Source organism: Solanum lycopersicum, chromosome 1, assembly GCF_036512215.1.
Source record: "Solanum lycopersicum chromosome 1, SLM_r2.1".
NCBI lineage: Eukaryota > Viridiplantae > Streptophyta > Magnoliopsida > Solanales > Solanaceae > Solanum > Solanum lycopersicum.
In genome coordinates, this window is record NC_090800.1 from 51,229,423 (window position 1) to 51,291,799 (window position 62,377).

The following is a 62,377-nucleotide window of genomic DNA, read 5'->3' on the forward strand; positions in this document are numbered from 1 at the left end:
CTCCCTAAGGAAGAACCAATCTAGAAAAGTCTCCTTAAAGATCTCCCAAGTCACTGGACCACCCCTCAATGGCCTATTATCCCTCCATTGCACATACCAAGTTTGAGCCACATCCTTGAGTTGGTATGTGGCGAACTCGACCTTCTAACTTGAAGACACCCCCATAGCATATAGTATCTTGTATACCTCATCGATGAATTTTTGGGGTATTCATCAACCTTAGACCCATAGAAAGTAGGAGGGGTCATTCGAGTGAAGTCCCTTAGACGGGAAGCCATAGTAGTGACATGTTGATGAGGATGGAGCACAATCTCCCGATTGGTATGGGACTTCATAGCTTGGGATTGAACCGTTGCCGCTTATTCTTGAGTAAAAATAGAATGGTCCATTTGATCAAGAATAGCAATCATCTTAGCCTCTGTCATAGGTGGAGGGTTAGCCGGGGCTTGATCAACATTAGCATTTTCCTCAAGTGAGGAACTAGGTCACCATGGAAAGGAGCTCCCGCATTAGCAACTTCCTCCTAAGTATTCGAGCCGCATTCCTTCGAGTGTTTATGCTTCCTATAAGCACAACAATAGGATTAGATGCAAAAGCTCACAATAAGTATATACTCTATTGGCACGATATAAGATTTCCAAGAAACATAGTGATTCCTAAGCATCATATAGGTTCCTACTCATAAGTGTGGCGCACTTCACAATTATGAATACAACCCTACATAGACGGGGTAGAGAGGGAGAGACATAACTCAATTATATTCAACCTGATGCTTTGATACAAAGTTTGTCACATTCGAGTTTACACCCTAGACGTAACCGGCGTCGTCGTCCTTTTCAAGGACTAAGACTAGCCTCTTAGTCTCATGTCATTACATTCATAGCTTTTGAAAAAAATTTAAAATTTCATCATCACTATTTGGAGATTTACATAGACATCTACATACACATAACATATATTCATATTAAGTATACATAGACCCTTCGTATAGGAAGGTTACATAGCCTTCTACTTTTATTGCACATACATATATGTAAAATATAGAAATTGTCTCAACGATTATCACAATATGGGCATAACCCTTACATCAATCCAACAAGACCACATATAGGTCATTCAAAAGTTAGTACTCAATTGAAAGAGGAAAGAAATTAAAGAGTCATTCAGCTAATAACAAGTCCGTAAGCTAGATGATGGCATTGCCTCGAAAGTTGAGGACCTACACCACGTGGATGAAAGGAAGAATCCAAGCCTTCAACAATGTTGCCTTCCAAACTCTTCAACGACTGGAATAATAAATATTTGGGAAAAGAGAAGAAAATGGGGTCAGTACTCCATATGTACTAAGTATGAGATCTTAGGCACATACACAAGCAAAACATGCTAAAAAGGACTTTTTATTAAAGCATGCCAAATTACCCTTTAGGGGCCTAATGCAAAGTCAAATCAATCATATCAACCAACCAAACATACTTACTATCTCACAAGTAATACTTATCCCAACATACTTGAAACCATGATTTACTACAACCCTATCATCAAGGAATAATATCACAAGAATGAAAAAGAGTCAATCATATATTATTAAGAAAGACAACTACTCATGAATCCTTATCAAGTCAACAAGTGCAATGACCAAGCAAAGCCCAATAACCTTGCCCAACCAAGTAAACTCAACAAGAAAACATAATCAATGTCCAACTTTAACAATATAGTACAATACATATATCAAGATGATAATCATCACCATATATAGACATTTACATTGTAGCATCAACATACTATCATTATATACATCATTATCATATTCTTACATGATATGAACCTCCTAAAGATTCCATCAAAGTCAACTAGTGCAAGGCATAGGTAGAGTCTCATACCCCTACCTAGGCTAAGTTAAACCTCCCAAGTCACCTTAGTTAGTTTATGCTTCACTACTTTATTTTACTTTAGGGAACACTTTTCTTAACCGACATAGACCAAATGATCTAAGTGTGAAATCCGTTGTTATTTACCCTTACACCGATTAAATGTGGTCTACCGGCCAAAGTAGAACCAAACATAAATGTAGCCTTCTAGGTGGATCCATTAGCTAGTCTTCCTATGGGGGCAACATAGTTCAAGAACTAAGAGATAGTATATTACCTCTTGATAACACTTGGTAGTTAGGGCCTCCTCTCATGGGAATCCATTGGATGAGTATTTATCTTTAGGAAGTCAACATCTCATATAGAAATATAGGGTAAATCTTACTCTTTGGGAAGTCATCACCTCCCATTGTCAAGTTCACTCGGTGCTAAGCTAAGTCCCTTTATTGAAATGTATTTAAGCCTTTAATTAGAAATCATAGCTTAGTTTAGGTCATAGGGTATATTCCTTGTGTAATCATCATCATCAATAGCTCAACAAGAATTGTATGAGTATAAGTCCTTTCATCACAATTCATATAAGTGAGGTTAACACATTAGCATTTTATAGCATATCAAGGCAAATTGATAGTTTTCACCATCCTTATATCACATACACCTTAATCAACCTCACAACATAGTCAAGACATTTCAATTCAAAATCATACAACCCTATAATCCTAGTATAAGTCATAATCCAATGTAATATCATGACTTAACAATTGGAAATAAAGGTAGAGATTCTAAAACTTACCAAGTTTTCCTCATAGTCTATCATCAAGGTCTTACCATCAACCCATAACTAAACCCAATTTGGGTATTAACATCATCACACAATGATAACCAATAAGATAATAAGGCCAATTGCATCTCTATAACATAACTCAACACTAGATCATAAGTATAGACAAGATACATAGGCTAATTTCACATTACAATTTCATAACCTAAACCACATCTCAAGAACTAGCATGATAGGCCTATAATTCATATTAACTCAATCATAATAAAACCATAGGATAGTAATCAAATCAATAACCAACTCAGTTGAATGATCACAATACAATATAGGTCAAGATCACAACTTAGGGTTAGGGATGAAGGTTCATATTCTTCAATTTAGACCAAACCACTAACAATTACCATAATAGAGTTGAATTACATGTTAATATAATCAATATAACCTAAAAAAATCATTTACAACTCAATTCATAACTTCAATTTCGTAGTTGCATGAAACTCATAAGAAAACTCAACTATTGAAATTTATTTTGAAGGAACCCTTTGAGGAAAGAGTCTTAAAAGTGAATAGAACACATACCTTAACGTTTGGAAACAATTTGATGGTGAATTCGTCCCTTTCCATCCTCCGAACCCTAATCCTTGCTAGTCTTCAATGGTGAGTTCAAGTAGAGAGAGAAAGAAGAGAGAAGAAAGAGAGTTTATTTCAGAGTTGTATTTTTTTTTTTAGAATTTAAGAATACAATGGTACGAGCCTATAGAACAGATCCTGTTCAAGTAAGGTCGTAGAGTTGTCTTTAGATTAATGAGGGTTGGAAGTATTTATATTGGGTCTTCAATCATATTAATTAGACTCCTTTAACCCATAATTAAATCACCTAAACCTCTAACTAATTAAATGAGACTAACTTAAATTAGGTAGAAAACTCAACCCTCACAGACGAAACCTCGATCGATGGGCCGTCTGTGAGTCGACGGTCCCGCACCCCTCTCGTCCTGCACTCCGTCGATGAGTTCAGAGACTGTGCAAGAGAGGGTATTCCATTTATTGTCTAAGTGTGGGACAATGGTGGCATCGATGCCCTATTAATCCACACCTGGGCCGTTTTCTGTCTCGTCAATGCACACTGACAGGCAGTGTTGCATCAAACTACTAGGGTCCTCCTCAAGGGCCCTTGGTTTGTCCTTGGGGATTCATACCCGAACGTTTCAACCATAAAACAACTCTAAAACCTATTAGCTACCTTTCACAAATTTTTGTACCATTCTGACTCCTAAAAGTTAGTCAAATAGGTTAAGACACACTAACACCCCTTTGAGCCAACTTTCCGGATGTCATGGACGTTTTGGTTCTTAAACCTCCTAAATAACCTATGTTCATTAAAAATGGACTTAGAAATAGTACTTAGACCTTATGAAACCTATGTTAATCTTTACGACACGTTTTGAATTTTCACGGTGTTACACCTTATGAGTCTGAAAACAGTTTACACACACTCACATGAATGCAGTTATGCATCCTACTTTCCCTTGAGATAAAGCTGGAGTGTCTTGACACCCAGTGAAGGATTTTTAATAACACATGTTAGGTGGAGTTGGATCAATAATGAAGTCGGAAAGGCACTGCTACCGATAAGTTACCCCTCCCTAGCTCGAGCTTTCCACTCGGGTAAGCCAGTGTTGATACCTATCTTATTAAGGTTTTAACCTAGTAAATCTAGAATATGGTTATCCTAGAAGATTCCGCTTATTTGCATCATTTGCATATAACTTAGTGAGCCTCAAAATAAGAGTTGAGTCCATTCAAGACATATATCCCTCTCTTACTTGACCACTTAGATCATTTTATCTGCTACATAAAAATGCATTTATGTTGAAAGGCTCGATAAGTTGACTCATTTTGGAGTGACTAGTGTAATAAAAAGAGGTTATCTTTTGATTTTTACACAAAAAAGAAGGAGAAAACATAAAAATATTTCTTCTTTTAGGAGTTATTATACCTTTTTTTAAAATGAAATCAAAGATTTTTTCAATCAATTACAATAAAAATTTAAAATTTATGTTTTGTTTTTTAAATTGTAATTAATTATTAAATAAAATTACAGATTACATAATTAATTTAGAATGTATTAAAAATCAAAAAAAAAAGTTACAAAGTAACTGTTGATAAATTGTTTAAACTAATGGGTTTTCAAAAATAATTTGTATAAATTGGTTGTGATTTAGATACTTTGAAATAGTTTAAAAGTTCAACTGATAATTAAAGTCATTTCATCACTAATATCATTATAAGTTGTAACAATAAGAGAAAAATTAATTAAATTAATCACTACAAAAATTGAACTTATAATTGCTATTTAAAAGGAGTAAAAAATGTGATTTACTATTTTGCAGTAACCATATTTAGTGAGTTTGCAAATAAATTTTAATTTTTTATTTTTATGTAATTTTGATACATTTATTAATTCTATATTAATGAGTTTTTAGAATTTGTGTATAATAAGTGAGAATGTAATGGGAAATTTAAAACTCGCTATTAATGATTATGAATTTTTATTTTTCGAAGAAATAAATACATGGTAATACTTAGAATTTTTATTTTTTAAAATTTAAAATAATAATGTATACTTATTATTATTCTTATTACTTTCTTTGTGACAATTTTTAGTTGTTAATCAAAACCAAAACCCCTATTTGACATTCATGTCACCCAGTAATTTCTATGTCTTTAATCCATAATTTCTATTCCTATGACTAACTTGACCACGTTCATACTTCCCAATTGAATCTGAAACATGTATTGCTCTCACATATTATCAACAAGGTTGAAGGGTCCGATAAAGTAATATTTTTATTCATATGGCTAACTTGACCACATTCTTTAAAAAATGTATTTCCACTTGGAAGGAAAGAGATGGGGAGAAGGATAGGTATGTTTCTCCAAAAGAGCGTCGAAAGCCTAAATATTCTAGAGTGGCCGGACTGATATGCTCTCACGTATTGTCAACAAGATTGAAGGGTCCGATAAAGTTTTGAAGGAAATGAAGGAAGATTGATAAACTCTCAACCAGACGGTGACCTCCCATTCCGTCTCTATAAATCAGTTGGAGACCCAAATGAGTTAGATCTCTTCGCATCTTGACCCAAGACAATAAGGTGAGTTGTCTAGTGATACTATGAAAAACCCCAAGAATGAAGTTTGAATGGGTACTTGCGTCGTGCCACGACGTTAACTAAGACGCTTCTTGGGAGGCAACCAAGTTTTTAATGCTTTGTGTTTTTATTTTGAATATTGGGTGACAATTGTGCACGTTGAAATATCGAATGAGTTTGAAATATGCAGGTTGGCGAGCAAAGAGTCCATTCGGCGATCCCAACTTGGACCATAGTCGGACTTAGGGAAACATCAAGTTGGAGTGTGTAAAACTTGGTATATCTATCGATGAGTCGGTGACTCGCTGAATAGGTCGGCGAGCCTAACTTTGTCCGCCATTTTGAACCCCAAAATTGACTAGAGATCCTGTAAAACTCGGCGAGGAAAGTTATCTGTCGATGAATCACCGACTGATTCGACGACGATGACTAACATGTCGAATGGGCCGCAAACAGGCCAAAGGTTTAAAATTTCGAACTCTTTCATATTCCATCGTTTTAGCTTACACAATCGCACCAACACTTTAGATTTTGTATATTTTGCATTTTTATCGCTTTTTTCTCTTTGGTCTTGTGTTCAAAGTTGGATCTCATTGTCGACTAGCGTTTCAAACTATTATTTTGGCTCAAAGGTTGGTTTTCCGAACCCTGAACTCTTGAATAGCGGTTAAACTTGAATTCACTTGAGAAATTTGTATTGATGGATGTTGGGCCTGAAATCTTATTTGTTGTGCTAGCTTGTGTATCGTAGTTTCATAATTGTGCTTAATTGCTTAAAATGTTGATTTCCTGAGTTTGGTGCTTTAAAATTAATTGTAAAGTATTGGGTTGCGGTAAATTGTTGTTGGGTCTAGTGAGGGTAAAGTCTAAGTAACCCCTATTGTGTTAAATGATGTACTTTTCCCAATGATGGAGCGTTTGAAGTCATTCTTAAGGACAAAAGTCGTCAAATGGCCAATTTTGACCAAACCGGGGGAAGTCTAAGTACCTCAGATGCATAGGTTGTATGGGTATGGGATTAATTGAATAAGTGTGTTATTTGATTTTGTTTTGTGAGGGATGTGGACTTGATTTTGGGAAGCGGGGTCAAAAATTGGCATATTGGGTAGTTAGGTGAGCAGAGTCGAGCTCGTCAAACCACTTAACGGTTCGCCAAATTCCCCTTTCATCGCCTTTAGTTTCATGATTTGGCTAGTTTAAATTCTTCATTTTGTGGCGGGAAGCCTAAGCTCTTCGAGTTTACTCGGTGACTCGCCAAAAGTCTCCCCATATCCCCCTTTTGGCGCCCCTAACCCCTAAAAATACTGTTAATTTTGACGGGCTAGTTTGAGCTTGCCAAGTGTTGTCGGTGATTCACCGAAGGTCCTGAATGTCGCCGACCTTCCATTTTTCTAGAAAATGTTTAAGCTAGTTCTCTCAGCAAGCCCGATCTGGATCGCCTAAGAGACTCAGTGATCGGTTCAGCGAGTCTTTCTACAACTTGTTGTCTACATTTTTTTTGAAGTATTTCTAAATTTTTTCGATGTGCTTTGCAAATATAGCTAGACCAGAGATATGTCACCCCATAAGAGAGAAGAGGTAATCATGTTAAATGAGGATGCAACTTTATACAAAGGGCAAGACAACAAAATTAATCTTCCTACCACAGGTGGAAAGGGTAATGAAAAGGGAAAAGCACCTGCTCTTGGGTCACCGTGGGTCAGTTCCGACAGTGAGGGAATTTAAGCCACTCACCTCACCACTTTTAAGAGTGAGGGTGAGCATCAAAACCCTCAGGCTGACATTTCTAATCCTGATGGTGTACAGACCAAAACATAAAGTCAAACCGAATCGATAAACCAAGTCAAATGAGAAAAAGACCAACTTATGATTTGGTTTGATTGTTTTGGCGTTGGAAAAGAAAAATCGTTCATTCTTGATTTGTTTTGATATTAATAAAAAAAATATTCAAAGTGAATCCAACCCAAACCGACATAATACATATACAATTTTAACTTTTTGTGCATAAAAGTATTTATATAATCTATTTCGTAAATAATTTTAAATTATTTTTATTAATTTACAATATGTACAAATTAGATATATATTCATATTTGGGATCATAACTTGTAAGTTATATATATATTTATCCATTAATTGGTGAAATAATCCAAGCCCAATATAAACTAAAAATTTAAACCCTAGAAACTAGTCATATTCTCACTTTTCACTTTTCAATCTTTGAACCTTCCAAAAAGTTGATCAATCTTTGTTCTTCTTATTCTTCTCATTCATATGCTCATCTATTTGGTGATAGTCAGGTATGTTTCCTTTTTCCTTTCTTGCAAATATAAATTTATAAATGAAAATCGTCACTTATTGTGGTTGCTGCTATCACAAGTCTTAATTTTTTGTGTTTTGATTTCATAGATGGAGACTACGGCTGGAGCTGATGTAGAAATGATTATCGACAATCCTCCGGTTGTATCCATACCTCAAAATAAAGGTAAAAGCATTGTTCATCTCTGCACTCCTCCTTAATAGAAAAAAAAGAACAACCGCAATAGATTGCAATCCTACAAATGGTAATACAGGGAGAGAAACATCACAGATTTGGGATCACATTGCTTAATTTATTGCTAAAGGAGGAAAACGAAGAGCAAAATATAACTATTGTGTAAAACACTTTGCTGCTGAGACAACAAATGAAACTTTTCTATTGTGGTCGCATTTAATTGACATACGTCTCAAATCTACCTTTAGATTTGTTTATAGAAGAAAAACAACCTTGAGAACTGTAGCAATCAAAGTAGGGGGGAGCGAGAAAATGGAACAAGTTGTATAAAAAAATTATGTAGAGGATATCAGGAGGGTCATCGCCGAATTTGTCATTATTGATGAAAAACCATTTAAATTTATTGAAGGGGAAGGTTTTCAAAAAATTGACGGCCTAATTTTGAATTACCTCCACGGGTAATTGTGGCTAGACATTTTTTGAAGATCGATCAAGAAGAGAAAGAGAAGCTTAAAAAACTTTCCAAAGAATCAACATATATGTGTTACTAGTGATTTATGGAAATCAATTCAAAATTCGACGTATATGGACGTGACTGTTTATTGGATTGATGATGAATGGAACTTCCATAAAAAAAATTCTTAATTTTTTTCAAACTCCGGATCACAAGGATGAGACTATAGCTAAAGATATTGAAGCATGTTTGTTGGATTGGGAAATCGAAAACTTGTTTACACTGACTTTGGATAATGCATGTGACAATGATGTTGCCATTAAGCATTTGAAGGCACGTATTGATGAATTGGAAAGGGGTCATATACAGAAATGAGTTTTTACATGTTAGATATAATGCTCATAATTTGAACATAATTGTAAAAGAAGGTTTAGATGACAAATTGAGTCAATTTCTTGCATAAAGAATCCAGTTAAATATGTCAAGTGTTCTGCTTCTAGGTTTGTCTCTTTCAAGTCATATGTTGAGAAGACTAAACTATACACTCATGGTCTCTTAAGTCTTGATGTTTAAACTAAATGGAATTCTACATATATGATGTTAGAAATTGCTATAAATTTTGAAAAAGGTCTTTGCAAGAATGTATTTGGATGATCATAACTATTGAAAGTATTGTCTTCAAAGACAATGAAAGGACATCCAACTACAAATGATTGACAGTTTTTGAAAGGTTTTATAAAGTTTCTTAAAATCTTCTATTAGTAATTTGAAATTTTAAGGAGCTTATATGTTACTTCTAATCTATTCTTTCATGATTTTTTTAATGTTCGAATTTCTATACTGAGTAATCTTATGGCGAAGATCTAATTTTGATTGACATGGATTGATGAAGGTTAAGTTTGATATATATTGGGAGAATATTGATAAACCTGAAAATTTGAACATGTTGTTGTTCATTGCTACTGTGTTGCATCCTAGGTATAAGATGTGATGTGTCAATTTCATTCTTAGCAAAGCATATGGCTCCTTAGAGGAAAAATTAAAGGCAAATAATGTGGAAGCTGTGTTAAAATGTTTGTATAATCACTATAATCATTCTTCAACTAAAACTTTTACAGATAACATTGGAGGTGACACTAACATTATGGGTGAAGTTGATGATATATTGCCTTCTCAATGGGAGAAACAATTAGAAGGTGAGGAAAACATTGGTAAAAATCTAAGCTTGATCAATATTTGATGGATAATGTAGAGAAGCCAAATGATTTTAATATCTTGACTTTGTGGAAAAATTCATCGAATATATATCCAACTATATCAAAAATGGCAAGGGATATTGTTTCTTTTCCCGTGTCCATTGTTGCATCTGAATCAATTTTCAATATAGGTGGTTGTATTCTTGATTCATATCAGAGTTCTTTATAACCAAAGACATTAGAAGCACTTATTTGTACTCAACAATGGATAAAATTGCAAGAAGTTACAAAAAGGTACTTTATTAATTTAATTCTTAATTCTCCATTTTTGCCAACTTTATGCTAGTTGAGATCTAACAAAGTTGAGTTGACAAGTGATTCAATATCTAATTACTCCTTGATGTGCTAATAATTCTTTTCCTTTCAAAATGTCCAGGTGCTCCTTTGAGTGTCGATTAGTTCAATGAATAAGATTTTTGCAATTCTTTTGATATATAGGTAATAGAGTTTTACGGTTCTTTATTATCTAACAAAGTTAATTTTATAAGTCTAGTTCCTCGTTCACGTGCTGATAATCTTTTTTTTATAGATTGTATGTCTAGGTGATCGTTTGAGTATATATTAGTTCGGATGAAGAAAACACATGCAAGTCGAACCTTGGTTTTCGGAGTTCGAAAGAGAAGGGGAAGAAGCGGAGTAGAGGAATTGGTCAACTCATCAGGCTCATGACCTGAAGATTGCAGGTTCGAATCCTGTCCCCGCCTAATCAGTGGAACATTGTTCACCGGGATAGAAGGCCGGAGTGGCTTTGCAATTTTTTGTTGGAGTTTTAAGAGGATATTTTACTAACATAATGTGAAGTGTTGTGTTTTTAATTTTCAATGTTAAATAGAGTTATTATTTATAAACTATTAGGAAAATGCACAAGTACCCCCTTAACCTATGCCCGAAATCCAAAAGACACACTTATATTATACTAAGGTCCTATTACCCCCTGAACATGTTTTATAAGTAATTTTCTACCCCTTTTTGGAGCTTGAAAAAAATCAACCAGCATTGGACCCACAAGATAGTGTCACTTAAGCCAAAAAGGGGTAAAAAATTACTTATAAAACAAGTTCAGGGCGGTAATAGACCTTAGTATAATATAAGTGTGTCTTTGGAATTTTGGACATAAATTGAGGGGTACTTATGCATTATCCTTAAACTATCATGTGAGGATCTTGATAATCAAAACTTGTAGAAATAAGATTGAAATGAAATGGTTATTGAGCAGTTGTCAGGATGTTGGGTTATTGAGCAATTGTTAGGTGGTGTTTCTCTTCGTATATTCTTTTATCTCGATGTGTTGTCTTCTGATGTTATCAAATCCTCATTTTGTGGTTGTTTCCTTTAGTTTTCTGTTGGGTTTATGATGTCTTAGTGCGATGGGTATTGTTTCTTAATTGTTCTTAGTCATTTCCTTGAGTTGGCATAATATCGAGTTCAAAACTTTGAAGATTTGTGGTCTATTAATATTTTGTAGCTTTGTGGTCGTTCTTACTGTTCTTAGTCATTTACTTTAGTTCTTAGTTGTTTCCTTAATCGTTATTTCTTTGTTGCTCCTATTCCCGGATCTGCTGCTTGACTTTGTATCGGGTCTAGCCGAAGCTTGTGGGTTTGCAGCCAGTAATGGTATTTCTTGGCTACTCTTTTAAGTTTTGTTTGTTGTTCCCGTCTATGCTATTTGCGTTGTGATTCATGTGTTGCATTTAAGTTTGATATTGTTTAAAGTTATCATTAACGGGTCTAGGCTTCCAAGATCATCTGATATGACTTAGCATTTATAGTTTATCCGCATTCTTATTCCAATAGTTTACTCTTATCTATCTCTTGAATATCTTTTGTGGTCTTATGAACTAATGTGGTTTGCTTTAATCTAATTTTGCCTTCTAAAATGCTTACATTTGCCATTCGAGTTGGTCAGAAATCTTGTTTTTTTATTGTATTACTATTCAAGTCTTAGTTTATGTTTATTGATCTTTGAGATCATTTGAACTGGGACATTTTTGGTGTTGATCTCGCTAAACATTTAGTCCCCTGATGTTAATTCCGTGTATTTTTTTATGATCTACCTAGTGCATCAAAAGAATTAGATAATTAATACCTTTAGTTTATCAAGCCATATTTGTACCAAACTAACAAGATCCTCACAAATATTATGATGTTGAATTGATTTCTCTATGATCTCACCTGGGCTTTGCATTATAAGGACCAAGTTAAATACTAGATCAAACATTTGTATGCTAACTTGAATTCTCTACATAATTTTGATATTGGTGTCCTATGAAAGTCGTCTAGCTTAGAACCAAATTGATCAAACTGCTTCTGCCTACAAATTATCTACACACAACGCTCAACAAAATGAAAGAGTGAGACAACAAATTATCTGCATCATAGGAATATTGGCTTCTCCTATTGTAAAATCTAAAAATTCTTTTAAAACCTATTTTATTTTAAAGTATGTTATGTATTTAAAATTTTCAAAAATATAGTAATATCAACAACTTAAAAAATTTTGACTCTCAATATTTCATACGTGCTCACATAAATGTTGGGACAAAGAGGAATATATATTTGATATTTGCATAAAAAAATATTATACATCATAATAATTAAAAATTCAAAATATTAAATTAAAATGGGTGTTTTTTATATCTTATCTGGAAAATCATGGCAATCTGCAAAGTCACGTATTTAAAAAGTTGCAACTGATTGAAAAATCACAATCCTTTGAAAAATCACAACTTATTGAAAAAGTCACAAACTCTTTGGAGAAAATGACAACACTGAAAAATCACAAACCCTTTGAAAAAAATCACAACTTTTCGAATTAGTCACTACCTAAGTTAGGATTATTATAGTAATTTAACATTCATACTAAAAATTTATATTTTTAAAGTAATATAAAATATAAAATATAGATATAGATCGATTTATATATAAATCCATATTGATTTATAATATCAATACAATATATCTATTCATCTATATCCAAGTTATGGTCAGACAATCGTATCAGACAAACATTATATCAGAGTTGCACCATTGATTTTGTGTCCTTCGCATACTATGGATTTTTGTGTTCAAACTGATGTTTCTATTTTTTCGGCATTTATATTTCGAAATCATGTCAGATCATTCTTTACTGTTCAAGTCATTTCCTAGTTTAAAGGATTTTCCTTGCGAGTATGCAGGCTATACGTGCCCTGTTACAATCAAAGTGGCAAATGTGGACCATAGGAAGATTCTTCAGTGACAAACCAAATAATAAAAGGAATTTGATTGCCCAAAGTATGGCAAAATAAAACACCCAAGCCAAAATCCTGCATAGTAATTTGATGAAGGTCCAAGCGGCTAGGGCAGAGGCTCAAGAGCAAAACAGGCTCTTCATTAGTATGAAACTATTCTATAGCTAATGCATAGGCAATACCATTACACCAATAGATTCTTATAATCTAGCAAGATGCTACAAATTCTTAATAGCAAAAAGAAAGATCTTCTGTTGTTGGACTGTACACTGTTGTGATAAAAATTACAGCACGGATTTAGCAAAAAGTGACAGAATCACCTCACAGAATGCATTTCACCAGCTGGGGAAAAACAAAGGGAGAACAAAACTTCAGCCAACTTCACTATTTCATTTTTCTTGAAATTATTTTTCATGTTTGTTTTTCCTTGGCTCTCCCTTCCCCTGTTACGTCTTTTCTTTTTGTATGTGCTTGGGTAGGCGCAGGGAAGGCTGGTATGTATGTTTAAAGGGATTCACCACTTGCTGATATCACTCTGATTATCTGGTTCGGAACTCATTCCTGAATCTAGTCAGATTGTGGGAGAACTTATCTCTGTTCTTCTGATCCAAGCTTCGAGTTATGTCAGCCATAAGTTTGTCAAAGCACAGTGAAAGACGGTGTTGTTGGTCTGCTGGCTGCAAATAAAAATGGATAAATGGGAGCTGTCAGCACAAGTGAATCGGTCATCAGTCCCGCAAGGATTGCTCCACATGATACAATGATAATTACCAATCCACCTCTTCCGCCTTGTAGCAGGAAGAAAGACATATTCGCAACAGTGATACCAAATAAACCAACAATATAGAAACAGACAAAATAGATTATCCCTAACAAAAATTTGTTGGTCATACCTGTGAAGACAAAATCTGAGCTCTTAAGTTTGAGAACATCTGCAAGGTGCGAGTCATAATCGTATCAGGTATACTAATAACCAACAATTCCTCTCCACTATGAGCACATTTTAGAATCTAAATCATTCTTGCTTTCATAATATAATGCATTCACTAAATAATTTCGTCCTATCGACAAAATCACAAATATCAAGAAATCTGCGGTGCAGGTGGTATATAAATGGTTAGCCCCCTCTATAGATCTTTTGCATCAAAAGTCGAATAATCCACTGGATTAAATTGATTGCTTTAAGAAGGAATATTGGTCATAAGGAAACTCCATTAAACCATGACAACTTTTTAGAAAGAAGCAATGGAGTATGCAGAGGGACAACATCTGGCACAATGGATAGGGAGACTATTTTTGGATCTTTAATTAACATAGAAGTTTTTAAAACTAAGACCACATCTCAACAGCAAATGCAGGACTAAATCTTCTGATTAAATCAACATTCATAAAGTTATGCTTTGTTTTCATAACTACTATAATTTCATGAAATCAAGATTGTAGATACTGTCTCTTTATCTGTGTGCCTGTCATAGTCAAGTTTGCATCTTGTAGTTTTTGAAATAATAAAAAGAAAGGAATCTTAGTGCTACAAAAATCAGTGTCACCTCTTCGCTAATGAGTATCATACTCAGCATCGGTCGACTTAGGCTCCACTGGTTGCCACAATCTTCAAATAAAACAATCTCCAACACAGTCTTCAATATCTATCAGGGAAAAGGATCACGTTGGCATAAGAAATGAATAAGTTCAATTTCACGAGACATTATTTCCTTCTAATTCAGTAGCCTACTACTGTGAGGTAAAAGTTTTAACCAATGCATAATTCTTACCATAAACATTGTACTCCCATAATAAATAAGGCAAGCAAGGGGAGAGTTTCAAAAAAAGTAAAATGGAAAAAGTGTCCACTTTTGATTAGCTAGTTTCCAAGAGGGAGAAGGTCTAATGGCAAGTGATAAGGTAAAGACCATAAATCAGTACAAAGAAGGTACTATGAAGGGAACAAGAAGTGAATTACAAAGTTTGGCAATGTCCTGAACAACATACGGTGTAATCCCACAAATGGGGTCTGGAAAGGTTAAAATGTATGTATATCTTACCCCTACCTTTATAGGGTAAAGAGGTTGTTTCCGATAGACCCTCTGCTCACAAAGATAGTTATTCAAAGAAGGGTTGCAAAAGAAAAATGACAAAGAAATATGAAGATACAGATCAAAATGGAGCAATAGATAGCAAAAAACACATTCGATTTTTTTGATAATGTTAGTTCTCTTGATGGAATACTGAATTTGATACAATATGAAGGATAGCTTGATTATCACCCACAAGTTACATCATATTGATTTATATAAAAATTTACCGAGCAACTGTTTTATCCAAACTAGATCACGAGTTGCTAGAACCATTGCTCGATTTTCTGCGTTTACACTAGATCAAGCGACCACCATATGTTTCTTTGCCCTTTTAGGACACAAAATTACCTCCAACTAAAACATAATATCCAGACATAGAATGTGGTGATCTATCCATTCAACACTTGCATATCCAATGATAACTCATGGCATCGATCCCAGAAGAGTAATCCTTTGTCTGGAACTGACTTGGCATGTACGGATAACTGCATCCTAATGACTACCACAGGGAAAATCCATAAACTGACTAACACTCACGGAAAAAGAAATGTCAGGTCTAGTCACGGTGAGATAACTCAACATATCAACCGACTATCTATATCTTCTACGATCATTGAGCTCCACTATCCTGGCAACAGTTTGGCATTCAGCTCCATAGGCCATCATTTTATGTCTCCTCGAGAATGTCTAAGGCATACTTTCATTGTGAAATAACATTATCAAACTAAGTAACCTCAATACCTAGAAAATACTTTTGTCTATCAAGGCCTTTAGTCTAGAAATGCCAGAAGAGATGTTGCTTTAAATTAGTGATATTGTCATGATCATTACCTGAGCTAACAATATCGTCAAAATATACCAAATAAATAACAGATTTGGAGTAGAATATCAATAAAACAAAGAATGACCAATTTCAATACAATGCATGCTAAACTTTTGAATTACTATGCCGAAACTCCCAAACCAGGATCGAGAAGTGCAATCAACACACCAGACTAGTAAATACACCCTTGAGATAAAAATCTAGGTGATTGCTCCATAAAAACTTCTACTCAAGCTCACCATGGAGAAAAACATTCTTAGTGTCCAACTTTTTGAAACTAAACTTTTTTTTTTGAAACTGAATTCTGAGTGTCCAACTTATAAAGAAGTCAATGCCGGATAACAACCATAGATAGAAAAAGACAAACAAATGGTATCTTAGCAATGGGGGATAAAGTATCAATGCAATTGTGAGATAATAAGACTATAAGAGTTTGAGAGAGAACTCAGCTTGATTATACCTCAAGTTATTGGGGTTTAAATTTCTAAGTTTATATGTCCTTCAAATTAAGGAAATCTGTACAAATTGGTACTTAATTTAATTATAATAGGCGTAAATCAAGCTACCTACTAATTACATATATGCTATAATATTCTCACGATTGTAACACACCCCTTAAGCTTAGTGCATACAGATTATATGTAACAAACTTGCTACATCTATAACTCTTTCTAGGACCAACTAGGGACTTGGTATGTTTGCAAGTTATCACTTGACTGCATGAACCGTGTGACAATGTTTCCTGAGAGTACATTCTTATGACAAAAGGACAATCAATCTCCGTGTTTGATCCTCTCCTGAAACACGGGATTCGATGTAATGTGAAGTGCCACTTTTATATGGCACACACAAGTTCCACTTTTTTAGTCTCTCCAAATTTCAACTCCTTTAGTAGTTTCTTGATATATACATATGAGTTCACATGTTGCCACTACTATAGCCCAATATTCAGCTTCTACACTAGATCTAGAAATCATATTTTATTTCTTAGTTTTCCAGGACACCAAACTTCCCCAACTAGAACACACTCCAGAATTAAATCGTTTATCGGAGGGTGACTCTGCCAAGTCTACAAATGGATTTCCAACAATTTACTCTTTGTCCTAAATCTTAGTAAAATAGTATTTTTCCATAAGTAGATTTTATGTATCGAAGAATGCAAAATATATGCATTCCAATGAATGACACCGGGAGAATGCAAGAAGTGACTTACAACACTAACCAGGAAGATTATTACAACAGTCATTACTTCGGAGTTGGTGGCCCTTGTTTACTTGTGGTGAAAGAGGGCATATGCTAAATTTTGTCACAAGGAAGATCCTGGTACTAGTCATGCTACAACACAGGTATTGAGAAATTTTGGAGGTGCACAAGCTCAGATTCAACCAGCTAGGGAAACTCCACAGTGCCATGTGGTGTCACGAGATCAAATCCAATTAAGTTCAATGAAGATAGAAGAAGTGCGAGATTGGCCTCAACCTAGTACTACTAGAGAGATACCCAACTTCTTGCGACTAGATGCACATTACAGAAGATTAGTGGAGGGTTTCTCACGAAGATAACTGCTGTATTGACACATTTAACTCGAAGGTGTGGTGTTTCAGTACTCAAAACAGATGTTAAGAGGGTTTCCAAAATTAAAGACTCCATTGACTCAGACTCCGATTTTGACCTTACCTACGACGGAGGGTGGTTTCACGATTTATTCTGATGCATCTCAAGTTGGATTGGGTTGTGTCTTGAGGCAGAATAGTAAAGTGGTGGCATATGCTTCTCAACCGCTAAATATTTAAGAGAAAAATTATTCGATACACGACTTGCAATTGGCCGCAATAGTATTTGTACTCGAGATCAGGCGTCACCATCTTTGTGGTGAGTTGTGTGAAACCTATTTTGATACATATTCAAGCATAGAGATGTGAATCTGAGGCAACGACGGTGGTTTGAGCTATTAAAAAATATGATCTTACTATCTTGTCTCACCCCGGAAAGGTGAACGTGGTGGCAGACGCCTTGAGTAGAAAGTCCACAAGTAGTTTGCCGGATTCACCGTTGAAAAGCGATCTATGGTCATGGATTTTCAGACATTGGCCAGTTGGGTAGTTTAAATTGATCATAAACTGGGAAGGTAGGTTACTTGCAGATATGGCGGTACAATCATCCTTAGTTGGAGAAACCAAGACTAGCCAATATGAAGACCCCCATGTTGCTAGATTACGAGATGAAGCGCAAAAGGGAGGTGTTAAGGCATTCACTATGGATAGCGAAGGTATGTTACGTCGACATGGTTAACTGTGTATTCCCACAATGGGTGATGTGAAGCAGCTAATTCTTGTAGAGGCTCATATCCACTGCATTTTCTCTACAGAAACTCCACATTCTCCCACCCACAGTCCCCGAACAAAAAGATGTATACAAGGACACAAAGGAGAAAGAAGATACCTCATGAAATAAAAAGGACAAAACACACAGTAGGGTAGGGGTCATCAACAAGGGCAGAGTTCCCTGCCGAAATACGGGACTGACATGGCTAAACCCAAATCTGTGCCACCTATTCGCTGTTCCTAGAAAAGTTCTAGAAATAATTATTGCTTAAAATAAAAAGAGCAGTTGGAACTTACTTCAAGAAATATGTTTGGACAGTCTGCTAAATGCTGCGCCAGGTTAAGCGCCACAGGGGTGGTAGGTGACTCTCCAGTTGTTATGTGTTCGAAATAAAATGTAGCTAAGTTGTCCACCGCAGATGCACACTAGAATAAAATGATTAGAGTTAGTCTGTTGAGAATAAATTACAAGTCTATCCAAGAAGCCTTGTTGTTGAAATGTGACCATCACAGATTAGGAGTTTTAAGTTGTCAAGAACACACTATTTAGTACTTAATTATATTATGTCTGACTGACATGTGGACCTGATTTTTTATCATGGGCGAAGCATGTAAAAGCATTTTTTTCTTCTTGGGTGGCGACAACATCTGAACCTTTGTCTGCACAGATACCAAGTTGAAATGTGTGACCACCTCAGGTAAAACCTTAAGCTTTTACCACACTTATAATTATTTAGTTATAGTATGTCCCTGACACTTGCGAAAACTAAACAGATACAAAGAAATGACGTTTGACATTTCAAGGGAAGTGGTTGACAAAACACAACCTGTGATTTGATATTTTCATCCAGTACTTTAAGTCCAGACTCAAGAGATCCAGCAATAAATGTAAAGCTACTTGAGTCCAAGTTAAGTATCAACTGGATCTGGTTTTTCATCATGATCTCCAGAAATGAGAAGTAAGCTCCTGAAAGCTGTAAGATAAGACGATTGGAAGTGGTTATGTTTTAATAATGGAAGGAATATAACATGATTATTTACAGAAGGTAAAGGAATATATACACCTCAGAATTCATGCAAGTGTGCCCCACTGGATAGGATGCAATCAGGGATGAAACTACTATTCAAGATAAACAGCTCAAGTAAATTAAGTAAATTTGACAGTACTGCTCGTTCGAAGAGAATTGCAGCAAATATAGCTGAAATGAACAGATTAATTTTTGCCAGAATAACAACAAAAAGGTCCACTTTTCAAATTATGGGGTCACTCCAAAAATGCTACCGCACCCGTGCCGGATCCTTAAAAATGCACTACTTGTGAAGGATCCGATACACACCTGATGATATCGTTGAAGAGTCCGAGCAACAAAGGTTTAAAATATTTGACTCAATTATATCAAGCAAAACAAAATGTAAGCTAGACTGCTAATATGGGAAAGATCATGAGAAGGGAAAAACTTGATTATTCCCTCAAACTACGTTTGGTATTTATAGTACAATTTAAACATGGGCTTTACCGTGATTTACTTTTTTAAAAATTGGCAAGTTAACTTAATAGAAATTCATACACTACATTGTATACCATTTAAGTATTGGAGCTGATTTTATGAATAAGCAGTTATGTTTGGATAAAAGTCCTAAACCATAAGCAGCTATGTTGCTCAGACTCTTCGAAAATGTTGATGGATGATCCTCCAAAAACACTGTATTTTGGAAGGATCCGACACGGGCGCACCAATATATTTGTCCGAGCAACTTAGATAAGCAGTGTGTTTGATAAAAAAGTGCCAATACGTAAATTCTGTCAAAATTACTGAAATGTCGTCAAAACTTTAAACACACAGACGTTCTTTTGGAGAATCTCCTCCAAAATTTTAAATAAAATTATGCATTACGATAATTATGTTTTGTAATTTCTATCTTTAATGCTAAAGATTAGTTTGAATTTCAAAATATTTGTGTTTGTTTTCTCTACTGGACAAACAAGTATAATTTTGTTTGTTTGACAGAAGAAAATAGAAGTTCCAATATGCAAAACAAACTAAGTTATTTGTGGATATATGACCAAACAATAAAAGGAGTAGAATTAAAAAGAGAAGATCTAAAACTGTACGAAACAATCAAGAATTTGATGTTTCAACAAAATAATAATGTCTAAAAATCTAAACAACACATAGAAAATATAGTTTTATATTTAATTAGGAGAAGAATCTTAATTACCACCTTGAAAAGTTAACAGAAGATCAAAGAATGAAGATAATTGATTAAAAAATATTTGCAAGCAATTTTCCTTGTCAAATATACGTGCCCAACTCTCCTGATTTACCAGAAGCTACTGAGGGAATTGAGTTTGTTTGGAAAAGGAAAATTTCCAGTGTAATGTGACAAGAATGCTGCAGTGAGTAAGCTGAAAATTCAGTCTAAAATGAGTGAAGATTTTAAGAAGAAGAGGAAGCTTCTTACTAATCTTAGGACTCATCATATAAACCCATTCTCATGGGTTGTATATTCATCAAGAAATACAAAGAAGCTTCCTCTTCTTGAAATCTTCACCGTTTAATTCCCCTAGTAAAATGAGAAAGAGACTCCATATCAATATGTGAACCTAGGAAGAAATAAATGGTTGACATCTCCAGCTCCATTGTTACAAAGCAAACTTCTGTTACATAAATCAATTCCCCTTTTCTGTAATTTTGTGTGTGAAACAAGATCCTTTCACCATTAACCATCCGAAAAGTTCCTCTTTCATAGGAGCTTTGTTTTTCCAAATACACTTACAAGGCCAATTTTCAGTTGGGGGAGGACTTAACTGCTTGTAGCATGATATAACAGAGAAACATCCCTTAAAGTCACATTTCCAGCATCAAGAGTCATCTATGGACAGAAGGGGAGGAAAACTGTGTAGCTGAGAAAACAAAGAGCAAAGGTTGTCCACTTCTCAATCATTCATATTACGTCTGAATGTACGTCCCAGCAAGAGTTAGAATAATACTTCAGGATTCTGAGCCACTGTATGTAGAATCTTACTTCCATACATTCCCAATTTCTACTTAAGTATTCAAAAAATGTCCCAGTGAGTTCTCAGATGCTTCCATATACCACATGTTTTGGAGAGAAATCGTTGTGTGGTCATCCATGGATGAGAAATCCATACTCTGTCACAACGACATCTCTCAACAATGCTCCCAATTCCTTATTGAACCTCCAAAGCCACTTAAGCTGCAAATTTTTACTTTGAATCTTAAGTCTCTATTCTCTAATACCAAAACCTCCTGACTTGACTGTAGACACTTCACTCCATCTAACCAAATTAAAGGTTGCAATCTCTCTATTACCGTGCCACAGAAATTCTGTGTATTTTGTCTATTTTATGCACTACCGCTAATGGAAAACGGAACGACATGGTATAGGTGGGTAATAAATCTAGTACTCTTGATCATCACTAACCTTTGCCCAAGAAAAGATACTTCCTCTTCAAGAAAGTTCTATATTTGCAGCCATCTTTGAAGGTCGGCTATTTCTTTGTGTTCTTACGAATCATATAATGTATTAACAAAGACAAAGAAAGAGGAAAAAAGGGAAAAGGGAAAAAGGGAAAAGGAAAAGGAAAAAGAAAACCAAATCAACTTCTTCTATGAATCTACTCACAACTTACACAAGACTCGAAAATGGCTCAAGTCTCCTCAAAGCAAAATATACAGCCAAACAAATGGCACAACAAACACATATAGAACTATCAGTAGCTCCTATCACATCCATATTTAAAAATGTAATCTTCAAGAAAGAGAGTTTTGTATTTGCAGTACGCATCGTTGAGATAGGCTATTTCTTTGTGTTCTTACTAATCATACAATGTATTAACAAAGACAAAGAAAAAGGAACAGAAAAGACCAAGGAAAAGGAAAAGGAAAAAGAAAACCAAATCAACTTCTTCTATGAATCTACTCCCAACTAACACAAGACTCGAAAATGGCTCAACTCTCCTCAAAGCAAAATATATAGCCATACAAATGGCACGCCAAACACATAAAACTATCAGTAGCACCTATCAAATCCATATTTAAAGATGTATATCTTGATAAAACTATTTTAAATTTATAGTCAAGCTACTTTCAGCATTTCTCATAAGCTAGCATAATAGTCAAAACCAAATTTCCTAAGTGTCAGATAAAACATATGCCCCATAAACAACAGGACCATTTCTTCCCACCACTATGTTGACCTCTCAAATGTCTCAGTAGTGTGTACATTTTCCTTTGTTGTAAAAAGACACTCTTAAGTGTGTTTTGTTACCTGAGTGGATGTAGACAACTTGCCCAAAGTAAACCATACGTTACACCTGCAACAAGCCCATTAAAAATTGGGGCTCTAACTCGGTGCATATATGATGCTCCCATTCCACGTTGGGAGTATACTCCCAAATAAGTACAATGATGCAAAAGATTGTTGGAGCTTGTTGCGAAGTTTATTATGTTCCAAAATCAAACAAAAATATTTTTGTTCAAAGCATAAAGCACCAGAAGTTTTAAAATTCAAAAATAATACCAGTTTAAACGTACTATTTTGTTTAACATTATATAATTAAAGGTTTTAAAATTCATGTAATAAGCGTCTCAAGATATAAAATAACAAGAGAGCTTCTGAATCAAGCAGCTCTTAATTTTTATACCTTTCTGTACGAGAGTATATCTGCCAAAGGAATAGATAGTGTCATCCTCATAGTTATGTCAAAAGCATCTGCAAGCGCTCTGTCTCCATAAATCTCAAACACCCCAAAATTGACGTAGTTACCAGCAAGTGCTACAGTTCAGAAGCATAAGAAATTACAGAATGAAAGGACCATCAGTTCAGTTGTTTACACTCACATTTGTTAATATATTACAATTTCAGGATTACTGTATTGTTCATTAGCTAAATACACAGAGGGAGAGAACACAAACAATCTGTTGGGAAAAGAGCAGCATATATTGTCTACGAGAAGACAAAGAGAAAGGGGAAACAAAAGGAAAAAAAACAAAGGTAAGCAGAACTAGCTTAAATAATTTTTCATTTGACTGTGAAGAACAATACCATCATATAATCCAGGTTTATAGATAAATCAACTTTATAAAATAAACTAATTTCTTATTCAGAGGAAGAAACTCTTTCAAAATGAAATCAATAAGCTACTCAAGTTAAGTTCATCAATAGAAGGCAAAAAGACAGAGAAAACAAGACAAGCAAAAGCACAAGTAGTGAGCTCGGAAACTCTTCTCCGTGGCATCAAACTTTTTGTCAGGAGATAGTCTCGCAAGCAAACAACATATAGGAAGCCTTCTGTTTCAAGGGACAAAAATTACACGAATATTTAAGTCATTACCAAGATAGATAGATTAAAAGCTAAAAATCCTACCTCTTGAAAGAATTGTCAAGGAAATCCAAACACCCTTATATTTGAACTGATACATATCAACATGATTAGGCAGAGAGAGAATTCTGGATCCATATGCAACAATCAATTTGCTGACTTCACGAAAAAGAAGAATGCCACAGGGAGATGAAGTTTCAAAAGTCAGTCGCTGGGACTTGTTCAGCACAAACTCAGCTACGAATTTAAGTAATGGTGTTGTCACCTATTCCATGCATTAAAACAGAGAAGGAGACACAGTTAGATCAGTTCTAAAGGCAGAAGAAGCTAAAAGGTCTCCAAGTGTGCACCAAAGCACAAGCACTATCGAGGAATCAATTGCCATGTAGTTTAATAGAAGATTTTCTTAAATTGTAAGGGAAAATCCCTATAAGTTGACATCCCAAAAAGCAAGTATTATTTGTTTTCAATAATTGTTGGATCTTCTTAAGCCAACCAAACTTTAACAATCTGGTAGTAGTACTCTTCACATACGTAGTATATTAGATGTACTTCCACGGGGTATAACTTCTACGGAAGAATGTGTGGGAAACAAAATGGTTGTAAAGATTAAAACCAGGAGCTCTACAGAACTTTTCTTTTGACAAGTTAACGTCACAGTAATAAATCATCAACCCATAAGTGTTGGCCACCAAAATAAGTTTTTACATCAAAAGATCCAAAAGAAAATGGTATAAACTAGAGAAAAACACTAGGTTCTTGATCTTCTATAGGGAGCCTAGGATGTCAATAACGGAGACTGGATCATCTATGTACTCTGAATTACACCAGTAACAAAGCATACGAATACAATTCATTTTCAAACTTTTCAAGGAGTTGTGAGGTATCCAAAACACCTAGAGTTCCTTCCTTCCATATTGTCCACCTTATTGTCACCGGAACATTTCTCCGTGTGTCCTTGTTTGTGCTGCTTTCCTCCTCTGTAGTCCAGCTAGTCAGGGCTTCTCAGGTTCTTCCTGGCGTTGTACACCTAATGCCTAGTAAGCTAATAAACAGATTTCACATCTGACTGGTCATCTTCCAATATAGGAAACAGATGGTTAACTGCCTCAACACATTGTCCACATAAATAGCATCTTGAGACCATATGAATTTCCATCCTCCATAGCTTATCATGAGTTAGAACTGGTTTTCTCAAAACCACCCAATTATATGGAATTCTAACTTTCTGTAGGAGTTTCAAGAGAGAAAGCTTAGTTGTGATCCCATCTGGTTCAGATCCTTGTAAGCAGAACTTACCGTAAATAGCTCTTACTATGACTGTTCCATCTGATTGTGTCTTCCTCATCCTATAGTCCCTTAAAATATAGAGTGCCACGAAAATTGGTCAAACTCTCCATCAATCAGTCCTGCAGCAAACTTTCCTCCTCTGTTGACCAAACTTCATTCAATGTAGCCCCCTAATGCTGATAAAGTTGAAAATACAAGGATACAACTGCTTAAGACTTCCAATCCCCAATCAGTTATCCTACCAAAACAATATCCTCCTCTTCCTTCCATCCTTCACATTATAGCAAAGTTTTTCTGAGAAACGAGACCACAAGTTTCTAATGGATTTCCACGGACTAGTTTCTAATGGATTTCCACGGACTAGTTTTCTAATGGATTTTCACAGACTATAGGAGTTTTCACCGCTCTGGTCTCCCAAAAGCATTCCTTCCTATATTTAGCCCTTATCACAGTGCCCCTAAGTTTCTGTCCTTCATTTAGGTATCTCCAATCCAAAGCCATACCGTCTTGTTTCTTTGAAATATATAATGTTTCCCATTTGACCAGAGGAAAACCTCTCCTCTGCATGTTTCCTTGCCATAAGAAATTCCTTCTGAGGGCATCGATACTTTTACCCACATTTTTAGGAAGAGGAAACAAAGACATCAAGTAGTTAAAGCATCTAAGCAAAGGTTGATCAGGACTGCCTCCAAGAGAAAGGTACTGCGATTTTCTGATTCCACCTGGTCAGCCTTTTCTCACATCGGTGTTTCGAATGACTTGGCAGATTTAGTCATAATCTGCTCCACCAATGAGTTGGCAGATTTGATTATAATCTGCTCCACAAATAGTAAATTTGGGATTAGCTTATATTATTCTAGGAAAATAGTTTAGAGGAAATCCCTTGATTCAAGAATTGTCTAAGAAATAGAGACTGATTAGTTTATTTGATCTTGGTTGTTCTCTTATAAATATTGTACAAATACTATGAGTAGAGAAATACTTTTGCAGTATCTAAACTTTCATGGTATTAGAGTCAGGCCCATCATGATTTGTTGTTCACCGGTGGTGGCCCCCCATTAAGAAATGTTCTCGCTCCAGTTTAGGTCTGGGTGTGCGGGGGAGTATTAAGAAGTTTCACATCGGTAGAGGGATTGAAAATTGGTCTCCTTATATGGAGTTGGACAAACCTTCCCTCGTGAACTAGCTTTTGGAGTTGAGTTAGTCCGCGTGTCATATATTTACAGTGTTTAGAAGGATGGGAAATCGGCTTCTTTTTATGGACTTGAAAAAACTTCCTCTCGTGAGCTAGCTTTTTGAGTTGATTTAGGCTCAGGTGCCATGTCTTTTCATGGTATTAGAGCGGAGACTTTTTTCCTCTAATATCATATGGATAAAACAACATTTCATGGAGAGGATCTTTCTGAAACATCAATAGAAGACAAAAGTTCTCCTCTGGAAGATCCTATAAAAAATATGATGACACAATGAGGCAATGCTTCTCACATGCTCTTCCACTTAACCTCTCATCGATTAAATGTGAAAAAACTATCAGGATTGAGCAGAGTCCGTAAAGCTTGCAATCGATGGTCATGGAAAGCTGGGACATCAGAACAAGAGATGAAAAAGTCGGGAATTGGAGACCCCAAGATGAACTCCTAGAATTTACTCGTGATTTTTTGGTTAATAAATTCCATAGAACCGGTCCTTGGTAAATCTTATCTCTTTTTGCTCATCATTAAGGATGTGTGGGAAGACGCTAGGAAGACATATCTGATGTAGAAAATGCCTCTCAGATTTTTTAGTTAAAAACTAAACTATGGCAAGCCAACCAGAGTGAGAAGAAAGTCACTACTCATTATAATAAAATGGTTTCTTTGTGGCAGGAGTAAGACCAGTATTACGATTATGAATGGGAGTGTATTGTGGATAGTATGAAAGCAAAAGAAGGGAAGAATATTGAACTAAAACTTGTTAGAGACTCACTTTGTGAAACCTTTTCTAAAGTTAGGAAAGAGGAAACTAAGAGGAAAATTATGGTAAAACCTGATTTAAATATTGAACTAAAACTTGTTAGAGACTCTTCAGCTCTTGTACCCGTGAAACATGTTGGAAGACTCATGGAAACCACTAAACTGGAAGAATAGAGTTGATAATCGTGCCTTTAAATATCAAAATTGACAGGCCCTCCAAACAACTTATTTTGATCAGGGCAACATTTTCTCTAGAAACGTCTCCATTTAAAAGGGAAAAACTGGAAATTATACACAAACTCCTTCAATCTCCACAATTTCGTCCAAATGCACCAAATTCTTCAAATCCTTCTTGTTCTTTTATTGAAACTGGTATCATCATCTGCTTTTCTTAGTTCCAAATAGATTCTTGGATCATAGAACCACCCATTGCATATAGTTCACTCAAAAAACATTCTTCCAGATGTTCACTGACCACCGCCCATTGCATAGAGTTCACTCCAAAAACACTCATCATTGCCTCAGAATTGGTGCACAAAATAAATAGATCAGGAAGCAGGTCTTTGATCCATACATCCCACCATAATCTAGCTCTCGGTCCATCCCCCACCTTGATATGTTAATTTGCTTCTAACTTGGGCCATAAGTTTCTAAAGCTCTCCAAACCCCCACTCCATAAGCATCCGTGCTTATGTTACTACACCGGAATCCATCCTCCCTATATTTACATTTAATCAAATCTTTCGACAAAGCTTGCCTCATCTAAGTGTATCTCCACAACCATTTCATCAAAAGATTGTTGTTATGCTTCCTCAAATCTTTGATGCCCAAGCCACCTTTATCTTTTCTATGCAAAATTGTCGCCCACTTGACCAAATTGTATCCTTTGTTCTCTTTGCAACCATGCAAAGGAATCCTCTCCTAAGTTTGTCCAATTTCTTAACCACTTTTGCCGGTATAGTGAAAAGAGACCTAGCATATGTTGGGAGAGAGTCCAGAACAGAGTTGATAAGAATGTGTGCCACCAAAAGAAATGTATTAAGCCTTCCATCTAGCTAGTTTCTTTTTAGTCTTCTCGACTATGTTGTCCCATATCTTCAAATCTTTGTGTGTATTACCAAAGGCATACCCAGGTAAGTTGTGGGCAACTTCCCCACTCCACAGCCCAAAATTTTGGATGTTTGTCACATTCTTGATAGGATATAAATTGTTCTTTCCCTAGTTAACTTTCAAACATGTACAAGCTTCAAAAATCAACAAAATTAGTTTGATGAATCTAAATTGCTCCTCCTGTGGCTCATAGAAAATCACGGTGTCATCTGCATAGAGTAGATGGCAAATCTCTCTTTAATACACCATTGTTTCCACTAATCTAGAAACCTCTGATCCACCTGTTTTGAGTAGCAATCCTTATCAAACTATCAAATCCCTCCATTACCAGGATAAATAAAAATGGTGAAAGAGGACACCTTGTCTAATGCCCCTTCTTGAAGAGAAAAAACCCACCGGTTCTCCATATACAAGAATGGTGAGAATCTCACCGTGCTTATGCAAAATTTTATCCATGTCACCCATCTTTCTCCAAATACCATCTGTCTCGAGGAGTTTAATAGGAAACCCCAATGCACATGATCGTATACTTTTTCAATTTCCACGACATTACCCCTGGAATGTTTCCTTTCAATCTAGAGTCCACACACTCGCTTGCAAATGTGAGTTGCATCCATTATTTATCTTCCTTTAATGAATGTCATTTTGGTTCTTGTTGACAAGCTTATCAATCTCTCTTTTCAACCTTTTTGCCAGTAGTTTTGCTATCACCTTGTAAACTCTGGTAATCAGACTTATTAGTGAAGTCTTTAAGTTCAGCAGCACAGGCTTTCTTGGGGATGAGTGCTACAAAAGTAGCATTAAAGCTCTTCTCAGTAATGTGTCTAGCATGGAATTCTTGTATAGCCTTTATAATATTCTCTTTTAGGATCTCCCAGAAAGACCAGTAAAAGAACATGGGAACACCATCAGGTCCAGGTGCTTTCTCCATAGCACAAAGCTTTAAGCAGCCTGAGATCTGTTCCTCCTCAGAAGGGCCCGTCTAGTTCTATCTGCTCCTCCACACTAATGGTTGTGATCCCATATAACTGTAGCTCAGCCTCCACTCCTCTTATTCTGTGTACAAATTTTGGTAGAATCTTTTGATGGTCTCTTTAATGATAGAGGGGTCATCAATCCACCAGTAAAGACTCAATGGAATTATCCCTCTTATGAGAAGTAGTTGCTCGGTGAAAAAACTTAGCATTTTTATCCCCGTGCTTTAGCCACTGGATTTTTTATCTTTGCCTCCATCTTATTTCTTCATTCTTAACTACTTGCTCATAAGTGATAGCCAAATTTGTTTTTTATTGGATCTACTCCTCGGTGAGCACTCTTTGTTCTGGTACAGCTTCCCATTTGGCCAGCTCCTCCATAATCTCCTCCTTTTGTGCTTTACAATCTTTTCTACTATCCTTACTCCATTCCTTCATCTTTCCTTTCAAAAGTTTCAACTTTTCTGCAAAAACAAAACTTGGGGTTCCAGTTATTACAAAAGATATAATTTCACCTCTTCCTTGAATCCTTCCACTCTCATCCACCTATTTTCAAATTTGAAGTAGGACTTCTAGAAATTCAGATTCGCACAGTTGGTCAGATCCCAACTTTGGCATTGTGGATTGCTTGATAAAAGTGAACTGCTCCTCCCATTGTGAGCTATAGAGAAATCTATCAATTCTGGAAGTTGTTTGGTGCCCTTCCCTTCTTCTCCAAGTGTAAGACTTTAGAGGCTCTACTAATTCCAATTCCTCAATGCATTCAAAAAATTCAGTCATAGCACCATTAATCCTAGAGCAATTGGATCTTTCTACCGAGTATCTAAAACATTAAAGCCCCCCCCCCCCCGATACTACCCAAGGACCTTCACACAGACTTCTCATAGTACCCAACTCACCCCACAGTTCTCTCCTCTCTATTTTATAGCACTTGGCATAAACTGCTGTTAGAAACGAAGAAAATTCTTGATTCTAGTTTGAAAATTTACAAGAAATGCATTGTGATCCTGCTTCCACCAGAATCCCCTCCCATATTATTTTATCCCGCATAATTAAAAGAGCAACTTTCACATATAGCAAACACAAAAATTATATTTGTATGTTATAGCAAAGTTTGCATATTGCGCTCCATAGCAAATATAAATATGTATAATTCACTATACATATAAAAAAAACAATTCTATAATTCGCTATACATATACAAAAGAAAGCACTTGTATACAAATCAATTGTATAATTTTCGTATGTATAAAACGAGAAAGAGAAACAAAAGAAAATTGGGCTGGGAAATATTTGTATTGTATAACTATAAGTTTATAGGACGAATATATATGTATTTGCATGTGTAAATACAATTTTCTCTCGCTTTATACAAACAGAAACACAATTTATACATTTCGTTTCTGTTTGTATAAGCGATAGAGGCGAGGGTGGCGAGTGAGATCTGGGAGAGGGGAGAGAGGAGAACGAAAACATATGTATATATACAATTTTTTTCTCACTTTATACAAACAGAACTGCATTTTATACACTTGTGTTTGTATAAAAGTGAGAGCGAGCGAGAGAGGGAGAGTGGCGAGCGAGAGTTTGAGGGAGAGAGGTGACTGGCAAACAGTTTGCTACAGGGTACAATTAAATTAAAGTGTGATTATAACATTTAATTTAATTTATTAGTTTGTCATTATAGACAATTTACCTTAATTAACTTACCTCCACTAGACCCTTGTGCCTCTACATGAAGTTCACTCAACCATCTGTTGTTCCAATGCTGCGAATTAAACTACTAATATTGTCTTTTAGTTTAGTCTCCAAAAGGATATAGACATCTGCCCCCCATTGATTAATTTGGTTTCTGACTAAATCCCTCTTCCCCTCGTCGTTTAACCCCCTTACATTCCAAGAAATTATTTTTACCATCATTGTTCCACAATTGATGATCTCCTCCCTCTACTCCTAGGCTCCCCCCCCCCTCTTTGAATTTTATACTGAAAATGAGATTCCTCAACTCTTTAGGCACTGACTGGTTGGTTGTGTTGCTATTATTGTCACTGTTGCTTTGTTCCTCCCCTGTGGTTTTTTGCCCCATTCTACTTATTAACGAGGAGAATTCTCTTTCATATTCCTCTGTACACACCCCAAAATATTAGGCTTCATTTGATTAAATTTATATGAAATCTCAGCGTTGCTTCGGATTCAAAACCCTCCTCAGATATATTGTCATCAATTGCTAAGGGCCTGTTCGTTTAGCTTCAATCTTCTAGTGCAAGTACCAGAGTCTTTTGATGCATCCCCGTAATACAAACACCAACCATCCATTGTTTCCCGGCTGAATTTACATGGTTCTGCGCATCAAATTTCTACTTCATTCTACCCACTCAAACAAGACTTCAGCTCTGGCAATGACTCTGGTGGTATCATAAGACTAAAATCCCAAAGCACCATAAATTCTGTTTTCCCCCATAAAGATACTACAGTTTTTAGATTAAAATCACAGAGAGATGATTAGTAAACAAACTGTCAAGATGCCAGCAAGAAACTAAGATCACCGAGAAAAAAGAGACCCCCCCCCCCTCAAGAATTGTGCCTGGTAGCTTTCTCACTTCAAAACACCATACCAGTTCTCGAAATCTAAGCTAACTCAACCGCTCTTTGAAGAACAAACAATCAAACCCTAAATGGATTTAATGCAGCAGTATACTTTAACTGCTTACCATAAGGTACTGCATGTGTACATGATAACTTCAAAAAAGTACTTTCACCAGTTGAATCATTACAAATATTTGACATCTGTTAAACATTTGTTTTTCAAATACACAAAAAAGCCTCTAGGATTTAAGTGTTCTATTATCAAGTCAATACAACATACCCAGTGAAATCCCACAATTGGGTCTGAGGAGGGTAGGTTGTACGCAGACCTTACCCCTACCCTTTGTGGGGTAGAGAGGTTGTTTGTGGACCAAGCACGAATATATGGATAAAACAACTGTAAGCCACAACTTTGATTGTGATAAGAGAACCATGGTGAGGTAGGGGGAAGGGGTTAATGGTGCAATGATAACCAATTATGGACGAGCTTATGTAATCACCATAGCAGTATGTCAAGTTGTGGATTAAGTCTCACCTCTGGAGTGTCTGCCCATATTGTTATGGCCTTGAGAAGAAGAGGAATATGTGCTGGATATAACCAATCAAATAGGAAACCATATGTCCTTCGGCTGTTGAATGGTAGGAATAGGAGAACAAAGAAAAAATTAGTGTGTCAAAAACATTCAAGTCTAGTCCCTCAGAAAATATTGATATTGACCATGCTACTAACCTACTTGTAGCCATTGCAATTCCTCTAAGATCCCTCATCAACCCAATTAATGCTTGTTTAACATCATCAGTGTGAAACAAGGCATCTGGTATCAATTCCAAACTGAGCAAGACCTTTTATTGCATCATTAAACTCAAATTATTAGAGTGAGAAGCAGAAACATAAGTAAAGCTTCTGAATTTATTAATACTAAAACAAAGTACTAGGAGCAATTAATTAATGAAAAGAGAGTTGAGCAATTTGAGGTGCAATTAAACAAAAAAAATGTTGCGGGAAAAAACACTTCACATACTATTCAAGGTACGACAAATAAGAACGTTACATCAATCACAATCCCAAAAACATGTATACCTGCAGAAGTGGATCCATTGATGCTTTAAATTTCAAAAAACTATCTTCCATGAAGATCAACAAGCCAATAATATAGTAGAAGGTAGTTCTACTACGAGAGCACCTGTAGTCCCCCAAAAAGGGGAATTCTTCCCTCTGAATATGCAGAATTTAAAGTATCAGATCAAAGCCGCAAATGTTTAGGAACAACTTGAGAAGAGAGCAATATACCGCAGTTACAAACAATACTCACATTCTGATTGGAGATTATTAATTGAGTGGTATCCAACTTTACCAGAAGTTTTGCAGTCATATATCTGCCAATTCAAGAAGGTTAAACTAATTACAAAAAGCCAGGAGATGTCCTCAATTCTAATAATAGCAAAAAAGTTGAGAAGAATAGTAAGATGATACTTGCCCAGACGCCATTTCCAACATGAGATTTAATGTTTGACTGATAACTCCATCACTCTAATGAAAAAGAAGAGAAATAATGATTCGCTTTCATCGAAATATCACAAGAAATCAACTATTACAATTACCTCTCTGTAAAACTTAAGATTTGTTGCTATCTTCCCAACAATGAGATTCAATATAAGCAGATGATCATGGAGCCCAAGAAGCTCAGCCAATTTAGTATATAGTTGCTGCAGAGAAATAAATGGATTAAATACCCAGTAAGAAATCAAATAAGAAGTTGAGCACTTGGGTAAGATAGCAAAGAAATTTCAATTATGTACCTTTGATGAATGTATTGCCTGATCTCCAACATACGACTTTCTGAAGTTCTGGAAGAACACAAGAATAGCTAGATCAAGGCGTTGTTTGGTTGTTTCTGCATATCGCTGGTATATGAAGAATGACAAAAACAATACGTGAGTACCAAAAATGTCACCCAATATATGCAAATTCGATCAAGTTACTAAGGAAAAGACGAAGTACAATACACAATAGAGTTAGACTTTCATTTTAATTCAGCTGAACATGAAAAAATAACTTCTCTACATTTTAATGCTATATTGCCAAAGTATCAGGAGGAAATTAGAGTGAACCTGACTGCGTAAGCCACTATCAGTAACATTTATCAGCCGCAGTACACGTGCTGAAAGTTCTGCATCATGGATTTCTTGAGATTCACCACTGAAAGTGAAAATATACATAAGAAAATTAGGTGAATGGCAAATCTAGAGGATTCACAACACAGTTAAAATCAGCATATAGCTTGGCAATACCTGTATCCACTAAGCTGCTTAGTCTTAACAATAGCTGCAATAATGTGAACTATCCAAGCAAATTTTGTTTCCACCACTGCAAGAACCTGGGGATCAGCAGATTCCTGTTTCACACAGAAACAAATGTATCACTGCAAACACATAAGCTCCGTTAGGCATTCAACTCTTACAAATTATTAGATAATGATCTAAGCATACCATATACATCTGAAGCAGAGGATCAGTAATCTGCATAATGTATGAGCTACAGCTTTCATACTGTATCGACCAAAACCGATTTTAGAAAATTCAGTAGGTCAAAAACCAACAGTCAAAACATATTCTGAGCAGTCTGAACTAAAAAAATTGAACAGAAAGTCGAGCAGCTTTCAGAACATTTTGATGATCTTTGAAGTGTCGTATTTTAGAGTCTGGACCTGAAATCTGCAAAGATTAGGAAGGCAGTCGAGCTGATCTTGAAGAAGTTCAACATTGTCAAGGGGGTTCTCTGAGAGATCAGAGACTTCACCCTGCAACACCAAAACATAACAGAGAGTAAATCGAAAGCCACAACTTATTATGATAACTCTCGATGCAACCTCACATGCAAAATCAATTCAGTGCAACCTGAAAGGAACCAAATCGAGATGTGATAAAACTTTTGACAATCTCTGGCACGAAATCACTAAGCAGGCTTGGAGTGTCTCCCTTCAAATATGGAACCGACGAAACCAATCTAGACCACAGCCCAAGAAGGTAGTAAACGCTGCTGCTAGCCCACTAGATCATGGGAATAAAATCAGAAGTTTCGTGAAAACAGAGTAAAATTTTAACGACCAAATGCTATTCTTGAATCCAGTTATCAAAGAGTTAACCTGCCAAGACTGCAAAGATCGCAAAGTAAATTCAGCAACCAGGCGTATCCAGTCCCCATAACTTTCCACATTCACAAGCTCTGATAACTGTGAAAGAAGTATCAAAACCACATAAAGAAGGCACATCAAACACATTGTAGGGAAAAGGAAGATGAAACAAAATATCCTGGCCTGGTCAGACTCGAGACAAATGGTAGATTCTGCAGTGAGCATGTCAATGAGAAGCAACTTTAAGAGCAAGCAATGGTCATCCAAAAAAATAATTTAAGAGCAAACAAATTATCCATGAGTATATCCTCATGAAGACTTTGATATGGTCAACCATTATCGAAGAATTGGCTTTACCAACTTGGTTCAGGTTATGGACCTAAAAATGGCTTATAATACAAGATTCTTCGTCTTCATACTACATACCCACTAGCAACTACTTCAATATGATGTCGTATTCACCGATATTATTATTCTTTTATTTTTATTCAATGGTAGTAAAAACAACATTATTTTTATCTCACCTTACATGAAGTTCTTTTAGAGTCAAACAATGTCATACTCTTGTCCAATTGATACTATGATAATCTCAAAATTATAAACTCAACCTACTTTGCATCTTCTCTTGGATTATCTTAGTATTATAATTAATTCACAAATCTTGGCAAAATTGAAGTACTTGCTAAAACCCTCACAGAAGAATCATGAAAAAATTCACTATTTAATTAATAAATCTCAATCTTTAGGCAATTAAAACATTCCTCTATTGCTTCAAAGTTTCTTATTAGCTTGCGTAATTTTAGAGACCTCTTTCCAGGTTTGGTATGCGTTTTTATGCATACCTCCCGTATTTTAATTACTGTTACAAAAATTAACATTTTTATTTTGGAATAATAATATAATTTAATATTTCAAGCTTATCCTATTAAAGGTTGACGGGATTCAATGAGAAATTAAGAAGATACTTATCGTGGAAGAAGAGTCCAAGAACGAGTTCTAGAAATGAGGAACAGAATGAGCTAAGTGATACACATATTTCATGATCCAAGTACATATCTGATAAAAGGAAAATAAGGACCACATGGGGCCCGAAATTGGGCCACATAGACCCCAAAATGGGACTGGAAGTCAACCCCACATAGATCATGGGGGCTGAAAATCAAGCCTTGGTGGAGTCAAAGAGGACTGAAAATCAAGCCTACGGTAAGTTGAAATTCACGCCTAAACATGTTAAAAAGTGGCTTCAGTTATGGTGCTAATTTGGCACTTACTTTCCTTATTTCTAGTAGGTAGCTTAGGGAAGAATTTTGGTATTAATTCTACTAGCTTTCCTAGTTTAAAATTTTCCTAGTTTGATTTTAGTATTTATTAGCGAGCAAATTATGCAAAGTGGCCACTCGGCACTTGGTGTTACACCCAAATTAGCCTAACTTTCAACAATTACTAAAATTAGCCAAAGTTCTTCCTCTTCCTTCCAATTCATACATTAATGGCTTCTTCTTTCTGTTTTCAATTTCATCAATTGTCTGCTTTTTCTTCTTCGTCGTCATTCTTCTTCTTCATCTTCTTCCGCTTCGTCTTCTTCGTCATTTCTCTGCTTCTTCTTTTTAAAAAAAATTAGGCGTATCGAAAATGTTAATCGTTTTCAAACAAATTACATATCAAAAGACTCAAAACATCGAGAGTATTCATATTTAAATTTTGGGACTATGTAGAGATGATTTTAAAGTTGATCGGGATTGAATCGTCATTGTATACTACTATACTTCATGTATAGCCAGTATATTTCATGTATAGTTTAACTTTTTGAGTGTAGCGTAATGCATAGTCAATGTATCCCTAATGTAAAAGGTAAGCTATATTGTATAGTCGGTGTATATTTTCCATGACTTTTGGCAAGCTATGTTGTATAGTAGGTGTACTTTTAGTGTGATTTTTGGCTATTTTTATGTAAATAAAACATGGTTATATTTGTTGTAAATTAATTACTTTATTACTCCCTCTGTTTCACAAAAAATGGTCTAGTTTGAAATAGGGGTCTAGGAATGTAATTTGCATTATAATAATTCTTTTTTTTGAGCAAGGTAAAGTTATATTCCTCAGCAATGTGGATATGCTGTCTCAACCATCAAAAAAATCACAGTGCAAGTAATCATAGTTACAGATAGCCTAAGAAGTCTACTAGCTGTTCTACCTCATCTATGCCCTCTTCTTTACACCAAAGATATAAAGTGTTAATGCAGTTTTCTTTTACTTTCTGCATTGGATTAGTAATATTCTCAAAACATCTATTGTATCTTTCCTTCCAGACTGACCACCATATACAAGAAGGGACTAGGTTCTGTTTTTTACTCCCACCTCTTCTCATCCAGCAGGTTACAAGATCTGCCGTATGCTCAGGCATCACCCATGGTTTTTGGATGAGATTAAGAAAAATACACCACATCTGAGAAGTCACTCTACAATGAAGGAACAAATGGCTATTTGTTTCCTCCTTTTCCTTGCAAAAGAAGCACCTTGAGACAATCTCAAAACCTCTCTTTTTCAGTTTCTCCTTTTTCAGTTTCTCCTGAGTGAGACATGCTCTTCAACATACCTTCCATGTGAAACCCTTAATCTTGGTAGGATATTAGATTTCCATATTTGTTTCCAAGGTCCAGGGATGTTCCCAGGTTGTGAGATCAGATTTCTTCTGATCAATCTTCCGACTGAAAATTTTCCATCCGTATCGTGTCTCCATCTGATTTTATCAGGGTTGGTATTCAAACCAGAGAAATCATTCAACCTTTGCAGTAGGCTGGCCACACTCTCAATCTCCCAGTCATTTAGAAGTCTCCTAAAGAAGATATTCCATCCTTGGTTAGTCCAGGTCTCAGCAATGGATGCTTCAGGATTGTCACAGATTGTCTCTAATTTCTTTGAAATAGAGGTATAGATCACCTTTTAATCGATTCTTGGATTGAATTTATTAGTATCATAACTATTTTAATCCACTAAATTTGAAAATTAAAATCAATTAAGGTTCTCAGCACTTAATCTTGAAATTTAGGAATCTTATTCTAGAATGTCGCATATCTTTAAATTCCATCTTTGATCTTCGTATTTTCACTTCCGCATTGTTTCTTGTTTCTTGCAAGTAAACCCATTCTTATCATGTACTCTATTTTAGTCCCGCTTAACCTAAAACTTTTAGACTCTACGACATGTCATTAACTTCACCGCTCGTATCGTCAATCAATTTACTATATCATCAGCAAATAACATACATCATGGCAGCTCTATTTGAATATGATGTGTCAATTCATCCATCACTAAGGAAAATCGGAACGGGCTAAGAGATGATCCCCCTTATAACTTCATCATGATCAGGTAGTGTTTAGAGTCCCCTCACATTGCCCCAACACAAGTTTAACAATTTGGGTTTTCACAGCCATTTAACTCATACCAAATACTTTTTCCCATTTCAACCCTTGCAATATTTTTTTATGTAATTCATTTATATACGGATTAAACTACTAAGTACCAATGATGAACAAGAAAATTGGACGTCTAGCAGAGTAGCTACAAACTTAAATTTTATTAAATTTTTCCAAGGCCCTGATAATCATCCCTTAGCCACCAGGATTTGTATCCATTATCCCATTGAAAAATTCTGATCACTTAATCAACTCGCACGCAAATACAAGCAGTTTTCTGCTTCATTTAAATAAGATGATAAGTAGGGGCAGACCCACATTCATTCTTCCGGGTGATCGCGCACCCATTAATCTCGACATAAAGTGTTAATATATATAGTAATTTCTTACAACTTTGAGCATATTAAATGTTCAGCACCCACTGAACAAATAGTGCTTTGGTCTAGTGACTAGTTTGAAGGCCTTGTCTTTAAGGAGGTCAAGGGTGCGGTTCGCACTAATAACAATTATTTACACATTATCTATTTTTTCTCTTTCCCTCCAATATAAACTCGCACATGTTCTTCTCTTTTTCTTAATATACTTAAGTTTGTCTTAATTTCTTTTACGTTTGATAAGTTTCTCGTGACATGACAAGATTAAAAAGCCATGTCCAATAACTTATCTTATTTTTCTGGAGAAATCTGGCTATTTGGTTATGAAATCCTTTAAATTGTTTTTTTTCCTCAAAAATTGATTATTTTTTTTGTTTTTGTAAATTAAACTTATTTTTCTCATTAATGTTTTAAATATCGCATTTATAGTAATTTTACATTAAAAGAAGTGAGCACCCATAAGCCGAAAATGCTGGATCGACCACTGATGATAAGACCCCACAATGAAATGCCTCATTTTCCAAGGCCCTTGGCATTATTGACATATATAACGAAGAGCTTTTCTTTAACACATAGGTTGTGTAACTTATCCCGTGAACACCAGACTGATAAAGTGTGCTGGCACCTGACTGGCCATCATTGGAGGAAGTGCCAAGGAGCAACTGCGGGTAGTGACGCAGAAAAGGAGGTGAGAGAGTAGAGATGATACAATGGAGTGAGGAGTACAAAGTCTAAACCCTGTGCAAAACAAAATCTACAAACATGCGACCTTTAGATCTTAACATGTTTGACCACTACTCTAACATCATTGTATTGTCAAGCGGATTTGACATGTACTATATGTAGACCTTTTAAAAAAGTTCAAGTACAAATATAAATAGTAAAAGTATTTGATGAAGAGGATTAGATTGAATCCCTTTTGAAGAATGTAGGTAGTTCCTGGTTTTATGATATTAACCTAAGGAGAATTTCCTTGATTCTCTTAATCACAAATCTAAGCAAACATGGATATATGCAAAGGAAATTCCAAAATCTACACGAAACAATTTCAAAATGCTATCTGAGTAAAGAATGCAATAAGGAGAAAACCAAGAGAACACAATATTAGAATTATACATACATTATTAAAGTAACTATGGAAACTAAAAATAACACCTTATGTCAGCTTATATGAATCCTCACAAAAAGAATTAAATCAATGCCGATGCGTAACACTGCATTTTCATATTATCAAGAAGAAAAAAGGTGAAGGGGAAAGGTTTCATACCTGATAATTGACTTTAAAACGTCCAAGAAGCCGACAGAACTCGTGATAATTATCATGACAAGCCAGACCTGTTCCAAGGAGGGGGAAGCGGAGTCATAATGACATCCTATAACAGAACATAGCAAATGTAACACTCTAAACCACCATCTGCTTGCTCAATCAAGTTGACGCTAAATCAGCAGGAGTCAACTTATGTTCATGTTCCTTTCTCCCTCCCCCATCCCTTCATATTCAAAGATCGAAGAAAATAAAGTAGGAAAAATATGTCATTAAACTCAAAAGACCTATCTGCGTAAGTAAGTGTACTGCACGGCTGCACCCATTGATAATTACAAGTAAATAGAAAAATACAGCAGCAAGATGGCATTAAAATGAGATCTGCTACTTTATCAACGTTTTTAATACTTAAAATGGATATTGTTAGTTATAAACTTCATTTTAAGAGCTTTACCACCAAACATTAGCAGTTGGTGTAATGGAAAAGCAGACCTAGATTGTCGCTCCCCCAGCACTTATTTGGGTACTGTGAACCAAAAAAAAGAAAGGACAAGTTTTTATGGGACTTCGCTTTGCACATATAAGGGAAATTCCCTTTATTTTTAACAAAATTTGGAGCCCCAATGAGATTCTTGCTGGTACAGATGATGTGTGTCATTTGCTGGAAAGTATGTCTTCATCTTGTAGGTTATGGTATAAAGGGTTTTCCCAGATCATCAACAAAAATTTACTGTATTACTTATCACAAAAAGATCCAAGATGGATGTTAACATGTTAGGCGTCTACACTTAGGGATTCTAACTCCAAAGAGACACTGCCTCAAACGGACTTCAAGATGGATAAGCACCACAGATGTTTTATGTTAGGCTTCTGTAGGCCAAATGTATCTATCCTCAGTCAAGACCAGAACAAGTCTCTGCAAATTCAATGGCCAAGCAGAGTTGGATATGATATTATCATACCAGATTTATACAGAAACATAGCAATACAAAACGTAAAATTTAATAAAACGCCACTCTACGAAAGAAATCGTCTAGATAACCAAAGAACTGAAAAGATAAATAAAATAAAACACCAGGAGAGAATAACAGAAAATCGAGAGGCCAATCCTGAGCTACAAATTTATATAAAACCCACAACTAATGTTATCTGATATGATTATGATGTCTATAAAGATAACCAACATAATTGAAATACAATAATCCTGTTCACCTTTCCCAGTTTGCATAATGTCTTTGGTTCCTGTCATCAGGTGTGCCAAGTATTTCACTCTAGAAGTGTCATTTGAAAACAGAGATCTCCTCGCTGAAGCCAGACGGACTAAACACTCTAAAGCCTGAGACAATTAAGCTTGTTACACTTGTCAATTTACTGCTTCAAGTTTGAGAATCTGAACTGATGACTGAAAAGAGCATTCTTGACAACAGTTTAGTAAATCAATCAAATTCTTCAAACCACCAGTCACATGATTTAAATGTGTGACAACAATGAAGCAAAAACTCTACTTTAAGGCACCAGAAACAGTATGACACTGACCTCCTTCGATATGTTTGGCTTATTGATTTCATAATAGTCAAAAAAAATCTGCACCGTTGATTGATCCTCCAGGACTTGCTTCCATGAAGATGGGATCTGCAACAATGTTAAGTGAGCAACATGATATTTGCAGGTATGTTAGACAACTTGATAAATATATGTTATAGAAGATAAAACCACCTGAATAGTGTTAAAATCATCAGAACTTTCATCAACCGTTGTTCCCATAAAGTCGAATGATAAACATTTCAGGGACAGAGCAAGCGCCAGTTCATGTAGTTTGCTGCTAGCCGCGTTCTTAGGAACTTTTACTGCATATTAAGAACAAGCAACAACAGTAAGATAACAAATTGCACATAACAATGTCAAATATCACAATTATGACTGTATCTGATGGAGTATTACCATCATTTTTCAGTTGGGCCATTGATGTCAAGGATACTTGGAATACTTGAAGAAGCGATTGATCTCTGAAGGAGCAAGCCACCCTACGATGCTGTGCTGATGGCAATCCAGGACTGGGCTGGATATTTTGCAATCAAGAAAATGTATAACCACACAAGTTTATTAGCTGTATGAACTGGCTGATTCAAAGAATGAGGAGGTTAAAGACTTAAATCTACCCATTTATTAAGTCCATATCAGAATACTAGAAATCATAAGAAAAAGTACCTAGCTATAAAATTGCAACAACTAGCAACTTAAGATTCAGCTGATAATTCTCTCTTCAACTCATATATAAAACTAAATTCCAAAATAAAGATCTCAAGAGTCGCCTGAATTAAACCAGGAGCTTGACTAAAAAGTAGAATTAATAAGATACAATCAAGTAATTTGACAGCAAAGGGGGAACAAAAAGCAATACTATATCAGTGTCAAAATCTGGGGACCTTTGCATGTTAGAAGACTTCTGACAAAATCACTTTAAAAGAGTTACTAGATAGCGAACATCTTTTATGTACATAAATTGTAACACCCCAGAAATAGACAACCCATTAGGAGATTTAGGATATGTCATTCGGCACCAACATATTTTTAAAAGCTCACAACTGTAGCAGTTGAAATATCACATGATATCTCCTTTGCTAGTTTCCCTTTCTTTCTTTTTTTTGATAACCGTGGTATTCGGGCCAGCTTTTGTGCACCTCGACTAATACATAGGATACCCTTCTTAAATTTCATCTACATAATTTTGACAGGAACATGACATCAGTCAGTTAAAGTCATATTAAGAAATATAACGAAATACTAACCTGATTCATCTCTGACACGAGTTGATTCAATATCTTCAAACCAGTTGCATAATGAGATTCTGTCTGAGGCATAATAGCACACATCACAAAAAAATCTATTAGAAACTTATCACCAAATTGGCAATATACTAGTGCAAGTTGTAGAAAATTACGGGAAGAAGGAAAAATAGCAAGTCATACACTAAAATTAAAGAGAAAGAGAAGGCGACACACAAAAATCCATCAATCTTCACAGACTATAAGCTCACATTCTGTTCTCACCAAAAACTTGGACATCCAATAAAAAAAAAAAAAGTTATGAACATTCTTAAACCCTCTTAAAAGATGAGAATAATAAGTACAATTGTGCCAAAAATGATGAAAAAAGTCTGATAACCAAAATAAATCAGTTTGTACATTCCACATCATATTTTACTTGTATTCTGCAAGAGACCTCTTGAAAAGATTCTGATACTCCCTAAATATCAGTCTTGTTAATTCGTCACTCACATCAATATCATCTTCTTCTGTACTCTGCTACATAATTGCAATTTTGTTGTGAACTCTATTAGGGATTTCTTTGCAAACAATTACGTAACAAAAACTAATCACATACCGCAATCACAGCCTCGAGGTCAACCGGAAGTGTGGGATAAGCAGCAAATGCAAAGTTATATGAAAAGTATGATTTTCTTTAAAACTGAGTTTGATGATTCCTATTAAGGATTTTACTTACAATATGACTCTACAACTATGAATCGTGATTTCTGATGATTTTTTATGACAAGTATGAACACCATGATTTTTCTCAACGGTAGAACTTTACTATTTTTGAGGCTGGTAACATTAGTCTATAGATATCCACAGGTATACTACAACCAAAAGTGTAGTCCCCCTTCAAAAAAAATATTACATCTTAAAAAATCTTTGACTTAATTAATTGATGCCTATAAAAGATCTAGTACATCAAAGATGTCTTCTGTTCTAGCTAAAATATCTTGTTTACACCAAAAATAGAAAAGAGCTAAGCAATTCATTTTAATCTGCTGAAGGCTACTCAGTACATTCTCAAAGCTCCTATTGTTCCTCTCTTTCAAAATTGTCCACCAAACGCATGTTGGGAAAAACTTCCATCTATCTTCCTTTGAAGCATTGCCATTCCTAATCCAGCTACTTAGAACACCTTTGATGATTCCTGGTTTCACCCACGTAATTCCTTTCAGGCAAATGAACATTCTCCATAGCTACTCAGTCCACCTACAGTGTAAAAAAAGATGGTTGATTGTCTCTGCTTGCTCTCCACATAGAGTACATCTAGAGGCAAATTGAGTATCCTCTTTTCTTCAGATTTTCATGGGTCAGAACTGCTTCTTTTGACAGCAACCACAAAAGGCATTCACTTTGTAGGGCACTTTTGGTTTCCAGATCATCCTCCATGGCCAGTCTGTCTATTGGTCTGTAGTCTTGTTGAGTGCCCTATATGCTGAATTGACCAATATTTATCATGAATTCACTCTACCAAACCAGTGAGTCCTTCTCCTCAGTAAGATTGCTAACATTATCCACTGAATTCTGGAGTGCAATTACCTTCTCTATTTTCCAGTCATTTAGGTGTCCCCTTAGGAACAAATTCCAGCCTTGAACAGTCCACTTTGTGGCCACTGTTGCCTGTTGTTGTTGACATAACATGTATAGTTCCGGATGCAGCTGTTTCATGGGTGTTGCTCCATTCCGTTTGTCCTCCCAGAAGGAGGTCTTTTGACCATCTCTCACTTTGATTCTAGATCTGAATTACAACAAAGGCCACAGGTTCCTGATTGCTCTCCATACAGTGCAGTTGTATGGAGTGTTAACCACTTTTGTCATCCACTTGTCCTCCATACCATACTTTGCTATGACGACCTCCTTCCAAAGCATATGATGTTCATGGACAAATTTCCACAGCCACTTCAACAAGAGGCTTTGGTTTTGCTTCCTTAAGTCCTGATGCCTAGGCCAGATATATCCTTGTTCACTATCAGCTCCTCCCATTTAACTAGGTGGAATTTCTTTGTCTTCACTTCCTTGCATAGGAAATGTCTCCTAAGGGCATCAATGCTCTTAGATACAGTTGCAGGCATTGGATATACTGACATCATATAGGAAGGTAGTGCATCACGGACACTATTGATTAAAGTTAGTCTGCCTCCCAAGGAGAGGTACTGACTTTTCCAGTTGGTGAGTTTCTTTTCACATTTCCTCTAGGACCCACTCTAAATACCTTTGGACTTGCTATTTGCTCCCCGAGGCATGCCTAGGTAGGTTGTTGGAAGTTTCCCAATCTTGCCTCCTAGCTTACTAGCCAATCTTTCCATCCCTGTCACAGTGTTGATAGGATAGATAGATTTCTTTCCCCAATTGATATGGAGTCCTGAGGCTGCCTCAAAAATGACAAAAGTAATCCTCAAAATCAAGATTTGGTCTTTTTTTGCTTCACGAAACACCAATGAATCATCTGCATATTGAAGGTGAGTTATCCAAGTTGTTCAATTCTCCTGCTTGGAATCCTTTGATCCATCCTTTCCCTTTTGCTGTGTTGATCAAGTTACTCGGCCCTTCCACGGCTATGTGATCAGAGAGGGAGTATCAGTTTACTATTTATGATACGATTCTCATGTCATAATATGATTTATGATATGATTCAGTTTATGACATGATTTATGAACTTCACAATATTTTTGTTGGTTCTTTCGCCAAAGAAAACTTCCTTCCTTTACTATCCATGAGGTTGAAGCCCTTTTCTTCTCTCTTCCCCTCCTCTTCTTTCACAGTCATCAGTATTTCCAACCAGATCAGAATTGTGTGAACTAATCCGTCGTTTGTCACCTCTATCTCCCCTCACACCTTCTTCCCATCCCCTTTCACCCCTTAGATGCGAGCCCAGTGTAAGTGGTGCTTGAGACAAGTCTCCTCTTCCGTCTGCTAAAACATTTTTTGCGATCACATGCTCATGGGAAGACCTAATAATCTGATCCACACCACTCTTCTTACTTCTACTGGCCAACAATCCATAGTCAGCTTCCACCGGTCGAAATTTAGCTTCATCTTCTTCCACATCCATTCTGCTGACACAACGTTTTGGCATTTTCAAAAGGTCCAACTTCATTTTGGGCCCTATTGTCTGGTTGTCTAAGTTGTGAACCCAAGAAGCGACCAGGCAAATTTGAATTGAAATCCTAGGCACGTGTTGTGCCAGAGGTCTTCCAATGACAATATCAGGCCTCAATATTGCTTCCTCATCATCTCTGACAGCCTTCTTTCCTCTGCAAGTCAATATGCCGCCAATGACCAAGAAATAGAAGTTCCTCCCGAGCGATGTGTTGAAGAAGAAGGCGTAAGTTTGCTCTCTCAGGCACGACTCTGAATACAATTTTGAAATTTTTCCTGGCTTTCCTTCACCCACCCACCCCCAACCCCCCCCCCCCCCAAAAAAAATCTTCTCTTTCAGAACTCTCTATTGTAAATGATGGATAACACCATCTGTTTTGCGGTAGGGTTCAAAACCTTCGACATAGAAAATTTATCAAGGATCTCAGGCAAATGATACAAATGGACGGAAAGGAGTACGAACTCCATCAGGCAAACACCCTTCAATAAGAAGGCAATGGAGTGGATAGTGAAGACACTGAAGGAGGCACCAAGGAGCGGAAACATTGTCTGATGGTGGAAGAAAACAGAGCCTCTATATCTTTTCTGTCAGTAATTTCAACAAAAATAGTAGATACATAAGCTTGATAAATGTAAGAGAGGGAAGGAGACCTGTCAGAATTATCCCAGAGGTGATACAGCTCAGCATATAGTGGAGAGAAGGGGATGTAACAGACACAGAAACATAATGTCTGAATACTCTAGATGGATCTAGATTTGCATGATCCAGTTCTGGTGGATGGGAGGTACACTTGGTTCAGGCGAGCCAATCACCAAAGCATTGCTAGGTTGGATAGATTTTAAAATTCTATGGAATGGAAGGAAAATTTCAAAAGCATCAAACAAAGAACTCTACCAGTGATAGGCTCAGATCATTGTCCTATATTTCTTGAATGTGGAGAAGTGGAACACAGACAGACCTACTTCAATTTCGAAAAATGGTGGCTCAAGCCTCAAAGTGGATGTATTTAAGGATTGGTGCAGCATTGGTGAAGTAGCTTTGTTGTTGAAGGATACCCTGGTTACAGATTAGGGGTCAAACATAAAATGCTAAAGAAAAAGCTAAAAGAATGGAGTAAGAGGACCTTTTCTGAACTAGACATAAGGAAAACAATCCCATAGAGGAACTATCTGAGCTTGACAAAATTTAGGAGGATAGGCTTCTATCTTAGGATGAAGTGTTAATAAGGGCTACAATACTGGTGGACTTGGAAGTTCAGGCTAAACATGAAGAAGCTGACTGGAGATAGAAATCTAGAACCCTTTGTTAGCAAGGAGATAAGAACACTAGATTCTTCCAAAGAGTGGCTATAGTTCACACGAGATGTAATACTCCTGACAAACACATGGTGAGGTGAGGAAGTGCAGGAACCCAAAGAAACCAAAGAGGCAATGATAGAGTTCTATTTCAATTTGTACTTGGAATCTGAACTATGGAGACCCTCCTTTGACGTGGAAGGATGTCCTACAATCTCTGTGGAAGAAAATGAGTGGCTCCAGACCCCATTAACAGAGGCAAAGGTGGTACAGATCATCAAGCAATGTGAGAAGGCCTATGACTGCCAATTGGAATTTCTTCCTAAAAATTCTATAGGACATGGGATTTGGAATAGGTGCATTAGCTGGATTAGATTTTGCATTTTTCAAGTGTGAAATTTTCTCTCATTATAATGAGAATATTGAGGGTTTCTTCCAATCACATAGAGGTCTTAGACAAGGGGGGCGTCTGTCTCCATTACTATTCCTAATTGCAACGGAGGGGCTGAATCATATGTTCAGGATAACAAAAACTAATGGCTGGATAAAAGATTTCAGTGTCAAACATGCATGGGAAATGAGTTGGAAATCACCTATCCAATTTATACAGATGAGGCCCTCATATATTTGTGCTCATAGGTGCTCCAAATTTAAACATCTAAGGGAAATTCTAACAACTTTTGAAGGCATTTCAGGTCTATATGACAACTTGCAATGCTTAGCACATAACTAGGACTGCCAAACAGGATCCCTACCAACCAAATACTTGGGTATGCCATTAGGTTCTAAGAATAGAAATTTGGAGATACGGAGGTAGGCGCTAAAAAGATGTGTTAAAAAAAACTATCAAGGTGGAAGAGTCAGTATTTATCTTTGGATCGCAGACTGACACTTACTAAAGCAGTACTTGATGGTCTTCCTACCTACCTGATGAGTTTATTTCCTATTCCTAAAACCGTAGAAAAGAGAATCAATAGACTAAGAAGAACATTCCTATGGCAAGGAATAAGGAGAAGAGAGGCTAAAATTTGGTGAAATGAGATATTCTTAACCTTAGATGAGAACAAGGGGGTCTCGGACTAAAGAATCTCAGCAACAAGAACAGTTGTGTTCTACAAAAGTAATAATGGAGATTTTGCACTAAAGATGGGGACTTATGGAGAAGGTACATAGCACAAAAGTACGGCTTACTTAGCCATTGGATAACTGAAGAAGTCATGGGGACATTTGGTTGTAGAGTCTGGAAAACAATCAGGAGACTTTGGTCTTACTTCAATAACATCTCGATTGGTGTTGCTAATGGTCTAAAAACTGCATTCTGGAATGAAGTTTGGGTAGGGAAGGTCAGCTACCTCTCTCCAACACTTTCTTCAGCCTACCTCTACCTCTTCTAAAACGATCCATAGCCAACCACTCACACCACCACACTGGAGCATCCATGCATCTTTCTTCATTTGTCTGAACCATTTTAGCCACATTTTCTGCATTTGGTCCCCTCTCCACCTAGGCCACTCCCACCTTGACCGAAACATCTTCATTTATAATTCTATCTCTCCTAATAAGCCACACATTCTTAGAGCACCAACATTTCCACAGCTTTCATCTTTTGAACGTGAGAGTTCTTAATTGTCCAACACTTCGCTCCATACAACATAGATGGTCTAACCACCACTCTATAGAACTTGCTTTTAACTTTTGATGGGACCTTCTAATCACATAAGACTCTAGATGTGAGCCTCCATTTCATCCACCCTACACCAATATGGTGTGCGACAGCTGACATCATCATCAATCTTCCCACTAGCTTGGATAATAGACTCAAGATATCTATGATAGTTTTCCTCTATGCTTTCGAGCATAACACTTAGTTCATGTTTCTCCATTTCAACGAACACCATGTGTAGATCTTTATTCCTCTACCTTTAATATTTTGTCAATCTCCTTTGGAATTTTACGAAGCATAAACATAGTTCACCAAATTTGCTACATACATAAATACTATGCTTGAGGGAATAATCAAAGTCATACCATCATTTCTCACACTTTTATACCTTCTCTATTTGTAAATAATTGTTAAAGCTTCAATAATTTTGTTGACCGATATTGAGTTTCTATGACCTTCACTGGTGATTCTTAGTTTATCTAGGTCGTCCTTCATGTGAGTTACCCTTTTGCTTGTGGTATTCTCATGTATGTACGGATTCTTTAGTTGTCATGTTCCATCTACACTGATCGGATTCGCCAAAATGTCCGTCACAAACGTGTTGATCCTCCAAAAGTGCACTATTTTTCTTTTGAAGGATCTCAGCAACATAGGTTCCCGCCAAGATTTGATAACATATCAGACACAAAATCCAATCACCTTACGATTGTCACCCAATTGACTAACCAATAATATCAAATGATGGAACGAATCAGATGAAACCATTCTGCAGGTTATATTAGCTATGAATATTGAATATAGCTAGAAAAAAACAAGAGAAAAGTAAAGACTCAACTCAACCATGAGGACCAGTTTCAGCCAACACCAAGTCAACTACGCGAAATGATATCTCAGAAATTTCCAGCGAAAAAAGAGGCATGGCCGAAAATTAATATAGTATAGACATAGTTACTTGCAATTTCAAAGAGAATGAAAACAGGAAGACCACAGTAAAGAGATTCTATATGAAGTCACATACATTCAAACTATAGAATCGTAACGGCATGAATTTTCACACACCAGTTATAAGCAATAAAGCTTTAAAAGGTCCTTAACCAATCATCTGGCGCAACACCCATCCTTATATGTACAGTAGAGGTTAAAGATATTAAACATCATTACCTGATTCAGAAATCTTGTGGATTCTTTGACCACCTCTCTAAAAATGTCATCCTCAAACCACCCATACTTCGTAACTCGGCAAAACAGTTGAATCAAAGATGCAGTTACAAAAGGCTCCAGGTCAATTCCTCTTGTTGCCAGGTAATTTATGAGATAGTTGCCTTCATAAAAGGAGCAGATTAGCTAAAACATGTAGTAATGTATGAAAGAGAGATATGTAATAAGTATTTCACAACCGTAGAAGCATCAAAAGCATAAAATTAGCACGACTAGGTTAAATTCCAAAATGTGAAGTAGAAGATACCCAAGATCTTCCACTGTAATGGTTCAACTTAGCAATCCCTTTTCCAGCGTTACTAAATTTTGGTAGGCATATCCTTTACAAGTCTACACGCAGCAGAATATTCAAGCAGAAAAACACAGATCCCCAAGCATAAAAGTGAAAGAATAAGTGACAGCCTGAACTTTCACCTTCTTCCTTATTCAAATAGCAAATATGATGCCAACATACACCTACGCTTACCTTCATATACTCTTTAACTTCATGAGAAATAATGATGGCATACCAAAGCAGCTTTAAAGTAAGTTGCAAATAATATACAGACAAGGAAAAACAAATGTGGGGGGGGGGGAGGGGGGGGGAGGGAGTGAGAAGAAACAACTATAGAAACATAGGAAAATCTGCAGTCAAACTAGAACATTACGAATATCAAGCCGGGTCTGCAAAGATAGGCACTGTTCTGTCACTTGCTTCAATAAGCTTGAACTAGCCAGCATCAATGCATAAGGAGTTGATGCATTATCCAGAATATACTGACATTGCGAAATATAGCTGCTATTAACTGAGAAGCATTTTAGTGTATTCTCTGCATGAGCTCGCTCAGCAGAATCCTGTGAATTGTAAAGCCTCTCACACAATGCTTCAAGGTGCGCTAAGCTCTCCATTTGATGAAGTAGTAAGACAATTTCTCAGAGCTCAGTCAATCAAACAACACAAGTTAAAGATGCCAAATTCTTTCTAAAATAACCAATGAACAGTTATAATTTCTAAATTCAAGAGGGAAAGAAGAGATACGGAAGGCCTCAATCCATTTCAGGTCATCATACTTCTTTAAAATTGCACAGATCAAGTAAATATAACAAAGTTATAGATTACAGGAACTTTGTATTTTGACTGTTTTACATTACAACTATCACTACATATAAGGATGATTCAGATAGTGCCCATTGAACTGCTATGAAAACCAAAACAAGGTCAGCTTTGCTCCTGTAGATTAACCAAAAGTGTTGCTCCTGAATTAAGAAAACAGAGAATGAAAGAACTATTAGCTATTGGAAAAGAAAAGACAGTGAGCTAGAGAGAAGAACCTGAGTTAGCTTTGGAAGTCTACTTTGAACCCAAAAAAGAACATTAAGTTAAAACATTAATTGCCTGAGCATGTACAGATAAACTACAGTTCATCATTACATAACTGCATGCATTTGTTGGATTCTCCAGTGGTAATGGGAGCAAAAGATTTCTTATGAGCAGTGTTTTGGGAAGCGAGAAGCGGAAAAAAGCGACAAGGGCTTGCTTCACAGAAGCAAGAAGCGTGAAGCGAAGCGCGCGCTTTTTTTAAAAAAAGCGACATTTAGTATAAAAATAAAAAAATATTAAATAACTAAAAAGAGGTAATATAGTCTTAGATTGAAAGAAATTACTTAGGCAAAAATACTCACAAGTCATAACATATAAAGCAAAAAATCAAAAGCATAATTAAATCACAAAATACTACAAACAAAAGGAAGTTTCAGAAAATAATAAAAAAAGGCTCCTAGCATACACACTGATCACAAAATTAAAAAAAAAAACAAAAGAATTGAAAAAAAAAAGAGGCAGCAGTCAGTAAGAACTAAGAAGAAAAGAGCAGGCAGCAGAGAATAGAGATGAAGAAAAGAAGAGAAGAAGAAGAAGAAATAGATGAACAAATTACCTGCAGGCCTCAGTCGAGATCTTGAGGAGAGAAAGAAGGGAGGCAGCCAGCAGCCTCAGTCGAGATCTTCACGAGAAAAAGAAGGGCGGCAGCCAGCAGCCTCAGTCGAGAGCTTCAGGAGAGAGAAGGGAAAGAAAGTCGCGAGGAGAGAAGGGAAAAAGAGTCGCGAGGAGAGAAGGGAAAGAAGAGTTGTGAGGAGAGAGAAGTTATATTTCAGATTTTTTTTAAAAAAACCTAATTGTCGCTTTTTTTATAAAAAGCGCGCTTTTTCCTCAGCGTCGCTTCTCGCTTCTTCCTCTGAAGCGAGTGCTTTTTTCAAATCGCCTCGCCTCAAGTTAAAAAAGCGCACAAGGATCGCCTCGCTTTGAAGCGCGCTTTTTTGCGCTTTTAACAACACTGCTTATGAGAAGTTTATTTACTAGCCACCTCTATTGGGATTCCACAATTAAGATTCACAAGCTTTTTTATGTAGTGAACAATTGAATAAATAAGGGACTAATTCTCATCCTATATAGCAAAAGTTTTGAAGTATGTTTCAGTTGTATATTCGAATACACATATAATGTAAAAGCAAGCTGCATTAATTTGTGTCCTGTCATGATGTTTTTAACTAAACGGGCCAAGGATATTCAGTTATTGTCTATTTTGAAACTAGCAATGAGGTTTTGCTTTTGCCTTCCTTTTTCTTGGGTAGGACAAACTAAGTGATGACTTAAGTTTCTATGTCCAGCTTGCTAGTCTCGAGGTCAAGAACTAAACAGATCCTGTCCTTCTTAAATTTAAATGTTGCAGGAACCTTAAATTTTGACGTGGTTTCCAGTTTAGAGTTACCCTTCTTCATTTATTTTGGTAGGGTATGAAAGTGAAGTTTCATTATTAAGAATAAAGTACCAAAAGAAAACAAAAGGTGGGCACTAAGACATGTTGTAATTGACTTTATGAATAATCCCAGCAGTCTTTTGTAACTTTTGGTTTTGGTAGATTCTGGGTATTTAGTCAATTAATTTTTACCTTATCAAAAAAAAAAAAGAAGATTGAGTAAAGTTGGGCGGATCAGGACCTAAGTAACTTTTGGGTCAATTTTAGCTCAACTCGACCTATTTTGACCCGCCCATTTGACACCCCCGATTAAAAATATAGCAGATCACAACTTTACTTTGTGTTGAGACAATGGATTGATTGATTTCATTGGTTAGTTTAGTACATCATCGCAACTCTGAATCATGTTCCCATCTCTAAATATACATGCTGCTACATTCATTTGGTCGAGCAAGGTCTTCCCTTGTCTTGTATCTATGGTTGGTTGGCTCTTGTTGATCTTGAGGTTCATAAAGTAGGATTAAAAATCAGCTAGTCAAACTCATTACAATGGCTTTAATATCTCAATTATGTATCCTTTTCTTTCTCCTATTTTCCAGTGAGGAAGTTACCAAATGGAAGATTAGAAGACCTATAAATATACATGTTTTACAATGATTAGAATTTCACAGCCTTTTTCTTATATTTAGTGAGATATATCCACAAAATTGATTTGGAATTACTCAGTGGCAAGTTTAGATACATCTTATAGCCTAATCCTTGTTCTTCTTCTGTTTCCCCCTTTTATTTTTGGAGAAATATCCAAAAGATGGATCAGTGATGCACAGTAGCAGACTAGTACAAACATCACGACTTCTGATTCACATAAAAAGGATGTAATCTAGCTATTAAGAATCACAACAAGTAAAAAACATCACTGGATTCATTTAAGCTATTTAATAAGTGGTGACAGCCAGAGACAGCTGTCATAATCAGAAATGAACTATAGTTAGCGCAATCGGAGCAGACACAAAGCATTGCAACAGTTGAGAATCGATAGAGAGAAAGAGAGAGAACATACAAAGTCGATATCGCCGGAGGAAGGAATCGTTAGGAGGTCGCCGGAGAAAGAAATAAGTAGGAAACGTATGAGACAATATTTTTGGAAAAGGAAGTGTAGAGAGTTCAATGACCAATGTGTAGAAATTTGTAAAAGGAAATCTGCGTGGGCCGGATTCAACATGTATTTGGGCTCAATTGTTCAAATAATTTGGTTTCAAGCTTTTGCATGGATTTCCATAATCTCGGGTACTGTTTAATTTTCAGAAAATTTTATGATTTATATATATATATATATATGACTAATTTTTTTTAGAAAAAATTACTTATATACACACATTAACTTATCTTACTCTCTATTTATCCCTATCTTTTAAAAATATTTCATAAATTTCTTATTTTTTTCTATTTTATAAATTTTTGATACATTAATCTATCAGCCAAACCCACTTTTATTATTTCTTTTTTCACTCCTTAAATTCACTCCACATTCTTAGCAGTTACAATTTCTAAATCAATTTTATTTTCAAAAACATTTTTTCTTTTATCAATCTATTTCAAACACAATGAGTAAGTAGAGATTGTGCTTCATCACTTTCTTCTTCTTTAAAAAAAAATTGTTCAATTTTTGTTCTTGATACATATGAATCAGGCTCCATCTTTTAGTAATTTTTTCAAATCGATTTCGATTGTAAACGTGAATCTCCAATGATTTGGAATATCTCACATTAAATAACTTCTTTTTTGTTTGTATTTTTTTGAGTTGTTCTAGTCATGGTTTCTCTACAGTCATTGTTGTTTTCAACCTCTTCTTCCTTCATCATCTTCGTTGTACCATAATATTCTAACTACGGTTGTGTATTTTTTTTTATTTGTTTTGTGAGATCAAATGAGTTTTTAATAGACTATGTTTATGGGTGTATTTCATTTTTCGTATGTGTTACAACATGTTTATGTATTTTTTATTTTTTTTAGATCGAGATGTATTTTTGTTGTTTCTGGTGAAATTTTTATGTATTTTCTTCATTATGAGATATTTGTATCAATATATTTAAGGGTATCAATTCACTATTGTACTTTTTGTACCAAAGTAATCAAATGTATTTATTTGTTGATATATATTTGTATTAATATATTCGACTTATATATTTATATCAAGATATTCAAGTATATCAGTTCATTTAGTATCTATTTCACTGTTTTAAATTTTTGTCTTTCCCTGTTGTTAGTTGCTTTAAATTTGATATATTATTGCTGAAGATATAATATCATATTGTTATGTATCTTGTTTAAATTTCGCATTTACATATTAAATCCTAAATTGTAATCTATTTTGTTGACATATTATGATAAATGTATCAAAGGTTAAAGTTCAAATTATACGATGGAATGTAATATCCATAACAATGTATCATAATCTAAAATAGTTGAATATATGATACTTACTTACATTTAATGAATATATGATCTTACATTTTATATCAGATGCAAATAAATATCAGTTTGTTACAAATAAGACCCGGAATTTAGTCCATTGATTGATATTTATGTTCAATATATCAAAGACTAAAGTTCAAATTATATTATGGGTGTAAACTGCAGAACAATGTATCATAGTCTAAAATTGTTGAACACGTGATATTTAAAGATCATATTATGAATATACAATGTTACATTTTATAGTAGATTTAAAAATCTGTTAAATTGTATACAACATTATTTGATATTGGGTATCAATTACTATTTATTATCATTAAGTATCAACTAAGGCCTAAGAGTCAATTCATAGCACTAGCTCAAGACAATTTAGTTAATGTTGAATTGATATTATCTATGAATTCTTAGGCACTTTTTTTATAGTGTTATTATTTTTGAGATACGTTAACTCTAGTTTTAGAATTTTTTATTTTCATTGTTTTAAGATAGTTGTACTCAAGTTTTAGAGTGTTTCTCTAAAAAGTTATTTATTTTGACAAGAGCCTAAAGTATCCTTAAAGTATTGAAAATGGTACAAAATTACCCTTCATCCACCTATTGGCTCCAAAATACCCTTTTCATCCACCTATTGGCTCCAAAATACCCTTGTCATCCACCTTTAGGTTCAAAATTGACCATTTTATAATTGTTTTAAAATTAAACTCTTTAAATATTTTTTTAAATACTTGGCGCTCAACTATTAATTATAAATATAATTTATAAATCAATCCACTACGCACTCATTACTAACTAAACCCCACTCAATTAATAATTCAATTATAATATCAAATCATCATAAACACTACTAAAACACGATGAAATATAGATTACTAAAAATGACATTCAAAATTATTCGAGTCCAAATCGAAGCCCCAATTAAATTTAGGTTGAGCCGCTTATTTAGGAGGACACTTTCTTTTAAAATTGAATTAGAATTTTATGATTAAAGGTAAAGAAGTAATACTTTCCGAATTAATTCATGCACTTTTTTTAAATATAATTTTATAAATATTTATGATTTATTTTAAAAATTTTAATATATTATTTTGAAAAAAAGTTACCTATGAAGTAACATCACATAATTAAGACGTAAGAATAATTAAGATGAATATAGTCAGACTTTTAAGTTTATCGGTGATTTTTATGTAGCCACTTGAATGTATGATAATTTACTTCAATATTTTTTAAAAACACTCAATTGGCAGTAGCTTGCATTAGTAATGTGACAGGTTCATTAATTTAGAGGAATTTAATTAGTAATGGGTGGGTAGTGGATTGATTTATAAATTACACTAATAAGTTAAATTATAACAAATAGTTGAGCGCCACGTATTTAAAAAAAAATTAAATAGTTTAAATATAAAATCGTTAAATAAGTGGTCAATTTTGAACCAAAAGGTGGATGACAAGGGTATTTTGGACCCAATAGGTGGGTGAGAAGGGCATTTTGGAGCCAATAGGTGGATGAAGGGTAATTTTGTACCATTTTGAATACTTTGAGGGTATTTTAGACCCTTTTCCATTTGATACTGGGTATCAATTACTATTTATGTCACGACCCAAAACCGGGCCGCGACTGGCACCCACACTTACCCTCCTATGTGAGCGAACCAACCAATCTAGACCTTAACATTTCAATATAATATCAACATAAAGTAATGCGGAAGACTTAAACTCATTAATAAAAATCAATAATCAACTTCTATAACTCAAAACTTATCATTCCCCAAAATCTGGAAGTCATCATCACAAGAACATCTATAATCAAATTACTAAACTAAGAGTATTCTAAGAAGCTAAAAATACATAAGAAGCTAGTCCATGCCGGAAGTTCAAGGCATCGAGACTTGAAGAAGAAGATCCAGTCCAAGCTAGAAGCATTAGCTCACCCTGAATTTCCGATGTAGTAAGACTGGCTTGAATTACTGTTGAGTCGAAGACGACGGCACGTTTGCTGCACTCCACAAATAAACAAGAAGAAAACAATAAAAGTAGGGGTCAGTACAAAACACGGGTACTGAGTAGATATCATCGGCCAACTCAAAATAGAAAACAGTATATATTAAGCAATATCATAAAATCAACTAATATCCTTAGCATGCAGCATTTACAGTTACCATAACCCTTGGTTACAACACCAAGCACATCAATGAGGACTCACGCCTCCTCATCATACTTATTTGGGAATTCAGTTCATTAGATTGAGTATATTAACATTTTTCAAGATTCATTATCTTTATTCCCCTCGTGTCGGTACGTGACACTCCGATCCTCATATACTATCCTGGTACCGGAACGTGGCACCCGATCCATATTCTATCCTGGTGTCGGAACGTGGCACCCAATCCAATTCTATCCTGGTACCGGAACGTGGCACCCGATCCATATTCTATCCTGGTGTCGGAACGTGACACTCCGATCCTCATATACTATCCTGGTACCGAAACGTGGCACCCGATCCATATTCTATCCTGGTGTCGGAACGTGACACTCCGATCCTCATATACTATCCTGGTACCGGAACGTGGCACCCGATCCCCTAATCTCACTACTTTCATTCATCAAGCCTTCTTTTATACCAAGGCATCATCATTAACAAAGTAGATTAGGGTTTCTTTTCAAGATTTGGGATTCAATAACTTTATCATGCTTATTTATTCATAATTACATAATCACATCATTCATGCACGCATACAATTAAGCATATAGAAGGTTCACAATACTACTAACACATATCATTCTCTATTAAGAGTTTACTACGAGTAGCATGAAATCCATAACCTACCTCCACCGAAGATTAGAAATCAAGCAAGCAAGTTCCCAAAGCTTTGTTCTTCTTCTCGTTTCTCCTCTTTCTCGTTCGTTTCTCTCTCTTTTTCTGTCTCTCTTTGTTCTTTCTATTTCCCTTATTCAACCCTCTTTGTTTTTCCCTAATTAGTATATAATTAAGAATAAAAGGTGGCAATAATACCCCACTAATTAACTTAGGGTTACCTCTTTTAATCCTCAAGAATTTGAGTTATTAATATAAACCCACGAAATCTATAATTAAGGAAAGAATAGTCCAAAAACGTCCCTTAAAACTTCACCAGAAATCCGACTCTGCCTGGGATTTGCGCAACCTGTGACGGGCCGTCGTGCCTGCGACGGTCCGTCCTGCAGGTCGTCGCAGAGTTCAGAGACCCAGATTTCCACCAAGGGTCTGTGACGGTCCGTCACACCTGTGACGGTCCGTCCTGCCATTCCGTCACAAAGTTCAGAGAGTTGATCTTCAGTACCCAATTTCAGATTTTCTAAGTGTTTTGAAACGAGACCCTGCGACGGTCCGTCGTGCCCATGACGGTCCGTCGTGGTGTCCGTCGCTTCTGCCAGTTTTTCCAGAATTGAAGTCTGTTGCTCAAAACGACTAAACGGGTCGTTACATTAGATACCAATTTACCCATCGTTCGTCCCCGAACGATCAAAAGGAGGAAAACAAGGGCGAAAAGGAGTACCTGAATCTGTAAACAGATGTGGGTATTTTTCTCGCATATCCGCCTCCTTCTCCCAAGTGGCTTCTTCAACCGGTCGATTCTTCCATTGTACCTTGATGGACGCAATCTCTCTTGACCTCAACTTGCGAACTTCTCTATCTAAAATAGCAACAGGCTCCTCCTCATAAGACAAGTTCTCATCAAGCAAAACTGAATTCCAACGGATAATGTAATTTCCATCCCCATGATATCTTTTCAACATAGACACATGGAATACCGGATGTACTCTGGACAGCCCTGGGGGCAAGGCTAACTCATAAGCCACCTCCCCTACTCGCTTGAGTACTTCAAATGGTCCAATGTACCTTGGACTTAGTTTACCCCTTTTTCCAAACCGCATCACCCCTTTCATGGGCGAAACTTTCAACAAGACTTGATCACCTTCCATGAACTCTAAGTCTCTAACCTTTCGATCTGCATATTCTTTTTGTCTACTTTGCGCCGCTAGAAGCTTTTCTTGAATAGACTTCACTTTTTCCACCGAATCCCTCAAAAGATCAGTACCCCAAGGTCTAACCTCGAATGCATCAAACCAACCAATGGGAGACCTACATCTCCTCCCATATAATGCTTCAAATGGGGCCATATCAATACTTGAGTGATAGCTATTATTGTATGAAAACTCCGCTAAGGGTAGGAAGCTATCCCAATGGCCACCAAACTCTATCACACATGCACGAAGCATATCCTCCAACACTTGAATCGTCCTTTCAGACTGACCATCGGTCTGAGGATGGAACACAGTACTAAGGTCCAACCTAGTACCCAATTCCGCATGCAATGTTTTCCAAAACTTGGAAGTAAACTGCGTACCTCGATCTGATATGATGTATAGTGGAACCCCATGCAATCGCACTACTTTCGAGATGTAAAGTTTGGCTAACTTTTCTGCATTGTAAGTCACCTTGACCAGAATGAAATGAGCAGATTTAGTTAACCTATCAACAATCACCCAAATGGAGTCATACTTACCCATTGTCTTCGGAAGACCAACCACAAAATCCATTGCAATTCTTTCCCACTTCCATTCCGTAATGGGCATTCTCTGAAGTGTTCCTCCGGGCCTTTGGTGTTCATACTTTACTTGTTGACAGTTTGGACACTTAGCAACAAAGTCAACAATATCACGCTTCATTCTACTCCACCAAAAGTGTTGTTTTAGGTCACGATACATCTTGGTTGCACCCGGATGTATAGAATACCTTGAACTATGAGCCTCTGTCAGAATAGTGTTGATCAAATCATCGACGCGGTGTACGCATACCCTTCCCTTGATTCTCAAAACACCTTCCTCATCGATTTGTGCTTCCTTAGCCTCCCCTCGCAATACTTTATCTTGAATTCTTCTTAGTTTCTCATCATCAAACTGTTTTCCTTTAATTTTGTCAAGAAAAGAAGATCTTGACTCCACACAAGCCAACAATCCTCCCTTCTCATTTACTTCTAATCTCATCAAGTCGTTAGCTAGAGTTTGAACCTCTCTAGCTAATGGGCGTCTAGAGGCTTGCAAGTGAGCTAGACTTCCCATGCTTCCCGCTTTTCTACTTAAAGCATCCGCCACAACATTCGCCTTCCCCGGATGATACAAAATAGTGATATCGTAGTCCTTTAGTAGCTCCATCCATCTCCGTTGCCTCAAGTTCAAATCTTTCTGAGTAAAGACATACTGTAGGCTACGATGATCCGTATAGACCTCACACTTAACCCCATATAAATAGTGTCTCCATTGCTTTAATGCAAACACCACCGCAACCAATTCCAAATCGTGGGTCGGATAGTTACGTTCATGCACCTTTAGTTGCCTTGAAGCATAAGCAATCACACTTTTCTCTTGCATTAGTACTGCACCCAACCCAGAATAGGATGCATCACAATAAACAATGAAGTTCTTACCCTCTACTGGCAAGGTAAGGATAGGTGCGGTAGTCAACAAAGTTTTGAGCTTCTGAAAGCTTTCCTCACATTCGTCCGACCATACAAATGGGACATTCTGCTTAGTCAAGTTCGTCAATTGGGAAGCAATAGAAGAGAATCCATTGACAAATCGACGGTAGTAGCTAGCTAACCCTACAAAGCTCCTTATTTCTGACACATTAGTAGGTCTCACCCAATTCTTCACTGTCTCAACCTTAGAAGGATCCACCATCACTCCATCCTTAGAAACCACGTGCCCCAAGAAGGACACTGCATCTAGCCAAAACTCACACTTAGAGAACTTGGCATAAAGCTTTTTCTCCCTCAACATTTCCAATACCATTCTTAAATGCTCTTCGTGTTCTTTCTTGCTCTTTGAGTATACCAATATATCGTCAATAAATACGATCACGAAGAGGTCCAGATATGGTTTAAAAATCCCGTTCATCAAGCTCATGAACGCAGCAGGGGCATTCGTTAGACCAAAAGACATCACTACAAATTCGTAATGCCCATACCTCGTTCGAAAAGCAGTCTTTGGAACATCCGTTGCTCGTATTTTCAATTGATGATAACCGGATCGCAAATCAATCTTAGAGAAGACACAAGCACCTTGTAACTGGTCGAACAAGTCGTCAATGCGGGGAAGAGGGTACTTGTTCTTAATAGTTACTTTATTCAGTTGTCTGTAGTCTATGCACATCCGAAAACTCCCATCCTTCTTCTTTACAAACAGAACCGGAGCACCCCAAGGAGATGCACTTGGTGTAATGAAGCCTTTGTTCAATAACTCTTGAAGTTGTGCTTTTAACTTTCTTAACTCCGCGGGAGCCATTCTATAAGGGGGTATAGAAATGGGGCGAGTACCGGGTTCAAGATCAATACAGAAGTCAATATCCCTATCCGGTGGCATACCAGGAAGATGCACAGGGAACACATCCAAAAACTCGCGGACTACCGAAATTGACTCAATCGAAGGTACTTGGGTAGTGTCATCCTTGAGATGTGCCAAGAAAGCTAAACACCCTTTACTAATCATTTTCTTAGCACGAAGAAAGGAGACGATGCGGACCGGATTGGAAGTGTAGTCACCTTCCCACACTAACGGGTCTGTCCCAGGCTTGGCTAACGTCACCGTTTTAGCATTGCAATCCAAGATTGCAAATTGCGGAGAAAGCCAAGTCATACCCAGAATCACATCAAAATCATCCATTTCTAAGATAACCAAATCTACATAAGTGTTGCTCCCCACAAAGTTTACCAAACAAGACCTATATACCCTTTCAACTACCACAGACTCACCCACCGGAGTAGAAACACGAATAGGCATATCAAGAAATTCACAATGTAAATTTAGACCATTAGCAAATGAGGAAGATACATAAGAAAACGTGGATCCAGGATCAAACAATACGGAAGCCATGCAATCACAAACCAGAAGATTACCTGTGATGACAGCATCAGATGCCTCCGCTTCAGACCACCCAGGGAAAGCGTAACAATGGGCCCTATCGTTCGTATGTCCGTTGCCCCTACCATGTGGTGATGTAGTGGCTCCAGTTTGCCCATCACCTCGGTCGTTTTGGTGACCACCACGTCCTCCAGAATAACGGCCTCTGCCATGACCACCTCTACCTCTAACATTTGGAGGTCTGTAACTCTGTTTGGACAATATCTCTTAATAT

General features: G+C 36.2%; 1 protein-coding gene and 1 long non-coding RNA gene across 8 annotated transcripts; one reads left to right on the plus strand and one right to left on the minus strand.

Annotated features, from left to right (window-relative positions):
* The first annotated feature begins 7,950 nt into the window (after positions 1 to 7,950).
* On the plus strand, positions 7,951 to 11,767 carry LOC112940727 (uncharacterized). The gene is made up of 6 exons (XR_003245006.2): positions 7,951 to 8,101; positions 8,211 to 8,286; positions 9,868 to 9,945; positions 10,137 to 10,239; positions 10,382 to 10,443; positions 10,535 to 11,767. It is a non-coding gene; the product is annotated as an uncharacterized lncRNA (long non-coding RNA).
* Positions 11,768 to 13,354: 1,587 nt separating this feature from the next.
* Positions 13,355 to 53,959, minus strand: LOC101262148 (uncharacterized). 7 transcript variants are annotated; one of them, XM_026030213.2, is made up of 30 exons: positions 53,792 to 53,959; positions 50,644 to 51,232; positions 49,940 to 50,100; positions 42,694 to 42,756; positions 41,846 to 41,963; positions 41,621 to 41,751; positions 41,441 to 41,536; positions 41,117 to 41,240; positions 39,908 to 39,975; positions 34,863 to 34,949; positions 34,615 to 34,767; positions 34,425 to 34,517; positions 34,207 to 34,266; positions 34,009 to 34,112; positions 33,829 to 33,916; positions 33,517 to 33,621; positions 33,319 to 33,423; positions 33,195 to 33,247; positions 33,030 to 33,093; positions 32,798 to 32,932; positions 32,447 to 32,559; positions 32,252 to 32,345; positions 23,850 to 24,069; positions 23,127 to 23,257; positions 19,285 to 19,431; positions 19,043 to 19,117; positions 18,755 to 18,883; positions 14,783 to 14,881; positions 14,129 to 14,167; positions 13,355 to 13,912 (listed from the first exon to the last, which is right to left on the minus strand). In XM_026030213.2, the coding sequence occupies exons 2-30, from the start codon at positions 50,882 to 50,884 to the stop codon at positions 13,775 to 13,777; spliced, it is 3,234 nt and encodes a 1,077-aa protein (XP_025885998.2). In that variant the 5' UTR covers positions 50,885 to 51,232; positions 53,792 to 53,959; the 3' UTR covers positions 13,355 to 13,774. The 7 variants fall into 7 exon arrangements, 5 of the variants coding, with proteins under 5 accessions (XP_025885998.2, XP_025885999.2, XP_010319657.2 ...); XM_026030214.2 differs by having other exon boundaries at positions 51,913 to 53,888; XR_011221057.1 differs by lacking the exon at positions 19,043 to 19,117 and having other exon boundaries at positions 19,285 to 19,577.
* Positions 53,960 to 62,377: the final 8,418 nt, after the last annotated feature.

Bases quoted from the DNA above. Each gene is read 5' to 3' on its own strand.
- LOC101262148 (XM_026030213.2), bottom strand. From the start codon at position 50,884: ATGGAGAGCTTAGCGCACCTTGAAGCATTGTGTGAGAGGCTTTACAAT. The intron at 32,933-33,029 runs GTGAGTATTGTT...CTGCATATTCAG, and splicing joins TAATAATCTCCAATCAGAAT to AGGGAAGAATTCCCCTTTTT. The intron at 32,560-32,797 runs GTATACATGTTT...ATGCAATAAAAG, and splicing joins CAATGGATCCACTTCTGCAG to GTCTTGCTCAGTTTGGAATT.